Source organism: Peromyscus maniculatus, chromosome X (genome assembly GCF_049852395.1).
Source record: "Peromyscus maniculatus bairdii isolate BWxNUB_F1_BW_parent chromosome X, HU_Pman_BW_mat_3.1, whole genome shotgun sequence".
In the NCBI taxonomy this organism is placed as follows: domain Eukaryota; kingdom Metazoa; phylum Chordata; class Mammalia; order Rodentia; family Cricetidae; genus Peromyscus; species Peromyscus maniculatus.
In genome coordinates this window covers 102,425,011-102,497,099 of record NC_134875.1, presented here as the reverse complement: position 1 = coordinate 102,497,099, position 72,089 = coordinate 102,425,011, and the positions used below count along the sequence as shown (strand labels likewise).

Below are 72,089 nucleotides of genomic sequence, written 5' to 3'. Positions count from 1 at the left end.
GTGCTTCTAAGGCACAGACATGTCTCAGAGTCACAAAAAAATCTATGTTATTAAAATATTTTAAATGCCATATTCTGTAGATCTCTGAAGGGTTTGGAGATGACCTGTCTATTTAAAATATAACTCTGCTTGACCTTGAAAACATACCTAATATGACTACAAGTTCAATTATAATGAATGACTACTAACTTTCATTTCTTTTTTTTTCTTTTTTTTATTATTATTTTACAACACCATTCAGTTCAACATAATAGCCACAGATTCCCCTGTTCTCCCCCTCTCGCCCACCCCTCCCCCCAGCCCACCCCCCATTCCCACCTCCTCCAGATCAAGGTCTCCCCCGAGGACCGGGGTTGACCTGGTAGACTCAGTCCAGGCAGGTCCATTCCCCCCTCCCAGACCGAGCCAAGTGTCCCTGCATAAGTCCCAGGATTCAAACAGCCAACTCATGCAACGAGCCCAGGACCTGGAACCAATGCACAGCTGCCTCCCAAACAGATCAAGCCAAATGACTGTCTCACCTGTTCAGGGGGCCTGATCCAGTTGGGGGCCCCTCAGCCTTTGGTTCATAGATCCTGTGCTTCCATTCATTTGGTTATTTGTCCCTGTGCTTTATTCAACCTTGGCTTCAACAATTCTCGCTCATATAAACCCTCTTCTTTCTCACTAATTAGACTCCCAGTGCTCCACCAGGGGCCCAGCCGTGGATGTCTGCCTTCAGATTCCTCAGTCCTTGGATGGGGTTTATGGCACCACTATCTGGGTGTCTGGCCATCCCATCACCAGAGTAGGTCAGTTCCTGCCGTCTCGCGACCATTGCCAGCAGTCTTTTGCGGGGGTTTCTTTGTGGATCTCCGAGGGCCTCCCTAGCTCTCTGCTTCCTCCCCTTCTCACCTTCTCATGTGGTCTTCATTTACCATGGTCTCCTATTCCTTGTTCTCCCTCTCTTTTCTGGATCCAGTTAGGATCTCCCACTCTCTTTCCCTCGACTGTCACCCTTCATTGTTCCCACTCATGACCAGGCTGTTCATGTAGATCTCGTCCATTTCTCCGTGTCTTTTTTTGGGGTCCCGTTTTCCAGGTAGCCTCACTGGTGATGTGAGTAGCAGTCCAGTCATCCTTGTTCCACATCTAGCATCCTCCTATGAGTGAGTACATACCATATTTGTCTTTCTGAGTCTGGGTTACCTCACTCAGGATGATTTTTTCTAGATCCATCCATTTGCCTGCAAACCGTGTGATGTCATTGTTTTTCTCTGCTGAGTAGTATTCCATTGTGTATATGTGCCACAATTTATTTATCCATTCTTCAGTTGAAGGGCATCTAGGTTGTTTCCAGGTTTTGGCTATTACAAACAATGCTGATATGAACATAGCTGAGCAAGTTCTCTTGTGGTATGATTGAGCATTTCTTGGGTATATGCCCAGGAGTGGTATAGCTGGATCTTGGGGGAGATTGATTCCCAATTTTCTAAGAAAGCGCCATATTGATTTCTAAAGTGGTTGTACCAGCTTGCATTCCCACCATCAGTGGAGGAGAGTTCCCCTAGTTCCACATCCTCTCCAGCACAAAGTGTCTTCAGTGTTTTTGATCTTAGCCACTCTGACAGGCGTAAGGTGGTATCTCAGAGTTATCTTGATTTGCATTTCCCTGATGATTAGGGAAGTTGAGCAATTCCTTAAATGTCTTTCAGCCATTTGGGTTTCCTCTGTTGAGAATTCTCTGTTTAGTTCTAAAGCCCATTTCTCAATTGGACTGTTGGTCCTTTTGATGTCTAATTTCTTGAGTTCCTTATATATTCTGGATATCAGTCCTCTGTCACATGTGGAGTTGGTGAAGATCTTTTCCCATTCTGTAGGCTGTCACTTTGCCTTGTTGACCATATCCTTTGCTCTACAAAAGCTTCTCAGTTTCAAGAGGTCCCATTGATTGATTGTTTGTCTCAGTGTCTGCGCTACTGATGTTATATTTAGGAAGTGATCTCATATGCCAAGGCGATCAAGACTATTTCCTACTTTCTCTTCTAGCAGGTTCAGAGTAGCTGGATTTATGTTGAGGTCTTTGATCCACTTGGATTTAAGTTTTGTGCATGGTGACAGATATGGATCTATTTGCAGCCTTCTACACGTTGATATCCAGTTATGCCAGCACCATTTGTTGAAGATGCTTTCTTTTTTCCATTGTACACTTTTGGCTTCTTTGTCAAAAATTATATGTCCATAGGTGTGTGGGTTAATGTCAGGGTCTTCAATTCGATTCCATTGGTCCACATGTCGGTTTTTATGCCAATACCAGGCTGTTTTTATTACTGTAGCTCTATAGTAGAGCTTGAAGTCGGGGATTGTGATGCCTCCAGAAGTTGTTTTATTGTACAGGTTTCTTTTAGCTATCCTGGGTCTTTTGTTTTTCCATATGAAGTTGAGTATTGTTCTTTCCAGGTCTGTGAAGAATTGTGTTGGTATTTTGATGGGGATTGCATTGAATCTGTAAATTGCTTTTGGTAAGATTGCCATTTTTACTATGTTAACCCTGCCTATCCATGAGCATGGGAGATCTTTCCATTTTTTGAGATCTTCTTCAATTTCTTTTTTCAGGGACTTAAAGTTCTTGTCATATAGGTCCTTCACTTGCTTGGTTAGTGTTACCCCAAGGTATTTTATGTCATTTTTGGCTATTGTAAAGGGTGATGTATCTCTAATTGCCTTCTCAGCTTCTTTGTCCATTGTATATAGGAGGGCTACTGATTTTTTTTGAGTTGATCTTTATCCTGCTATGTTGCTGAAGGTGTTTATAAGCTTTATCAATTCCTGGGTGGAATCTTTGGGGTCACTCAAGTATACTATCATGTCGTCTGCAAATAGGGAAAGCTTGACTTCTTCCTTTCCAATTTGAATCCCCTTAATCTCCTTATGTTGTCTTATTGCTCTGGCTAGAACTTCAAGTACTATATTGAATAAGTATGGGGAGAGTGGACAGCCTTGTCTCGTTCCTGATTTTAGTGGAATTGCTTTGAGTTTCTCTCCATTTAATTTGATGTTGGCTGTTGGTTTGCTATATATTGCCTTTATTATGTTTAGGTATGTTCCCTGTATTCCTGATCGCTCCAAGACTTTTATCATGAAGGGGTGTTGGATTTTGTCAAATGCCTTTTCTGCATCTAGTGAGATGATCATGTGTTTTTTTTCTTTGAGTTTGTTTATATGGTGTATTACATTGATGGGCTTTCGTATGTTGAACCACCCTTGCATCCCTGGGATGAAGCCTACTTGATCATGGTGGATAATTGTTCTGATGTGTTCTTGGAGTCTGTTTGCCAGTATTTTATTGAGTATTTTTGCATCAATGTTCATGAGGGAGATCGGTCTGTAGTTCTCTTTCTTTGTTGCATCCTTGTTTGGTTTAGGAATCAGGGTAATTGTAGCCTCATAGAAGGAGTTTGGTAATGTTCCTTCTGTTTCTATTATGTGGAACAATTTAGAGAGTATTGGTATTAACTCTTCTTTGAAGATCTGGTAGAATTCTGCGCTGAAACCATCTGGTCCTGGGCTTTTTTTGGTTAGGAGACCTTTAATGTCTGTTTCTATTTCCTTAAGGGTTATTGGACTATTTAAATAGTTTATCTGGTCTTGATTTAACTTAGGTATGTGGTATCTATCCAGAAAAATGTCCATTTCTTTTAGGTTTTCCAGTTTTGTGGAGTAGAGGTTTTTGAAATATGATCTTATAATTCTCTGGATTTCCTCAATGTCTGTTGTTATGTCCCCCTTTTCATTTCTGATTTTGTTGATTTGGATTCTCTCTCTCTGTCTTTTGGTTAGTTTGGATAAGGGCTTGTCTATCTTGTTGATTTTCTCAAAGAACCAACTCTTTGTTTCATTAATTTTTTGTATTATTCTCTTAGTTTCTAATTTATTAATTTCACCTCTCACTTTGATAATTTCCTGGCGTCTATTCTTCCTGGAAGACTCTGCTTCTTCTTGTTCTAGAGCTTTCAGATGTGCTGTTAATTCACTAGTGTGGGATTTCTCCAACTTCTTTATGTGGGCATTTAGTGCTATGAATTTCCCTCTTAACACTGCTTTCATAGTGTCCCATAAGTTTGGGTATGTGGTGTCTTCATTTTCATTGATCTCTAGGAAGTCTTTAATTTCTTTCTTTATTTCTTCCTTAACCCATTGGTGATTCAGTTGAGCATTATTCAGTTTCCATGAAATTGTAGGTTTTCTGTAGTTTTTATTGTTGTTGAAATCTAGCTTTAAACCATGGTGGTCTGATAGAACACAGGAGGTTATTCTGATTGTTTTGTATCTGTTGAGATTTGCTTTGTGGCCAAGTATGTGGTCGATTTTAGAGAAAGTTCCATGGGGTGCTGAGAAGAAAGTATATTCTTTCTTGTTAGGATGGCATGTTCTGTAGATATATATTAGGTCCAATTGGGTCATGACATCAGTTAAGTCCTTTATTTCTCTGTTAAGTTTCGATTTGGGAGATCTGTCCAGTGGTGAGAGTGGGGTGTTGAGATCGCCCACTATTAATATGTGGGGTTTTATATGTGGTTTAAGCTTTAGTAATGTTTCTTTTACATATGTGGGTGCCCTTGTGTTTGGGACATATATGTTCAGAATTGAAACTTCATCTTGGTGGATCTTTCCTGTGACGAGGATGTAATGTCCTTCTTGATCTCTTTTGATTGATTTTAGTTTGAAGTCTATTTTGTTGGATATCAGGATGGCTACCCCTGCTTGTTTCTTAAGACCATTTGATTGAAAAGTCTTTTCCCAGCCTTTTATTCTTAGGTAGTGTCTGTCTTTGAATTTGAGGTGTGTTTCTTGTATGCAGCAGAAAGATGGGTCCTGCTTTCGTATCCATTCTGTAAGTCTATGTCTTTTTATAGGTGAATTAAGTCCGTTGATATTAAAGGATATTAATGACCAGTGATTCTTCATCCCTGTTATTTTTGGTGGTAGTGTGTGTGTACTTCTCTTCTTTGGGGTTTACTGTTGTGGCTTTATCTATTGCCTGTGTTTTCAAGTGTGTATCTGACTTCCCTCGGTTGGAATTTTCCTTCTAGTGCTTTCTGTAGGGCTGGGTTTGTGGATAGGTATTGTTTAAATCTGGCTTTGTCTTCGAATGTCTTGTTCCTTCCGTCTATGATGATTGAAAGTTTTGCTGGGTATATTAGTCTGGGCTGACATCCATGGTCTCTTAGTGTCTGCATTACATCTGTCCAGGTCCTTCTGGCTTTCAAAGTCTCCATTGAGAAGTCGGGTGTTATTCTGATGGGTTTACCTTTATAGGTCACTTGGCCTTTTTCCTTGGCTGCTGTTAATATTCTTTCTTTATTCTGTACATTTAGTTGTTTAATTATTATGTGTTGAGGGGACTTTTTTTGGGGGTCTAGTCTGTTTGGTGTTCTATAGGCTTCTTGTATCTTCATAGGCATTTCCTTCTTTAAGTTGGGAAAGTTTTCTTCTATAATTTTGTTGAATATATTTTCCGTGCCTTTGAGTTGGTATTCTTCACCTTCTTCTATCCCTATAATTCGTAGGTTTGGTCTTTTCATGGTGTCCCAAATTTCTTGGACATTTTGGTTCATGACTTTGTTGGCTTTAGTGTTTCCTTCGACTGATGAAACTATTTCTTCTACTGTGTCTTCAATGCCAGAAATCCTCTCTTCCATCTCTTGCATTCTGTTGGTTATACTTGCATCTGAAGTTCCCGATCTTTTACTCAGGTTTTCTATTTCCAGCATTCCCTCTGTTTGTGTCTTCTTTATTTTTTCAATTTCCCTTTTCAGTTCTTGGACTGTTTCCTTTGTTTGTTTCATTTCTTTTTCATGATTTTCTTTCAGTGCTTTATTGTTTTCTTGCAGGACTTTATTGTTTTCTTCCAGGAATTTATTGTTTTCTTGGAGGGCTTTATTGTTTTCTTGGAGGGCTTTATTGTTTTCTTCTAATTTGTTTGCCCTTTCCTCTAGTTGTTTACAGCATTCTTCCAATTTTCTTGTCTTTTCCTCTACACAAGCCTCTACCTTCTTCATGAAGTTACTCATAAGGCTACTTTCTTCTGCTTCTTCCAATTTTTGGTGTTCAGGTCTAGATGTTGGAGGCGGGCTAGGTTCTGGTGATGCTGTATTGCTCTTCATTTTGTTGTATGTACTTCTGCCTTGACGTCTGCCCATCTCCTTGTGGTTCCTTCTTGGTCTTATCAGTGCACTTGTTTCACAAAGAGCTGACAGATTCAGGAAGACTCTCTCTCTTGTCCAAAAGGGAGTTCTCTTGTCCAACTCTCTGGTCCAGAAGGGAAGTCCGGGGCAGGCTCTGGTCCAGAATGGCAGTAGGGGACAGGCTGGGAGCTGGAGGCCGGTCTCTAAGTCTCAGGAAGTGGCTGTGGTCTTAGGCAGATGGGCGTGGGGGCAGGGCGCGGAGATTGCAGGGGCTGCCGGGGGGGGGGCTTGGAAAAGGGGATCCCTCCCGGTGGGGCTAGAAGGGGACCTGCCCGGTGGCCAGAACCTGGTGCCAAGTTGGGCAGGTCTTCCCGGAGTGGCTGGTGCCCAGGGATGGGGTCCGGGTTGGACCCAGGTACTCACCCCTGGTCCAGAAGAGAAGTCGGGGGGCAGGCTGGGAGCTGGGGGCCGGTCTCTAAGTCTCAGGAAGTGGCTGTGGTCTCAGGCAGATGGGCGTGGGGGCAGGGCGCGGAGATTGCAGGGTCTGCCGGGGGGCTTGGAGAAGGGGATCCCTCCTGGTGGGGCTAGAAGGGGACCTGCCCGGTGGCCAGAACCTGGTGCCAAGTTGGGCAGGTCTTCCCGGAGTGGCTGGTGCCCAGGGATGGGGTCCGGGTTGGACCCAGGTACTCACCCCTGGTCCAGAAGAGAAGTCACTTTCATTTCTTTTTATCCTAAGAGTTGGTAATAATAACTCTCAAAGATTAGCAGATTGCATTACACTGTTAAATGATTTGTATAAGTACAATACCTTGAACAAGATTAGAAATCTATGTACATCATTTTCTAACAAATTCATTCTCAAGCTGGTATCATATATATAATTTGTATACAATATACAAAAATCCAATCCAATGTGAAGTATTTAAAACTAGTAGTTGCTTTCTAAAAGTAGATCCAATAATCTAGCTTTTTATCTTGTTTTATCATATTTATATAAATCAATCTCAATTTTGTAGCAATATATGTAATTTGAATACAACGTATAAAAACTCAATACAATGTAAAATATTTAAAAATAATAATTGCCCTTAAAAAGTAGATTCAATAATCTATCTTTTTTAACTATATCATATACTTTTTTCTTTTCAGAGTAAAGTCAATAAATCTACCCTTTATTCTATCATTTCTATTTCTTTTTTTTCAGAGTAGATTCAATAATCTACCTCTTATTTATATCAACTTTTTTCTTTTTCTTTTTTTTTTTTCAAACAAAAACCTTAACTCTAATCTCCTTTGTTCAGTCTTTCTCCGGATGATTAACAATAACAACTTGTAACCAACCATTCTAGACAATGACAATTATCCAAAATCCATTGAAAGACCAAAAGCCACCAACCCCACCTCTTGAGAATGCAGGCATCATGTTTTTAAAGTACCATTCTGCTGTTTGGGGGTGAAGGCATATTTAGGGGATCCTGAAAAGAAAAATTTGAGGTTTTTGTCAAGCCTGGGAGTGGTAGCTATATTATTTATTGTCCAGTCTCTTCATAAGGTGAGAGTGCAGGTCTTATCTCAAGTCCTTTTTTGGGTAGTCTGTGAGTCTGGATCATCTCGACTAGCTATCTTGAAGTTGTCCTGAGCAGTTTTTGTTCCAAAGCTGATCTGTGGATGATGTTTGTCAGCTTACTGGTGTAATTATTGTACATGGGGAGTCATTATTGTGGGGCACCATCATTTTTGGAGATTCCAATTTTGCTGTTAGTCATGTTTCCCTGGAGAAAACTGAGATTCAAACACAAAAACCCGTACTCCAGCTAAATGAAGCCTTTTTTCTAGAATTAGTTAGTACACTATATGACCATTAATATCATAAGAAAATGTTTAATATATATATTAATCAACATATGTTAATCTTATAAATTTTGATATAAAGTTCATACCTTAAGAAAAGTTTAGCCTGGCAGTAGTGGCACATGCCTTTAATCCCAGCACTCGGGAGGCAGAGCCAGGCAGATCTCTGTGAGTTCAAGGCCAGCCTGGGCTACCATGTGAGTTCCAGGAAAGGTGCAAAGCTACACAGAGAAACCCTGTCTCAAAAAAAAGAGAAAAGTTTAAAGAATTAAAATAGAACCAAGGAATTGAGATTAGTGACAATAGAAATGGACATTTAAATTTGGTTTTCTTCTGTCCTATATCAGATGGCTCTTCTAACATGATACAGATATTTTTCATTTTTTCTTTTATCAAACATGTATAGAGAAGAAGAGAGTCATTCTCCAACTCCAAAGCCAGCTTTAATTTTTAATTGAACTGGCACTACATAAAGGCCATTTGTATTAAATGTCTGTAAAGAACCAGTAGGCCAATTTATTCTTTTTCTTGGGATGTTGTGGTTTTTTTTCTGAATGATTTGTCCTTTTTCTTCAGATGTCTCATTTGTCCAGTGTTCTTCAGATTCCTTAGCCTTCATTCTCCTGAAAGACAAAAACAAAAGTCCTTCTCCAAGCCTAACTTTGGGGAGGTTCCCCTTTGGCAAGTCAGATTAAATGAAAAGCATTTGTTAGTGGTATAAATTAGCTTTAATTTGGATGGTCATGCTGGATAATGAACTATCATTTCTAATTAAGAGGTCTCTTGTTCAAAAAGAACCTTTATCACTTTGATGGCATCCATAGCTTGTCTTCTATAGAAACAAAAGTAAAACCTCATCCCCAATGTAATACATACCCTGGCTTCCATTCTGAGAACAGCACATGCTTAAAATTTATAGGCTGATTTAATTCTGTATTTTTCTTTTATCCACTATCTCTCTGCAGCTGTTGTTTCTTTATCATTAGCACTGAGAAAATTCAAATTTAATAGAGCATTATGTAATCTATTTCTGGGGGTTTTGTTTATTTTGCATATCCATTGATCTTTCTATGACTGCTTGGCCTGTAGGATTATGTGATATACCTGTAATAATCAGCAAAAACATGTTTCATTTTACCAGAGACCTATGCTTGAGCATTGTCAGTTTTAATTTGTGCATGTATACTGATGATGGCCATAACTTAGCAAATGTGTGATTACTGCATCAGCTTTTTCAGAATTCAGAGCAGTTGCCCATTGAAATCCTGAATAAGTATCGATAGTGTGGTCTACATATTTCAATTTTCCAAATTCTTTTTTTTTTTTCACTTATAAACGGTATGGCCGTAGCAGGCTTCTTGCTAACTGTTCTTTTATCTTAAATAAACCCATTTTTATAAATCTATACCTTGCCATGTGGCTGGTGGCTTACCAGAGTCTTTACATGCTGCTTGTCCTGGCGGAGGCTGCAGTGTCTCCCCCCTCAGCCTTCTGCTTCCCAGAATTCTCCTCTCTCCTTGTCCCACCAACTTCCTGCCTGGCAACCTACTTCCTGCCTGGTCACTGGCCATCAGTGTTTTATTTATATAGAGCAATATCCACAGCACTTCCCCTTTTTTTTCTTTTTTAAAAAGGAAGGTTTTAACTTTAACATGGTAAAATTACATATAACAAAACAATTACCTAGCAAGAATTATAGTTACAATACTAAAGAAGATGTCCTATCTATCTTATATTTGTGAGTTTAAGGTTTTATATCTAACTTATCTTTTATCATAACTGAGGAAATTACAACTATCTAATTTTCAACCACATCAAAGACCTGAGAAGGAACATAATGGTACCTGAGAAATGGTAGATGGATGCAAGCAACTTTCGGGAATCTTCCAAGAGTAGACCAAAACAGCTGGCAGCCTGGACAGTCACCTAATGTTTCTCAGCATTGTTGGTGCATTTAAATTGGCTACAGGCCTAGAGTATCTGACAGACCATTTTTAGAAGCAGGAATTCTGAGAGACCATCTTACCCTGTCTTGGCAGAGTACAGTGGTCACTTTCCTTGTGTCCCGCTTGTCCAGAAAGGACAGCATTATATTTGTACTGTCAGCCATCAAGGCAAGGGCAGTTCTTTGCCCAGTAGGCCATTTTGTGCCAAAAAGACAAACTTCCAAATGGAAATGTCTTAGAAGCCCAACATTCTCTCGGGATCAATTGGTGCAGGGAGGAGCAATTGTGTCTCATGTCAACAGAATTTTAAGTTATTTAAATGCTGTATTCTCTAGGTCTATGAAGTGTTTGAAGATTACCTATCTATCTGAAATATATCTATGTATACCTAGAAGACTTAACTAACATGGCTACAGATATGATTATCATAGATGACTAATTATTAATCTATTTTTTAATTATCCATTATAATTTTAAATGAGTTACATAAACATAATACCTCAAACAAGAATAGAAATATTTATATACAGTATAACAAAATTAACTTCAAGTTTGTATCAATAAACTAAAATTTATACCAATGTAAAACATTTTAAACATAAACTAAAATCTATACCAATGTAAAACATTTTAAACAAGTTGTTCTTTAAATGTAGGTTCATTTGCCGGGCAGTGGTGGCGCACGCCTTTAATCCCAGCACTCGGGAGGCAGAGGCAGGCGGATCTCTGTGAGTTCAAGGCCAGCCTGGGCTACCAAGTGAGTTCCAGGAAAGGCGCAAAGCTACACAAAGAAACCCTGTCTCGAAAAACCAAAAAAAAAAAAAAAAAAGTAGGTTCATTAATCTACCCTTTTATCTTATCATCTCCATATCCTCCTATATATCTATATCATATCCCCTTTTCTTTTTTAGAAAGTGATCACATTTATAATCAACTGTTTTAAATAAAAATATTGGGTTTTCTCTGTCCCACACCAGAGGACTCTTCTGATTTGGGACACAAGAATCTCTTAACCATTTTTTTTAAAAACAGTATGTCTGGGTTTAGAGGGGGAGTGAGCTAATTCCACCTCTAAAGCCAGCTTTGTATATTTGGAAATTTGGGCGTAGCATCTCTTACTACTTCCTGCTGGAGGGGGGCGCTGTATCTTATGTGGACGCAAAGAAAATTTTAGGCCTACGGGGTAATCCGTGAGGCTGTATTGTGTGAACCAGTTGCCTTGAAACCGCTCTGGATGTTGGATCATCTGGGCCATGGTGTCATCGGGGACCTTTCAGGGGGTCTTGGCTGGTGAAACCTGATGTATCTTAATCTGGAACAAATCCACAGCCTCTGGCTTTCTGTGGAAACAAAAGAAGAACCTCTTTTCCAAAGCAACATATTCTTAAATCCAAATTTTGAAGTCAAGGTACCTTTAAAATATACATTTTGGCATAACTCAACAGCTTTTGTAATCAAATGTTTTTCTTCAGTTACGAATATCAAAGACAACATAATCCAGATTCTCTGTGTGGTAGCCATCTTTATGTGGCTTATTTTTTATATTACCTTGAGCCTATTGCTTTAAACTGCACCATTCTAAGACTGAAAAGGCACTGTGGCTGCTGGCCCCGCCCACTTCAGCTTCCCAACATGACGGTGGGATGTTTTCCACCAGCTCTGGGAGTCATCAAGTCTCAGAAATAGTGAGTCTAAGCTTTTATCAAAGCAGCGTGTAGCCCAGAAACCTCTTTTTAAAAAAAAAAATACTAGTAAAGACTAAATCTACCACACAGCTTAATGTGCCGCTGGCAGAAGCCTCATTTCCGCCATACTGCCGGTCAAACGCACATGCCAGGAACCCGCCAATGTTCAAACCTGTGTTTTGAGGCGTCTAGCTGCTCGTATGGGACAAGAAGCAGGAACCTGTTTTTGGCTCTGTTTAGAATTGGTTATTAAATATTCTCAGGTTTAAGGTGGAAACTCAAGCTGTTGGGCGCCATTTGTTGCTGGAGGGCTTCTCTCCAGGTTCCCAAGCCCTGCAGTCCCACAATCCACTTATAAAATAATCACTCAGACACTTATATCACTTATAACCTGTATGGCCGTGGCAGGCTTCTTGCTAACTGTTCTTTTATCTTAAATTAACCCATTTTTATAAATCTATACCTTGCCACATGGCTGGTGGCTTACCAGAGTCTTTACATGCTGCTTGTCCTGGTGGTGGCTGCAGTGTCTCCCCCAAATTCTTTTTTTAATGTATTTATTTTTTATTAAGATATTTTCTATTCACTTTACATACCAAGCAAAATTCCCCTGTCCTCTCTCCTCCAGTCCCCCAGCATTCCTCCCAACCCACCCCCATTCCTACCTCCTCCACGGTAAGTTCTCCCATGGGGAGTCAGCAGAGCCTGGTACATTCAGTTGAGGCAGGTACAAGTACTTCCTACCTGCACCAAGGCTGCACAAAGTGGCTCACCATAGGCACTAGGCTCCAAAGAGCCAGCTTATGCACTAGAGACAGGTCCTGTTCCCACTGTCTGGGGGCTCCCTAAACAGTTCAAGCTAAACAGCTGTTTCACTTATCCAGAGGGTCTAGTCCGGTACCATGGGGGTTCCTCAGCTATTGGTCCACAGTTCATGTGTTTCCACAAGTTTGGCTAGTTGTGTCTGTACTTTCTCCAATCAATCATGCTGCCGATGTATCTTGCTCATAGAATCCCTCCTCTCTCTCATTGATTGGACTCCTGGAGCTCTGCCTGTGACCCAGCCATGGATTTCTGCATCTGTTTCCTTCAGTCACTGGATGATGGTTCTATGATGACAGCTAAGGTATTCAACCATCAGATCACCTGAGTAGGCCGGTAGTCTATGGTAGAGTCATCCTTGTGGATTCCTGGGAAGCTCCCTAACACTCTGCTTCTCTCTATTCCCATGCTGTCCCCATTTATCATGACATTTCTTTCCTTGATCTCCCACCCTGTTCCTATTCCAGCTCAAACTTCCCATTCCTCTAAGCTCCCATCCCCCATCCATTGCCCTTCATTACTCCCCTTCACCCCCAGTTTGCTCATGTAGATCTCATTCATTTCTCCATTGTTAGGTAATCCATATGCCCTTCCTAGGGACTTCCTTACTAGCTAGCCTCCCTGGAGTTGTGGGCTGCAGCCTACTTATCCTTTGCTTTATATCTAGTATTAACTTATGAGTGAGTATATACCATGTTTGTCCTTCTGAGTCTGAGTTACCCCACTCAGGATATGTTCTAGTTTTATCCATTTGCCTGCAAACCTCATGATGTCATTGTTTTTCTCTGCTGAGTAGTACTCCATTGTGTCTATGTACCACATTTTATTTATTCATTTTTCAGTTGAGGGGCATCTAGGATGTTTCCAGTATCTGGCTATTACAAATAATGCTGCCATGAATATAGCTGAGCATATGTCCTTGTGGTATGATTGCACATTCCTTGGGTATAAGCCAAAGAGTGGGATAGCTGGGTCTTGAGGAAGATTGAATCCCAGTTTTCTGAGAAACTGCCATACTGATTTTCAAGGTGGCTATACAATTTTGCAACAGTGTAAGAGTGTTCTTGCTCCATATCCTCTCCAACATAAGCTGTCTTCTATGTTTTTGATATTAGCCATTCTGACAGGTGTAAGATGGTATCTCAGAGTTGTTTTGATTTGCATTTACCTGATGACTAAGAATGTTGAGCTATTCCTAAAATGTCTTTTGGCCATGTGAGATTCTTCTGTTGAGAATTCTCCTACGGAGATATTTTATTTGTACTGAAATGTGATTTTATTTGTATGTTAATGAATAAAGTTGCCTGGGGGTCAGAACTAATAGCAAGCCAAAGCAGAACCTGGGTGGTGGTGGCACATGCCTTTAATCCCAGCACTTGTGAGGCAGAGCTAGGCAGATCTCTGTGTGTTCAAGAATACAGCAGAGCATGGAGACACATGCCTTTAATCTCAGTACCAACCATAGAAGACCTGGAGCCCTGTACAGGCAGGCAGTGACGAGGAGGTCATGTGGTTGGGTTTACAACCAATGAGAACGCAGAACAGAAAGTCAACAAAAAGGACAGACACACAGGAAGTAGGCCTCTGCCTGAGAGAAGGACAGCAGTGACAGGAAGTGTAAGGAGGTTTTAGTCTCAGCTCTTAGCTATTGCTCTGACCTCTTGGCTTTTAACTCTGTATTTGTCTCTGTGTTTCTTATTTAACAAGATGGTTACATCTACATTTGATGCCCATGTGGCAAGAATTCATTAAAAACCGCTTGGCTTGGCTTGGCAGCAGGTCCACTTTCCTGCAGCAGTGGGCCCAGCTCCCTAGCTCTGGCCTAGCTCAGCCTAAGCCCCAGACATGACTGACCATAGCTACAAAGTGAATACCCACAGCTGGAGCTACTTGCTTAAAGCTGGTGCTATGAACAAATCAGGCCTGCCCTGCTGGAGCTACTGCTAATCACTGTAGCTACATGAAACTGTGAATAGAGCTGCTTTTGGCTGAAATGCCAATGCATGTAGTCAGAGCTTAAGGAAGCCAGAAAACAGGCTCGACTCAGCTCAAGTGGGAACACGTAGCTGGATTTAAGCTTTTAGCCAGAACTTGTGGCTACACTTTCTTTTTCTTGCTTGTTTGCTTTCTCTCTCTCTGTCTCTGTCTCTCTCTCTCTCTCTGTCTCTGTCTCTCTCTCTCTCTCTCTCTCTGGATTCACACCTTGGATGCTAGGTAGCTGTTTTGAAAAGATAAATTTTTTTCCACATTAAAAAAAATGGGTTTTATGTGTACATTGGAAGAAAATTGGGGTTTGTTTGATAACATTTTAGGCAGTCTGAAAATGGAACAACTATATGAGAAGATTAATGTTCATGGAATTATGCACAGTATTACTTTTTTATCCTTATTTTACTATTTAAAAAGATAGTCAATTAAAGTGCCAGGATAAAAGTTTTAGAAAAACCTGTTAAACCTGTTAAAATGAATTATAAAGAGATTCAGATTCAGACAGAAGATATCAACAGTGAAATCATTTCAGGATTGGATTATAATGTTACAGAAAGAAAGCCTGTTTTCACACAATCACCCTTAATTTTTATCCAGTAACCATATAGTAGCTACCTAGTCAAGTGATTGCACAAAATATTTGGACTCCAATTGAAATGTTAGATTTATGAAGGTTTAAGGAGGCAATAGTATCTTATGGCATGCATTCCCCATATTAAAGTAAATGGTAAATTCCTGATCAACTTATAATAAGATTATACCACAGGATTGGAAAGAGCTGGTAAATGCTGTTCTGGAACCCAGGGCACAGCTGCAGTGGAAAATGTGGTTCAATCAGGAAGCAAAAAACATAGAAAAACAATGGAGGGATAAAGGTATGCAAATCTTTCAGGATCAGCTTGTTGGAGAAGGCCAATATGCTGCAATACAAACACAATGTTTATATGATATCCAAACCCTAGTTCTATGTCAAATGGCAGCCTTGAATGAATGGGACAGAGTTGAGGAACCAGGAAAGAAAACTGAGTCATTTACAAAGGTTATACAGGGCCCAAAAGAATCTTTCACAGACTTGTTACAAAGACTGACTTCAGCAGTAAAGAGAATGGTCCCGAATTCAGAAGCTAGCCAGATAATAATTGAATCTTTGGCTTTTGAAAATGGGAATGCAGCATGCAAGAGAATAATCAGGCCATTAAGGGCAAGATCTGCACCCTTGGAAAACTGGATTAGAGAAACGTTTAATGATGAGGCTCATGACCATGATTATATGTGGATAGGAGAAGAAATTTTAAGAGGTTTGAGGAATTTCAGATGTTTTGGATGTGGAAAGCAAGGACATTTGAAAAGGGACTGTAAACAGGGAATTCCTAGAAACAATGTTTCTTCAAGGAACAATGGCAGCAGAATGCCCCTTCCTTCTGCAGTATGCAGAAGGTGTGGTAAGGGAAAACACTGGATCAATGAATGTAGATCAACAAAAGACAGGCAAGGTAATCCTTTGCCTCAGTCTTCGGGAAACTCCCAGAGGGGCCTCAGGCAGGCCCCCATAGTTAATCCAGTTCAGACCTTTCCTGCAGTCATAGAGGAAACCCCTACTCAGAGCAATTAATAACCAAATTCCTATTGCAATAAACCAGGCTGCTCAGGATGATGAAACATAGAAAACAAAATTCTGGAGAAACCATACAGAAATTTTTTTTGCAAACTTCTATAAATGAACAATGACCAAAATTAATAATAAGAATAAATGGTGTTTCGTTGTCTGATCTGGTAGACACAGGTGCTGATGTTATCATAATTGCACCAGGATTTTGGCATCCAACTTGGCCTCTTCAGAAGGTAAACGTTCAACTGTTAGGAATTGGAACACTATCTCAAGTGAAACAGAGCACAAGATGGCTTGAATGTATAGGTCCAGAATGACAGAAAGGAAAATAAAAACCATATGGGGCTAACATAGCTATGAACCTGAGGGGTCGAGACTTGTTGCAACCAGTGAATACACAGATTAACATCCTTCCAACCTCAGAAGCAAATCATAAACTAGCACATGTTTCTGAGAGAAGTTTAGAAGATATTATTCTAATGAGTGGTCACCAACCATCCATATTATACAAGAATAGGATACAACAACTGAGAATCTTTCAAAGACACCAACAGCTCTAACTTTAAAATGGTTAACAGAAAAGCCTGCATGGGTTCATCTATGGCCTTTAACAACAGAGAAACTCCAGGCTTTAAAAGAGCTGGTAGAAGAAAAGTCAAACGCTCGTCATATTGAAGAATCAACCAGACCTTGGAATTCTCCTGTATTTGTTATTAAAAGAAATCCAGTAAATGCATAATTGTAACAGACCTTAGAGCAATTAACAAAGTAATTCAGCCAAAGGGCTCTCTACAATCTGGAATTCCTTTGCCTACTGTGTTACCAAAGGGATGGCATCTCATAGTTATTGATTTAAAAGACTGTTTCTTTTCAATACCCTTACAGGAAAAAGACAGAGAAAGATTTGCTTTCAAAGTGCCTACTTACAATAATTCTCAACTTGTTAAGAGATTTCAATGGAGGGTCCTCACACAGGGAATGTTGAATAGCCCAACTCTGTGCCAATATTTTGTACAACAGCCATTGGAAGTGATACATAAAAAAATCCCTAAATCTATAATTTATCATTATGTGGATGATATTTTACTAACTTCCTCAAATGCAGTTACTTTAGAAAGAGTGTTTGAAGAAGTAAAGAAAAATTTGCCTTGCTGGGGATTACAAATTGCTCCTTAAAAGATACAAAGAGGAGATTCTATTAATTATTCAGGATATAAAATAGAGCTATAAAATATAGACCCCAAAAGATGCAAATTAGGAGAGATCTACTACAGACTCTTAATGACTTTCAAAGATTATTTGGAGATATTTCTCATCTATGAACTATTGTGGGGGTAAAAAATGATGAACTGAATAATTTGTTCAATACCTTAGAAGGTGACAAGGACTTAAATAGTCCAAGAGAATTATCACCTGAAGCTGAGAAAGAATTGGCCTTGGTAGAAAAGAAAGTACATGAAGGACACGTGGATTGTATTGATCCAAAGCTGGATTGCATTTTGGTTATTTTACCTTCTAGGCATTCTCCTACAGGAATATTAATGCAGAGGGAAGAGATTAAATTGGAATGGATATTTTTACCAAATAAACCAAATAAAAAATTTAAAACTTACGTGGAAAAAATCTTTGACTTGATTTGGAAAGGAAAATTTAGACTTCGTCAATTAGCAGGAATAGACTCAGGAGAAATTGTCATACCTTTAACTAAGGAGGACACTGAAAAATTATGGACAGAAGTGAACCTTGGCAAAGAGCTTGCAGTAATTTTCTTGGGGGAAATTAACAGCAAATATCCCAAAAGCAATAGAATTGATCTTATAAAGAGAGCTGATTGGATCTTGCATCGAATTGTACAGGAAAAACCCATATCTAGAGTTCGTACATTTTATACAGATGCCAACAAACAAGCAAAGGCAGGTTACAAATCAGAAAATTTAAGTAAAGTGGTTCAAAGTCCTTATAATGTAGTTCAAAAAAGATATTAATGGTTATATAGAGTACTAACTAATTCTAAAAAAGAAAAAGGCTTCAATTAGCTGCCCAAAGATGTCTTTGTGTTAGAGTCTCTTATCAGTTTTCTGCAGGAAATCACGGCCAGGCCTAACATCAACTGAAGTCTCCAGGAAGAACAGGGTCCCCACAACAAGAATGATTCCATGTGGATAATAATATTACTAAGATGACAAACATCATCTATAGATCAACTTTGGACTACAAACTGCTCAGAGCAATTTTGAGAGGGCTAGCTGAAATGATCCAGTTTCAAAGATTACTTGAATAAGGACTTGAGATAACCCCTGAACTTTGGCATTATGCATAGACTGGATAACAAAGGATATAGCTACCTTTCCTAGAATTTGACAATTAACCCCAAATTTTTCTTTTCAGAATAAAGTTACCTTTGTCCATACCCAGCAGGAAGCAATTTTAAGAATACAATACCCACATTCCCAAAGAGATGTTGTGGGTCACGTGGTTTTTTTTGGTCTTTTAATGGGTTTGGGGTCTGGGATAATTATCACTGTTTAGTAGGGTTGTTTACTAGTTGTTGTTAAGGGTTAGGAAAAGGGCTAAGCAAAGGAGATTAGATTTAAGGTTTTTAAAAAAGAGAAAAAGACAATTACTAGTTTTAAATACTTGACATTGGATTGGATTTTTTATATTGTATAAAAATTATATATATTGAAATTGATATTGTTAGAAAATGCTATATTTATATTTCTAATTTTGTTCAAGATGTAGTACTTATACCATTAATTTAACAATGTAATGTAATGTGCTGATTCTTGAATGTTATTATTATCAACTATTAGGATAAAAAGAAATGAAAGTTAGTAGTAAGACATTACAATAGAACTTGTAGTCATATTAGGTATGTTTTCAAGATTTAGCAGATATATTTTTGATAGACAGGTCATCTTCAAACCCTTCAGAGATCTACAGAATATGGCATTAATTTTTTTTAATTTAATTTTATTTTATTTTACAATACCATTCAGTTCTACACAACAGCCACAGATCCCCCTGCTCTCCCCCCTCCTGTCACCCTCCCCCTTCCCCCAGTCCACCCCCCAATCCCACCTCCTCCAGGTCAAAGCCTCCCCCAAGGACTGAGATCATGAGACAGTTGATTGGCTTGATCTGTTTGGGAGTCATCTAGGCAGTGGTGCCAGATCCTGGGCTCACTGCATGAGTTGGCTGTTTGAAACCTGGGACTTATGCAGGAATGCTTGGCTCAATCTGGGAGGAGGGGACTGGACCTGCCTGGACTGGGTCTGCCAGATCGATCTCATTTAAAATGTTTTAATAACTTAGAATTTTTTTTCTTTTTTGTTATGACTATAAGACATTTCGGCTCCTGGAAGTACCAATCTAATTCAGAGAAAATATGGGCATTGAAGACAGTGCATATGCAGTTAGCTTTCATTGTGGCAAAAGTTAGCCACTGGACAACAAAGTATCCTTGAATCAACTGCTGACAAACAGGACAGACAGGACATGAAACAAAGGACTGCCAATTCTTTCCGAAACAAGTGTGGTTATTGGCTGTATCAAAAGGCATCTTCTGAGGCCAGGACAATATGGCACCATCCCTGAAGTGGCCTTTGCAATCTGGAAAAGGTACAGTGCCACTTTCTTCAAAGGCAGCTGAAATGGCAGTGGGCCAATGGCTTCTGATGTGCAGTAGAACAGTAGCTGAAAGTTATTCTTGAAGAGTAACTAAACTAACGCCTCTCAATAGTAGACTGGCATTTAATAGAAACATATGGAAAACAGGATTTTGAGATGAAGCCACACACACACACACACAGCCAAGAAGAATAGACAGCTGGATTAAAAAAAAGACATCAACAATTTCCAGAATTTAAAATCCTGAATCATGACATGACACTAGTGGAATTCAGGTGTTTCTGGTACATGGACTGCTGTCACCAAATGTGTTGTCGAACTGTTGACCTTGTGTACATCCCAGTTTACAAATGAGTCTGTCAGATATGCTAAGTCTATAGGATAAAGATGATCCCCCAACACTGTAGATAAAACTCAGGTGACTGTCAAGGCAGCTGGATGTTTCTGTCATCTCACATTTATTTAGGAAGTTACTTGCATGCACTTCCTGTTTTTATTTTTTATTAGGTAATATTATTTCCTTCTTGGGTCTCTGAGAGAGTTGAAGATTAGTTAGTTATGGTTGAAGATTAGTTAGGATAGAAAGTGAATCAGGTACATTTTGGACTTACCAAATCTGGATAGATAAAGGAATTATTTTCTCTGAATTTATCAAATACAAATGGACTAGATATTTTTAGGTATTTACATATATTAGGTATATATGGTATAAAGTTATTGTACTTTTGTATATAGTTTTTCTTATATTACTTATAACTTTTTTCTTTTTTCTTTTTTTTAAAAAAGGGGAAATATGGTGATATTTTATTAGTACTGAAATGTGATTTTATTTGTATATTAATAAATAAATTTGCCTGAGGGTCAGAACTAATAGCAAGTCAAAGCAGAACCTGGATGGTGGTGGCACATGCCTTTAATTCCAGGCAGAGCTAGGCAGATCTCTGTGTGTCCAAGAATACAGCCAGCATGGACACACACGCCTTTAATCTCAATACCAACCATAGAAGACCTGGAGCCCTGTACAGGCAGGCAGTGACGAGGAGGTCATGTGGTTGGGTTTACAACCAATGAGAACGCAGAAAAGAAAGTCAATAAAAAGGACAGACACACAGGAAGTAGGCCTCTGCCTGAGAGAAGGACAGCAGTGACAGGAAGTGTAAGGAGGTTTTTAGTCTCAGCTCTTAGCTATTGCTCTGACCTCTTGGCTTTTAACTCTGTATTTGGCTCTGTGTTTCTTATTTAACAAGACGCTTACATCTACATTCTCTGTTTGGCTCTATAGCCCATTTTTTAAATTGGACTGTTAGGTATTTTGATGTCTAGTACCTTGAGTTCTTTATATGTTCTAGAGATTAGCCCTCTGTCAGATGTGAGGTTGGTGAAGATCTTTTCCCATTCTGGAGGTTGTTGTTTCGTCTTTTTGACCATGTCCTTTGCCCTACAAAAGCTCCTCAGTATCAAAAGGTCCCATTTATTAGTTGTTGCTCTCAGTGTCTATGCTACTGGTGTTATATTTAGGAACTAATTTCCAGTGCCAATGTGTTCAAGACTGCTTCCTTCTTTCCCTTCTGTCAGGTTCAGAGTAACTGGATTTATGCTGAGATCTTTGTTCTACTTGCACTTAAGTTTTGTGCATGGTGACATATATGGATCTATTTGCATTCTTCTACATGTTGACATCCATTTATGCCAGCAGCATTTGTTGAAGATGCCTTCTTTTTTCATTGCACAGTTTGAGCTTCATTGTCAAAAACTATGTGTTAATTAGATACAGATTAATGTCAGAGTCTTCAATTCTATTCTGTTGCTCCACCTATTGTTTTTTATGCCAGTACCAAGCTGGCATAAAGTTTTTATTACTGTAGCTCTATAGTAGAGTCAGGGACCGTGATGCCTCCAGAGGTTGCTTTGTTGTACAAAATTCTTTTAGCTATCCTATGTTTTTTGTTTTGCAATATGAAGTTGAATATTGTTCTTTCCAGGTCCGTGAAGAATTGTGTTGGGATTTTTATGGGGATTGCATTGAATCTGTAGATTGCTTTTGGTAAGATTGCCATTTTTACTATGTTAGTCCTGCCTATCCATGGGCATGGGATATCTTTCCATTTTCTGATATCTTCTTCAATTTCTTTCTTCAGAGACTTAAAGTTCTTGTCATACAGGTCCTTCACTTGCTTAGTTAGAGTTACCCACAAGGTATTTTATATTATTTGTGACTATTGTAAAAGGTAATGTTTCTCTGATTTCTTTCTCTGCCTGTTTATCATTTGTATATAGGAGAGCTACTGATTTTTTTTAATCTTGTATCCTACCACATTACTGAAGGTGTTTATCAGCTGTAGGAGTTCCCTGGTAGAATTTTTGGGACCACTTATGTATACTATCATATCATCTGCAAAGAGTGAAAGTTTGACTTCTTCCTTTCCAATTTCTATCCCTTTGATCTCCTTTTGTTGTCTTATTGCTCTAGCTAGAACTTCAAGTACTATATTGAATAAATATGGGGAGAGTGGGCAACCTTGTCTTGTTTCTGATTTTAGTGGTATCTCTTTGAGTTTCTCTCCATTTACTTTGATGTGTGCTGTTGACTTGCTGTAAATTGACTTTATAATGTTAGGTATGTTCCTTGTATTCCTGATCTCTCAAGGTCCTTTTTCATGAAGGGGTGTTGAAATTTGTCAAAGGCTTTTTCAGCATTGAATGAGATGATCATGTGTGTTTTTTTGTTTGTTTTGTTTTAGTGTATTATATTGACAAATTTTTGTATGTTGAACCATCCTTGCATTGCTGGGATGAAGCCTACTTGATCATAATGAATAATTTTTTATGTCTTCTTGGATTTGGTTTGTCAATATTTTATTGAGTATTTTTGCATCAATGTTCAGGAGGGAGACTGGTCTGTAATTCTCTTTCTTTGTTGTACCTTTGTGTGGTTTGGGTATCAGGGTAACTGTAGCCACATAAAAATAGTTTGGTAATGTTCCTTCTGTTTCTATTGTGTGGAAGAATTTGAAGAGTATTGGAAATAGCTCTTCTTTGAAATTCTGGTAGAATTCTGCATTGAAGCCAGCTGGTCCTGGATTTTTTTTGTTGTTGTTAGATGACTTTTAATGAAAGTTTCTATTGTCTTAGGGGTTATTGGCCTATTTAAATATTTTATCTGGTCTAGATTTAACTTTGGTATGTGGTACCTATCCAGAAAATTGTCCATTTCTTTCACATTTTCCAATTTTGTGGAGTACAGATTTTTGAAGCATGACCTGATGATTCTCTGGATTTCCTCATTGTCTGTTATTATGTCTCCCTTTTCATTTCTGACTTTGGTGTTCTCCTTCTGGCTTTTGGTTAATTTGGATAAGGGCTTGTCTATCTTGTTGATTTTGTCAAACATCCAACTCTGTGTTTTATTGATTCTTTGTATTGTTCTCTTTCATTGTTTCATTGATTTCAGACTTCAATTTTATTATTTCTTGGCATCAATTCCTCCTGGTACAGTTTGCTTCTTTTTGTTCTAGAGCTTTCAGGTGTGCTATTAAATCACTAAGTGAGAGATTTCTCCATCTTCTTTATGTGGGCATTTAGTGTTATGAATTTTCCTCTTAGTACTGCTTTCATAGTATCCCATAATTTTGGGTATGTTGTACTTTCATTTTCATTGAATTCTAGGAAATCTTTAATTTCTTTATTTATTTCTTCCTTGACCCATTTGTGATTCATTTGGGCATTCTTCACTTTCCATGAGATGGTAGGATTTCTGTAAATTTTGTTTTTGTGAAAATCTAACTTTAAGCCATGATGGTCCAATAAAATATAGGAGGTTATTCCAATTTTTTGTATCTGTTGAGACTTGCTTTGTGACCAGCATGTGGTCAATTTTAGAGAAGGTTCCATGGGGTATTGAGAAGGTATGTTCTTTTTTGTTAGGGTGGAATGTTCTGTAGGTATCTATTAAGTCCATTTGAGTCCTAACTTCTCTTAGGTCCCTTATTTCTCTGGTAAGTTTCAGTCTGGCAGATCTATCCACTGGTGAGAGTGGCCTGTTGAGATCTCTCACTACTAGTGTGTGGAGTTTGATATACAATTTAAGATTTAATAATGTTTCTTTCAAAAATGTGGGTGCCCTTGTATCTGGGGCATAAATGTTCAGAATTGATACTTCATCTTGGTGGGTTTTCCCTGTGATAAGTATGTAATGTCCTTCCCAATCTCTTTTGCCTGATTTTAGTTTGAAGTCTATTTTTTTAGATATTAGGATAGCAACAACTGCTTACTTCTTAAATTCATTTGACTGGAAAGTTTTTTCCCAGCCTATTACTCTGAGGTAGTATCTGTCTTTAAAGTTGAGGTTGGTTTCTTGTATGCAGCAGAAGGATGGATCCTGTTTTTGTATCCATTCTGTCAGTCTGTGTCTTTTTATAGGTGAATTGAGACCATTGATATAAATGGATATTAATGACCAGTGATTGTTAATTCACTGTTTTTTTTTTGTTTGTAGTGTTCTGTGTTTCTCTTCTTTTGTATTTGTTGGTGTGGAATTATCTATTGCCTGTATTCATGGTTGTTTCTAACTTCATTAGGTTCAATTTTTCCTTCTCGTGCTTTCTGTAGGGCTGGATTCGTGGATAGGTACTGTTTAAATCTGGTTTTATCATGGAATATTTTGTTTACTCCGCTTATGGTGATTGAGAGTTTTGCTGGATATAATAGTCTGGATTGGCATCCATGATCTCTTAGTGTCTGCATAACATTATCCAGGACCTTCTGGCTTTCAGAGTCTCCATTGAGAAGTCACATGTTATTCTTATTGGTCTCTCTTTATATGTTACTTGGCCTTTTTTCTTGGCAGCTCTTAATATTTTTTTCTTTATTCTGTATTTTCATGGTTTGGTTATTATGTGGTGAGGGGTCCTTTTTTGGATCTAGTCTATTTGGTGTTCTGTAAGCTTTCATAGGCATTTTCTTCCTTAAGTTGGGAAAGTTTATGTCTATGATTTTGTTGAATATATTTCCTGTACCTTTGAGTTGGCATTCTTCTCCTTATTTTACCCCTATTTTTCTTAGTTTTGGTCTTTTCATAGTGTCCCAAATTTCTGGACGTTTTGTGTTAAGACTTTTTTCTTTAGTGTTTTCTTTGACTGATGAATCTATTTTCTCTATTGTATCTTCAATTCCAGAGAATCTCTCTTCCATCTCTCGCATTCTGTTGGTTATACTTGTATCTATAGCTCCTGTTTGTTTACTCAGATTTTTCATTTCCAGCCTTCCCTCAGTTTTTGTCTTCTTTATTGCCTCTATTTCAGTTTTCAAATCTTGGACTGCTTCATTCACCTGCTTAATTGTTTTTTCTTGGCTTTCTTTAAGGGATTTATTGATTTCTTCCAATTTCTTGTTTGTCTTTTCTTCAATTTCTTTAAGGATAGTTTTCATTTCCTCTTTAAAACTTCTATCATCTTCTTAAGGTCATTTTTAAGGTCTATTTCTTCTGCTTCTTCTGCTTTGGGATGTTCAGGTACTGCTAATGTAGTACCACTAGGTTCTGATGGTGCCTTATTAGTCTTTATATTGTTGACTGTATTTTTGCACTGGCATCTACCCATCTCTTCCTCCACTTTGTGCAAGTGCTGTCTGTGTCTGAGGGAGTGTCTTTTTATCCAGTTGATATTCTTGTTCTAATGGGGAACTCTTGGTAAATCCAGGATCTTGGTTCAATCTGTGCTGTTTCTAATAGGTAATGTCACAGGGAGCTGTTTGCTTGGTGAGGTACTGGGGTAAGAGAGAGTTGGCAGGTCCCTGGGGCTCCGATGTCTTGGGGGAGGGTCACAGGATGTGCTCCCAGGGACTAGGGGCTAGGGATCTGATCTGCCCAGTCCAAAGATGGGCACTTACCTGTTTCCAATTGGTTCAGGTTGGGCTTATGACTCTGGTTTTTACTAGTGTTTCACGGGACAGTTTTCTTGGTAGGGGGTGGGGGAAGAGGCAGCTGGCCAGTCTCTGGAACTCCAATGGCTTAGGGGAGAGTCACAGGACAGATCCCTGGGGCCTTGGGGCTAGGGATATGGTCTGCCAAGTCTGGAGATGAGGTCTTACTTGTTCCCAATTGGTGCAGGGTGTGCTTATATGTCTCCAGTTTTCACTGTTGTCAAGAGGGCTGTTTTCTTTGCAAGGGGGTAGGAGAAGGGACAGCTGGCTGGTCCCTTGGGCTCCAATGGTTTGGGAGAGGGGCATAGCACATGCCTCCAGGGTCTAGGGGCTAGTGACCTGGTCTGCTCAATCCAGAGATGGCCAGAGATGGGGCCTTGTCTGTTCCCAATCTGTCTAATTTTCTGAATTCTGAAAAGTGAAACATGTCCATCTAGCAGATTTCATTCCTCTGAGTACCCTTTGGGTTACATCCTGCTGGTAACAGGGTCTGATTATAAAACGAACAGGTAGGACATTTCCTTATAATTTACTTCACTTGTTGCCTGGTTATGGAAAAATCCCTATAAAAATCTTTATCATTGACATGATCTTTTTTATGAAATTCTGAGGACTCCCGCACATTTCCTATCAATAGTTTATCAATCTTGTTATTACCTTGTGCTAGAGGGCCTGGCAGACATGTATGGTATCAGGTGTGAGTTACATATAAGGGATGTTTTCTATTCTTGATTATATCTTGTAACTGAATAAATAGTGAAATTATTTCTGACTCCTCAGGGATAAATTCTGCAGTCTCAGAATGTAATAGCACTCTTTCAGCATACTGAGAGTCAGTAATTATTGAGAGGTTCTGCAAAATCCATTAATACCAACAAAATAGCATACAATTCCAATTTTTGAACTGAATTATAAGGACTTTGAACCACTTTACTTAAATTTTCTGACTTGTAACCAGCCTTTCCTTTATTGTTTGCATCTGTATAAAATGTAAGGGCTCCACATCTGGGTGTTTCCTGTACAATGCAGTGCAGAATGCAATCATTTCTCTTCATAAGTTGTATTCTATTGCTTTTGGGATATTTGCTGTTAATCATTCCCAAAAAATTACTGCAAGCTCTTTGCCAAGGTTCACTTTCTGCCCCAAATTTGTCAGCTTTATTTTTCATTAAAGGTACTACAATTTCTGCTGGGTCTATACCTGCTAAATGACAAAGTCTCAATTTCCCTTTTAAAATCAAATCAGAGCTCTTTTCCACATAAGTTTTTGATATTTTACTCTGTTTATTTGGTAGAAGTATCTATTCCAATATAATATCTTACCTCTGAATGACAATTCCTGTAAGATAATGCTTAGAGGGTAAAATAACCAAAATGCAATCAAGCTTTGGATCCACATGATCTACATGTCTTTCATGTACTTTATTTTCCACCAAGGCCAATTCTCTCTCAGCTTCAGCTGATAATTCTCTTGGACTGTTTAAGTCCACATCACCATGGTTTTGAACACATTACTCACTTCATTATTTTTTACCCCAATAACAGTTTATAGATGGGATATGTCTCTAAATAATCTCTGAAAGTCATTAAGAGTCTATGATTGATCTCTCCTAATTTGCACAATTTGGGGTCTAATCTTTTGTAGACCTATTTATATCCTAAATAATTAATAGAATCTCCTCTTTGTATCTTTTAGGAGCAATTTGCAATCCCCAAGACAAACTTTTCTTTACTTCTTCTAACATTCTTTCTAAGTTATCTGCCATTGAATCAGCTAGTAAAATATTATCCATGTAATGATAAATTATAGATTTTGGAAATTGTTTACATATTATTTCCAATGGCTGTCACACAAAATATTGGAACAGGGTTGGGCTATTTAACATTCCCTGTGGGAGAACCCTCCATTGATATCTCTTAACTGGCCGAGAATTATTATAAATAGGCACCGTGAAGGTGAAACTTTCTCTGTATTTTTCTTGTAAGTGTATTGAGAAGAAAGAGTTTTAAATCAATAAATACAAGAGGTCATCCTTTAGGTAACAAAATAGACAAAGGAATTCCAGATTGTAGAGAGCCCATTGGCTGAATTACTTTGTTAATTGCTCTTAGGTCTGTTACCATTCTGCATTTACCAGATTTCTTTTTAATAACAAATACAGTTGAATTCCAAGGTCTGGTTGATTTTTCAATATGCTGAGCATTTAACTGCTCTTCTACCAGCTATTCTAAAGATTACAGTTTCTCTGTTGTTAAAGGCCATTGCTGAACCTATAAAAGCTTGTCTGTTAACCATTTTCAACGTATAGCTATTGCTGTCTTTGAAAGATCAGCAGTTGTTGTGCCCTGTTCTTGTACAATCTGGATGACTAGTGACTGCTCTTTTTATTATCTCCTAATATTTCTCTTAGAAACATATTAGTTTATGGTTTGTTTCTGAGGTTGGAGAAATGTTAATCTGGGTATTCCATTGTTGTAATAGCTCAAAGCCCTGTTAATTCGTAACTATATTAGCCACATATGGCTTTAATTTTCTTCTCTGTCCTTCTGGCCCTATACAGCTAAGCCATCTTGCATTCTGTTTCATTTGAGATAATGTTCCAATCCCTAACATCTGAACATTTACCTACTGAAGAGGTTGATTTGGATGCCAAAATTCTGGTGCAATTATTGTAATGTCCACACCTGTGTCTACCAGACCTTCCAAGAGAATGTTATTTATTTGTATTTTTAATTTTGGTCTTTGTTCATTTATAGAAGTTTATCAAAAATTTGCTTCATGATTTCTCCTGAATTTCCTGTTCTCTCTGCTACAGATGTTCTATCACCCCAAGAAGTATGGTTCTTTTGCAATAGGCATTTGGTTATTTAATTGCTCTGAGAAGTGGTTTATTCTAGGAGAATTATCAACAGAAAAATCTCAAATGGCTGAGATACACTTAAAGAATTGTTCAAGATTCTTAGCCATCAGGGAAATGCAAATCAAAATGACTTTGAGATACCATCTTACACATGTTAGAATGGCTAAGATCAAAACACTGATAAGAGATTATGTTGGAGTGCATGTGAAGTAACGGATCACTCCTCCATTGCTGGTGGGAGTTTAAACTTGTACAACCACTTTATAAATCACTATGGCAGTTTCTTTGAATACTGAGAATTAATCTACCTCAAAACTCGGCAATACCACTCTTGGGCATATACCCAAAGGATGCTCAGTTATACCACAAGGACACTTCCTCAACTATGTTCATATCAGCATTATTCATAATAGTCTTACCTGGATTCAACCTAGATGATCCCCAACTGAGGAATGAATAAAGAAAATGTAATATATCTTAATGGCTTATTACTCAGAAGAAAAACAAAACAAAACAATACAATGAATCATGAAATTTGCAGGCAGATGTAACATAAAAAAGAATCATCCTGAGTGAGGTAACCTAGACTCAGAAAGACAAACATGATATATACTCACTCATAAGTGGATATGAGATATAAAATAAAGAATAACCAGCCTACAATCCACCATCCCAGAGAAACTATGTAACAAGTGTGACACTAAGAAGGGCTTGTGTAAATCACCCTGGGAGAGGTAATAGGGAAAACTGGGAGGGAGAAATGGGACAGGGATGGGGAATAAGAGCATGAGGGAATGGGATGGTCAAGTACAGGGAATGATGAAGAGGTAGAGGAATAAGAGCAATATCTTGATAGAGGGTGACATTATGGGGTTAGAAAGAAACCTGGTACTATGGAAATCACCAGAAATCTACAAGGATGACCCCAGATAACTCCCCTAGCAATAGTGGAAATAGTTTCTTAACTGGTCTTCCCTGGTAATCAGATTGGTGACCAACCTAATTGTCATAGAGCTTTCATTCAGTGACTGATGGAAGCAGAAACAGAGATACACATATAGGCACTGGGCTGAGAACCTGGAGTCCAGTCAAAGAGAATGAGGAAGGATTGCATGACCAGTGGGTATCAAAGTCATGATAGCTGACCCAAGATAGTGGTAGCTCAAGTACTCTGGACTGGTGGCTGGGGAACCTGCAGTGCTTGAAGTAGGCCCTCTGAATTTGGGTGACAGTTGTTTGGTTTGGTCTGTTTGTGGGGCCCCTGGCAGTGAAACCAGGATTTATCCCTGCTGAATGAACTGTCTTTTTGAAGTTCATTCTCAATGGTGGGATTGCTTGTTCAAACTTGATGTAGGGGGAAAGAGCTTGGTCCTACCTTAACTTGATGTGCCAAACTTTGTTGAATCCCCATGGGCAGCTTTTCCCTCTCTGAGTAGTGGATGGGGGGTAAGGTAGGGGGAGAGCAGGAGGAGTGGGGGGAGGGGGGACTGTGGTTGGTATGTAAAATGAAAAAATATATAAAAATATAAATAAAAATAAGTTCCCTTGTAAAGTACTAAAACTCTAACCCTATGAAAGCTATATTATTACTGTTTATCAGTAAAAACTGTTTGAAATAAATGTGGACACTCAGCATTTAATAAAAAAAAAAACTAAGGTGTGAAGGGGTGGGAAAAACTGCTGGAATATCAGACATAAAGGTAAGTATGTTAATATTTTTAATAAGTTGTGATAGTAACACCATTTTAATATGGATAATTCTATTAAGTTCTTGCATTAATTCTTAATTTTGTTTTTCCTTGCTACATTTTTGAACACACACAATACTGGCCAAGGCTATAAAGTCCCTGAGACACATCTTATTAGATAAAACTTTTAGGATATATCTGAAAATTATTACACCATTGTTAAAATACTACTTCCGTGAATCAGGAACATCACGACCTGGGATAAATTTTAAACTCATTTCCAAATCCAGTGACTTGTCCCAGTGTGAAATTAGACTTTTCTGTAAGATAAGATACATAAAATAGTTATTTTCATTCTGAAACAAATACTGGGGAAAGCAAATCATTCCTCTGGGCCCAGTGACTCATATCAGGGATTTACAGTATCAATCAAGTGTGCTGACTAGTTCTTATATCAATTTCACACAAACTGGAGTCATCAGAGAACAGGGAATCTCACTTGCAAAAATGACTCCGTAAGACCAGACTGTAGGCAAGACTACAGCTTATTTTTAAAATAGTGATTGATGGAGAAGAGCCTAGTCCATTTTGGTTGAAGACTCTTCTGGCTGCTGGTCCTGGGTTCTATTAGAAAGGAGGCTGAGAAAGCTATAAGGAACAAGCCAGTAAGCCACACTCCTCCATGGTCTATGCATCAGCTTCCTTCTCTGGATTCCTGATTTATTTGAGTTCATACCTTGTTTTCTACCAATGGACTGTGACCCATGATATGTGAGCCAAATAAACTCTTTCTTCCCTAAGCTAATTTTTATCATGGTGTTTTATCATAGCAATATAAATACAAACTAATACAGATAGATAGATAATAATACTAATACTTAGTACTATAAGTGAGGTATAATTTCAATAGAACTGAACATTTGTTTTTGGAAGATTTGCAGAAGGACTTTGGAGCATTGGGAGTGCTGTGGGGTCTGTAGAATTCTGTAGAATGTTAGAAGATAAGCATGTTGAGAACAATTCTGACAGTATAAGGCATGGTCTGTGAAGTTTCAGAAGAAAGCAAAGCCTCTATTGTTCTATTTTGTATTAGGAATTTGTAGGGACTGGTCATCTTAAGCTGAATCACCTCTAATTAAAAAATGACCAGGACTACTGAAGTGAAACTGTTGAAGTGAAAATTATCCTTTAATGGGATAATTGATGCTAGTCAGCTGGAGATGAGAAATTAACAGTGATTACAAAGAGACCAGCATCATTAAGGTGAAATCTTCTGGGAAGTGTTTCCTCAGTGTCAACACATAGAAGCTATGTTCTAAAGACAGCTAAGGTTCTACCATGTATTGGTAGTCAAACTTGTCAACTGCAAGAGTCTCCAAAGTGGTACTGGTTCTGAAGGCATGAATGGGTCTTGGAGAAGAGCTGAGGCTTGGCACTGTGAGAAGATAGGGGAAGCCATTGAAAAAGGTGTAGCCTCAGTGATAGTTGAAGCCTCAGGATTAAAGGAGTCTTAGAAGTTGAGACCTGGCAATATAAGGAATGCCCAGGAGCGGCAATTGGTGAAAGTGCAGGCCAGTTGCAGCAGGAAACCCCAGAATTCTGGAGATGTCAGAACCATGCAATGACCACCATGGAGAGTAGCAGCAAGTTGCCCTGATCCTATGGGACAAGTTGTACATGTTATGTCGAGCTCTTTAGAGTAGCTCAGATGGTCTTGAGTGAACCTAAGTGACTTATACTGGCATGTATATTGATGGTTTTGGATTTACTTTGATATGATTGTGAAATAAAAAACATATTTTACTTATTTGGATTTTAGGAGAGCCCACTTTGAGATACTTTAAACACTTAAAGAGATTTTGGAGTTTTACAGAGGCATTATATTTTTTTAAGAGGCTGGGCTTTTAAAGCATTTCAATTTATAAAGAAAGACTACAGGACTTTATAAGTTTATAATATGTCATATATTATAATATTAATATTGACCTTTAGGAGGCAATGAGAAAGAAAATGATATGTCTATGTGATGATGTTTTTTGTCAACTTGGCACAAGCTAGAGTCATATGTGAGGAGGGAACCTCAATTGAGAAGATGATTCTACAGAACTTGGTTGCAGGCAGGCTACCCTGTAAGGTATTTCTTAATTGGTGATTAGTGGGGGTGAGTCCAGGACAGTATTGTTTACATAAGAAAAAAGGTTGTATAAGGAGCAAGCCAGTAAGGAACACCCCTCCATGGTCTTTGCATCAGCTTACAGCTCCAGGTTCCTGCCTTGAGTTCCTGCCTTCTCTTCTGTGGGTGGATGTACATGCCAAATAAACCCTTTTTGCCAATGCTGCTTTTTGGTCATTATGCTTTTCAAATCAATAGAAACACAAATTGAGACATCAAGTGACAATTTTCATTCATCATTATAACAATTTATTTGTCTGAGGTCAAGAACTCAAAATGGAATTTCTGTATCATCAGGAGGATTGATTACTTGTCTACGACAAATAGGACAGTTAGATTTTTCAGGTAGCCAATTATCAATGCATTCATCATGATATTCATGAGAGCAAGGCAGAATGCGAATTCTACTGCTTTCTGTGTATTCTGCAAGACAAATAGTGCAGATATTTAATCTATCATTTTCACAAAAAGATCTTATTGGTAAACTATTAATCTGTTCCTTGGTAAGTCCTCTAGGATGATTATTATGAATATCATTGAAGTTGGCAAAATTAGGCAAAAATGGCCAAGAATCACTATCATCAGATTCTTCTCGGCCTGCAAATCGTCTTGCTCGCCTGGCCTCAGAGGGTGTATGAGAAGATAAAATTGGTTCATTATAGCTTTCATTAATTTCAAAAGTAGCTGGTAAATTTTCATCCCTTATAATAGTGGTCTGCAAAACAATAGGGATTTGCAAAATTGGTCGGCGGGGTGTTGACAATGAATGTAATGAAGAAATTGTAGTATTGCTGGTAGAATGTGAAAAAGAACTGGAAACAAAACTAGAAATACTACTTTCACCAGAATGAACACTTGTATTATTTTGACTTGAAGATGAGTCACGGGCCTCTAAAACGCTCTCAGGGCAATTATCATGTTCTACCTCAAGAATTTGTGTAAGCATTTGCCCTGATGTTCCATAAGGAACTGTAGCTAAAGGAATCTCTAAACCAGTATTGGAAGTTTGAGCAACAGAAATTATTTCAGAATTCGGCATACCTCCCTCATTAGAATGTGAAAATATGTTTGTGTGTTCGTTTCTATTAATTTCCACATTGATAAAGTTAGCTGGTGTTACAGATGTAGACTGATTTCTATGTGCAGTGCATCTTCTTGTTGGAGAAGATGTGAAAGAATGCCTTGTTTGCAACTCAGATATGTTCAGTGGAAAAGCTGGCCTACCATTAGACAAAGGTTCATGCATGTTAAGATGTGGAAAAGTTTCAGGTGATACAGGATGATGACCTTTGACTAAAGCCACCTGGTGAATAGGTTGAGGTGGTCTACTTTCAGTCATTTCTCCAACTATCAGAACTTCCGGACTCGCACTTCTTGTATTTCTTCTATCTCTAGTAAGTGGGTCTTCCATTAAAATTTTAGTGGTATCTTCTTCTGATGTAAAGGGAATTACACATGTAGACTCAGGTTGTTGATGACGCAATTGCTTCTGGCCATTTCGATTACTGCCATGACAGCTAAATCCTGAAAGGAATACAAGGTCATTTTGTGGGTTTGAGTTCTCATTATTAAAGGTCAATCCCATCCCTACACTTGTATCATCATTGTTTGTTTTACCCTGATAATTTGTTGTCCAAAACCCACACTCACTTTTTCTCCTATTTTCAGATTGTTGAATGGAGGGAACATGGTCTCGTTCAGAATTACCTTGAGGTACAATATCCAATGAATTTGCTTCACCTGTAAACATAAAGTGGAAGATAATCAGAAAAGAATTGTCAAAACTATAACAAATGCTGCCTTGACACTGTTGCAAAAAAAAGAAAAGAAGCACCTAAAGATTCATATATTTAATCTTTTTTTTTTTTTTTTTTTTGGTTTTTCGAGACAGGGTTTCTCTGTGTAGCTTTGCGCCTTTCCTGGAGCTCACTTGGTAGTCCAGGCTGGCCTCGAACTCACAGAGATCCACCTGGCTCTGCCTCCCGAGTGCTGGGATTAAAGGCGTGCGCAACCACCGCCCGGCCCATATATTTAATCTTAATTTGATTCATATTTCACATAGAATCAATACTTTTGCAAAGAATAAAACCTAAATTGACAAGGAAAGGTAACAGGATTTCAAAACTGCATTTGAAATAGCTTATTCTAGACCAATTTTTGGAAATTTTAAGTGAATCAGAGGGCACTTCTGTTCAATTTTTCAGAATCTTATATATCCCCTTGGAGAGGCATTTAATCAAGATAGTAAACAACCAAAAATAATTCTCAAAGCTTTAAAAAATATTTTGTAAAAGTTTTACTTATATTATGCATGTGTGTATTTGTCTGTGTGAGTGTATGCCACATCTGTGCAGATGGCTGTTGAAACTACCAGTGTTCAGATCCCCTGGATCTAGAGTCATAGGTAGTTTTGAGATACCCAGGTCCTTTGGAAGAACACAAGCTGACCTTAACTGCTGAGCAATCTGTGCTGTCTCAAAGAAAGTTTCTACTCAAGATACAACACTCATATTAAAGTTAAATTTTGCTTATCTTTTAATATTCATTAGTCTGTAACTTTACTTCTAGACTCATGGGTTGCAAGCTTTCATTGGAAATATAAGAAGCCATCTTAAGAAAATAAATCATTATAGTGGGCTTGCACCTAGGGAGAGAAACATTAATTCTTAGTTCTGAGTATCATTTTTAAGTGAAGCACCAACTATATTGAGGGCATCTTGATTATTGGGTAGCATTTCTTGTGTTTATAAGATGATTGATACCATTCTTGGCCTTGTCATACTTGATAGAATTAACATAACCTCAGATACTACTCATTATCACAACCAAAATTGTTTTGCAGATATTAACAGATCTCCCTGGGGATGGGAACAGAATTATGCAAAGTTTCATTTGTTGATATAGATTTTCTTTTGGATGACTTCTCAAAAGAAGAAATAAAAGTGACCAACAAATACATGGAAAAATGATTAATATCATTTGCCATCAGGAATGTAAGTGCATATCAAAATTATACTGGGATGCTCTCTTCCTGACTTACAATAGATTACTACCACTATTACTAATTACAATAGCAAACAGTTTATAATTTATTATCAAGAGAAAACAAAATGATAGAGGTTTGTAGTTGGAAGTTTTCCTGTGCCTTGCCCAGTCCTTCAGCTGCTCAGACACACATAAACACACAGAGGCTTATATTATTTTTAAACTATATGGCAAATGGCTCAGGCTTCTCCCTAGCTAGCTCTTACATCTTAAATTAACCTATGTCTATAAATCTATACTTGGCCACATGGCTTGCGGCTTACCAGTACTTTACATTTTGATTCTTCTTGTGGTGACTAAAAATGTCTCCTAACTCAGCCTTCCTCTTCCTAGAATTCTCTTTGTCTGCTTATCCCACCTATACTTCCTACCTGGCTATTGGCCAATCAGCATTTTACTTATCAGCAACACAGAGCAATCAGAGAAATACACATTCACAGCATACAGAATGACATTCCACAGCAGAGGTTCACTCCTATAGAACCGTTATTGTTTATAGTGGTCTGATCACATTCCCACTGGAAAAGCCTAAAAAAGTTTGCAACTCAGATATTCTTATATGTTGAGTAAATGTTTGTGCTGCTAATTTCAAAAAAAAAAATCACAGACTCATTTACTGTAAGATGTTCAAAATACTTAAATAATAAATTATGAAGAAATTTCCAAAGTACTGAATTCAGAGAATTCAAAGGACACTGACATCTCATGCAGTTGTTGGCTTTTGGAAGGCCTGGGCCCCTCCTTCTTGTTCTTTTCTGGGAACTATTATATAACATCAATACTTCACATTTGTGTTCTTTTGATACACCTGGTTTTTTAGACGTTGGTTCAGATTGTAGATATTCCATTTGCTTCTGGTTATTTTTCATATGTTCTCCTGCAAGAAAACACAAACAACTGTGTTCACGCAATCAAGCTTGTATCATACAAGCTAATCTCTACTTATGATGGGACTGTTTGAATTAATGTGAAGTGTTTCTGTCCAAGATTGTGGTTCTCTTGTTTCATTATCTGCCATATTTTAATAATATAAAAAAAGAGGTTACCCAGACTCTTAAAAAATACCACTACGCACATCCTGAAAATGATGGTCTATAACTGTGACTATCAAACAAAAAAAGATCAGAAAGGAACTCTAAAACAAAACGTCAGCATATAACAGTGTTTTGAAATTTTGCTTCTAAAAACAGTAAAAAAAAAAATGAACAAAGAGGGTGGTGATCATGCCCAATCAAGGACTGGTATAGTTTAAAGGGAATAACTGGGGGATAGCTGGGAGGAGGGGGAAGCTAGCCAATAAGGTGAGTGATGCAAGTAAAAAAAAAAAAAACACGATTGTCAGAAGCAAAAAAAGAAAAGTGAAGAGTTCATTCTGATAGGCTCATTGACAATTGAAGCTACTTCTAGTGTGAATATGATTACAACTGAGAGGTTTGGAGATGGAGATCAAGATGAGCAATGAGTCTCAGAAAATTTTCACAATATACTAAATAACAGAAAATTTTCAGGGGAGAGGGAGTGAAGACAGAAGAGCCCCTGTGGTGGCTATATTAGCAGAGGGAGGAGTAAAGATCAAAGTAAAAAAAATCACAGGAAATAAAACAGACTTAAAACACACAATGAACCCTGAACATATCACTATAAAGATTTGAAGTGCAATGAAATAGGAAATCGACAGGTGCCCAGAAAATCTTTGTTTTCACTAATTTATGAGAATAGTTATAGGAAGTCATTTTTCAATATGGTTGTTTAAACAAGATGCATCCTCATGCCAATGGGGATAGGGTAAGCCTTATAATATCCCACCCCTAGATGAAGAGCTATAGGCAATCAATGGATATTGAAAAGGTATGGATATTTTCTTCTAGGGGTGAGAACCCACTCATAGGTCATCCAATCCACAATCAAAAGTATCAAGTCATATACACATGTATATATGAGCAACAATATATTTACTCTGTAGTATATATATATATATATATATATATATATATATATATATATACATGGAGTCATGAATATGAGAATGAGTCAGGAATATATAGGTGTAGTTTCAGGGTAGAGTAAGAAAAAGAAATGATGTAAATACAAGTATATGCATGTATGAAGTTCTAAGAAAATTTTAAGTTTGTAAAATAAAAAAAAAACAGACTACTACTGTTGTCCAAAACCCACACTCACTTTTTCTCCTATTTTCAGATTGTTGAATGGAGGGAACATGGTCTCGTTCAGAATTACCTTGAGGTACAACATCCAATGAATTTGCTTCACCTGTAAACATAAAGTGGAAGATAATCAGAAAAGAATTGTCAAAACTATAACAAATGCTGCAAACATTGTTGCAAAAAAAAAAGAAAAGAAGCACCTAAAGATTCATATATTTAATCTTAATTTGATTCATATTTCACATAGAATCAATACTTTTGCAAAGAATAAAAACCTAAATTGACAAGGAAAGGCAAGAGGATTTCAAAACTTCTTTTGAAATAGCTTTTTCTAGACCAATTTTTGGAAATTTTAAGTGAATCAGAGGGCACTTCTGTTCAATTTTTCAGAATCTTATATATCCCCTTGGAGAGGCATTTAATCAAGATAGTAAACAACCAAAAATAATTCTCAAAGCTTTAAAAAATATTTTGTAAAAGTTTTACTTATATTATGCATGTGTGTATTTGTCTGTGTGAGTGTATGCCACATCTGTGCAGATGGCTGTTGAAACTACCAGTGTTCAGATCCCCTGGATCTAGAGTCATAGGTAGTTTTGAGATACCCAGGTCCTTTGGAAGAACACAAGCTGACCTTAACTGCTGAGCTGATACATCTCATTAACATTGAAACAAAATACTAATAGGATGAAGGTAAGTTCAAAGACATATCTGAGGTATTTTCCATGTGCTTCTTTCAGTTTTGATGATTTTGAGTTGACAAAAATTGCCTGTAATACCAAATCAATATATTGGACCTAATACAGTATATAACATGGTATTCAGAAGAACCTAAAGCATTCTTGTATGCTCTATTGGATTCATATAATACCACTTTCATGATGAAAACAGTTTCAATCACCCTTGGCAAGGTAGTAATAACCCATATTTCACACTCTGAGAGAAATATAAGTTCTATGGAAATATAAGTTCTGAGAGAAATATAAGTTAGAATATTTTTCAACATCAGCATTACTGAATTTATGCTAAAATAATTTCACTGGGGAGGTTTTCTTTGCATTTTGTGAAACTGGAAGCATTGTTGGTTGTTCCACAGTAGATAAGTAATATCATGGTGCCTAAACTTAGCTTCAACGGCTCTCAATTATTTCTCAAGATTAGAAGTGTCCCCTCAGATAGATACAATTGTCTGGAACATTCTTTGGTGAAGAAATTTTTTAAAAAAATCCATAACATTTTACTCTGTGAATCTGGTGGTGACTTGCATCAGGTCAAAAGGAAATTTCAAGTCTGCAAACTCCAAATGTCAGTCAAAATATCAAGAAATGAACCCAACCTGAAGTATAGGGGGATTTCTGGCAGGTTGACAAAAGCCAGCATATCTCAGAAATTTGTGAAGCCAGTTCCCTGACTACAAAAGGAGTAACTTCCTATACCTCTAACAAAAGGTTTGTATGGCTCTTCAGTCAGCATATCAAGGTCCAGGCTAGCCTTCAGGCTACCCCAGTCCCTACTAACAAGTCTATTTCAAAGCCCCAACACCAGTCTCCTGGCGGTTCCCTCCCCCATCTACTGATACTCCTTCTAATCTGGCTTTCTCCCTCTTCTGTGCTCCTGCTATTCTCACTTTGCTTTTTCTATTTCCTATCCCGTGCTATTTTTCCATCTCTTAGATAGCCTTGGCCATGTCCAGTGTGCTGGCTATGTTCTCTCTACTTCTTTCTCTGTCTGTTTGTACTGTTCCAAATGCCTCTAGCTGCTCTGTCTCTCATATCTACAGTAAAACCTTTCCATACCAATAGAACAATCATGTCATTTTTTACAACTTACTTTCCATCCGTGGTCTTTCTCTCCAATTTTGTTGGCTCCTGCGTCTTTTTCTTGTCCGACTTCGGGTAGACGGAGCTGCTATCAATGTGTCAGTTGCATTTGCTTCTGATCTACGAGGACTGTTAAATATAGACTTTGATTGTTCACTCTCCACTAGCCTCTCATTGTTCTGCATATTTTCTTCTCCAAGAAGTCTTGCAAAATACAAATGGTCATATTTTAGATCTGGATTCTCATTATTATCATTAACACTATCTCCTTCCATGAAAGTATGAACTTGTGACTCGCTCGGAGATGTTCCCATCCAAGATTGGCATTCTCTTTTTTCTTCTTCCATAACAACACATGTAGTTGACTGGTAACTAGCAATATCACAGCTAAGCATATTATGCAAAGGGTCATCTTCACCTGATATCAGAAAAGGGAAGAAGTAGGAAGGAATTCTAAGAATCAGACCCACCATAAAATATTTCTTAAAACATTTGTTTTATAAACCACATGCACCAGGTCCTCTGAGTGTATTTTATGACTGTTAACTTGGTAATTTTGTGAGAATCCTAACAGTGGGAGCAGATATGTCTCTGAGGTTCTCTTTCCTGTTCATGGGCCTCTTTTCCACCTATTGGGTTTCCTTGTCAAGCTTCAATAGGAGGGTTTTGCCTTGTCTTATTGTAACCTGCTCTGTTGTGCTTGCTTGTTGTCTCTTAAAGGCCTGTTCATTTCTGAAGGGAAATGAATGGGGAGTGTATCTGGAAGAGAGGGTGATGTGGTTGGGAGAGCTAGAAGGAAATGATAGACAGGAAATTGACTGGGATGTATTGTATGAGAGAATAATCCAGTTTCAGTAAAGAAAAATAAACCACACGAAGAGGAGCCTGAAGAGTTAGATATTTCATGAAGATTCAATATTTTCAGAATCAGTACATTGGCCAACAACACAATCTATATTTAAAAGTAAGAAAGGGATTGTTCAAATTCATAGTAAAAGCTTAACAATTTCCTGGATAAATTTAGGAACATCTAAGAGAAAAGCAGAACATGTATTTTTAAATATTCTCCTTAGGAGTTTTATCAAAAATCAATTTCTTTTAGTCCATGGTAAAAATATTGACATGATCAAGCAAATATATTGCAATTAAAATTCAATACTAGTGTTTTAGTTCAAATTCCAATTTTATCTGATTTTCAATAATTTATATTTTTTTATTTCTAGGATCTGGAATGATGTACCTTGATAATGCATGGGATTATTTGAAGTATAAGTCTATTGAAGAAATTGGCAAATGAAAAAATGTTTTTGATTCAAAATAATATGAATGACTCATATTGTTACCAGGATTTTGAGTTGGCCTGAAATTATTAATCAGAGTAAATGAGTATATTGATCCATTGTACTACATATAAGATCTTGTTAAAATCCCAAATATTATAATAGACTAGTATAACTGAGTGCACAGTGAAGAAAACACTGAAGTGACCACTGCATGACTGGGGAGTGGGCAGATGTGAAAGAGAGAACAATCAGAGGCATCAGGTGAATGCCAGGGCTCTCACTTTGGACCAGAGAAAATAGCAAAAAAATGGTGGAATAGTCCTGTAAGTTATAAGTTATTGAGGAAGAAAGAGAGCTGGTTAGCTAGAATAGCCTGGGAATTAACATATTGAAGGAGTAGAGGGGGAAGTGAGAAGTACCATCAGGGTAGTGTAGGGGTTTTGGTATTCATAAAAATTATGTGTTACTAGGGACCAGAGGAGCCTGGAATTTGGTTTTTGGCTTTGATATGTAACCACATGTATATTCCAAGGGAAGTGGGACTTTCCGACTGACAGAAACACATTTTAGTTGTTCCAGAGGAATGTCAACTGTAGGCTTTTATCTCTTCACCAGCAAACTTTTATAGCCCAGCTTCAGCAGAGCCAAGGGACTGTCATTTAGGGATTGCCATAGACTTTTGAAGAATTGAGATTCCCCTTGGACATGACAACTGTATGTATATAAAAACATGTTCAAGGACCAAAGTATTTTACTTTACTTTTGTTAGATTGTAAAATTTCCTATTTCTCACTGGAAGAGAAACAGCCATCAGGAGGTTAGAGCAAGGTTTCTCAATATAATCACTATTGATTTTGGAGGCCAAGTGGCATTGCTTGGAAGCCATCTTCTATGTCAAATGACATTTGGTAGCAAGCACTCCTAGAGTCTCATTACTGGGATGTTATTTTATCCCTGAGATATTTATTACTGTATTACTACCCTCAATTGTGTCAACCCATAACTATTTAAAAACGAGATATGCCCACTAGGGAGAGAAATAATTGTTCTCAAATGAGACTTGTTGATTAAGGGTATGCAACATTTAGATTTTCTTTTGAAGATCCTGCATTTATGAATTCTCAGAAGAAATATACAACTAGCATATTAAAAACAATAAATAATTTTAAACATTGGGAAAATACATATCAAAAGTACACTAAAATATCATTCCAAGCTATGTTTACTGGATACTACACAAATATGCCATTTCCGATAATTGTGTTGAATAGTTGTATCAGAGAATTTTCTACTGAGAAAATGTTCTTTGTTGTAGAAACTTTAAAAAGTTTCCTGATTTGCAACTTATTGAATTCTTGGCATTTAATTGTATGTAATTAAACCTATATCTCATTCACATTTGTGATAAGATATTCAGAAGTCTTATGCCATGCATCACCAAAATTTATAAAACATTTAAATCAGTCAATCTTGAAGTCACTTAAGTTCAATTCATGCTCTATCAATCAACAATTTGGGGACCCCACTTCCTTTTCTCCTCCTCCTCCTCCTCCTCCTTCTTCCCCTTCTTCCTCTTCTTCCTCTTCCTCCTCCTCCTCCTCCTCCTCCTCCTCCTCCTCCTCCTCCTCCTCCTCCTCCTCTTCTTATCTATTCTCTACTAGGTCAACTAAAATAATTGCTTTGGTTATAGTCCTTGAGATATGTATACCTTCAAAAATTTAGACCCTAATTGTGGATTTTCTACTTGTTTGTTTTTGGATTACAAATTATGTCTTGTAAAATTCCATATAAATGACAAATTCTCATTCCATGGGAATTTATTTCATTTTGTAAACTTAATACTTTTTACTCTTTTGGTCGAATTGCTTTAATCATAATCTTCATGTCCCAAATTTGTTATCTCTATTTTTTCACTTTTTGTCATACTTTCAGATTGTTTTAATGAAAAGAACTGTTGTCTAGTAGGATTACCCCTTGTAAAAAATACAAATGGTCTTTTCCATAGGTACCCACAAATGGGAGGAGGCAAGAAAAAGCCTCAAATAATCAAATCTGCTATAAAATAATATCCTGAAATGTTGCTTCAGAAGCAACTTTCAAAAAAAGTGTAAATTTTCTACATATTATATACAGTAAACAATGAAACATTTTAAATTCATTTTAAAAGACTGCATAAATTTTGAGAAAATATAAAGGGAATCAATATGAAATCTCTCAGCATTTTACCATTTACATAAAGTTATCTAACATTGTGGAAGGTATGCCAAAAATTTTCTTACAATTCACAATAAAGTGATTAATATGACCAAACAAGTATACTGCAGTCAATATCAACTGCTAATTTTTACCTAAAGTGCATTATTCTCAATTTTTCATTAATCTACAGCATTGTTTTTATGTTATGGTCTCAAATATTCAGAATTATTTTAAGTTGTGAATATTGTAGACACTGGCAAAGCACAATCATCTGTAAAGATTTCAAATAGTTTGAGTAAATCTAAATGCTACAAGGATTTTGAATTTAGATGAATTGCTTACTACTCTAAATCTTTAGGTTAAACATAACATATAAATGCAGGTAAGGGCATTGTGGAACAACCCAAATATTATAGTACAATCTTCTTAGGATGTATGTGAGGCCATGTTCAAGAACAAACTTCTAGGGCTTTTGTTAGTAATACTCCTCATACTTAGTGGAAGAAAAAAAGTAGTACTATGTGTGATTAGAGCACTTTATTTTGCAAAACTGAAACCTTTGACTTTTGGCTCATAAGACTAGTTTTAAGACACAAGACTAGTGAATTGTGGGAAGTTCAGCCATATTCTTGTCATCATCCTACTAGAACATTCTAGATGTAACCTCACATCTTCTTCCTTTGGTTGTGATTATTCACAATTGTCTCCAAAATATTAAGAACTATTCTGCAAGAACAGGCACAGCTATTTTCAGTTCAGATCCACTTGATTATAGTTTTTCAGTTTTTTTTTTTTTTTTTTTTTGGTTTTTCGAGACAGGGTTTCTCTGTGTAGCTTTGCGCCTTTCCTGGAGCTCACTTGGTAGCCCAGGCTGGCCTCGAACTCACGAAGATCCGCCTGGCTCTGCCTCCCGAGTGCTGGGATTAAAGGCGTGCGCCACCAACGCCCGGCTTAGTTTTTCAGTTTTTTACCATTACTTTATGCTATTGAAAATGTTGCTTGTCTGAGTTTTCAAAAAGAAGGCATACAAAAGTGGCAGAGATATGTTTTAAAAGGTAGGCAATACCATTAACTAGCGAAGAAATATATAAGAAATGTAGACTAAATGATTTTCAACAACAATAATAATAATAATATAAAACTCCATAAATTTCCTATTGTTGGTTGTATGCAGAGAATATTTTCCTGAAGAGCCCTTTTGCAGAGAAACTGCAAACTAGATTTGTTGTTGAGTTTACTATGATAGTTTGGTTTATCTGCATGGCTTTACACATACATACCTTCTATCTAGTTATTGATCTGATATGCAATATAGATTTCTAAGATTTTTGAGTTTGTAGAACAAACTAATCTATTTAGTTGTCTTTGATATTAATAATAATGCATATTTCATATTGTGATAGAGTAAGAAGTAGTGAAGTTAGAGCAAAATTTCTCAGTATCAGTATTTTTGACTGTGGGGTCTACATGACTACATTGGAGAGAACTGTCAGGTATTTGTCAATATTCCTAATCTTTCTTTTGCAGGTGAGTATAACATCAACAATCTTAGAGTTGTCCCATTTTACGATTATTCCAGTACTAACACATTTCTCCCCCATTTTGGATCCACTTGATTGGCGTTTTCAACATGTCTGCTTAGTATTGAGGATGTTGACCTCTCCAATTTTTAACATAACAAATAATGACAATTAGACTTATGAAAAATGGCAAATATTGTTAGCCACAACATAAGACATCTCAATATGTACTGAGAGGTCACCTTATCCCATTTTACAACAAAAATAAACTCAATTGTTCAAATTCACAGAAGCACTGCAGGTGGTTCTTGAGTATATTCTACTGAAAAGGCATTTATTGTAGAAGGATGCTACAAAAAGTTCAACTCCAGAGTTGCAGCCTACTTTGTTACTATGGTAGTACTGAATTCTATAAAATATCTGACTCATTTTCCCTAAGCTACTGTGAAGACACATATTGTAAAGTGAGACCAGCATAACACTCAATTCAGTAAATTTAGAGGTGACTTACCTCCATCACATGCTTCTTTTTTTGTAAAATCAACGTTATTAATTCTGTTTTGACTTGTGATAGGTGGACATGTAGTCAGACTTTCAGATCTATTTCCTTCTAATTGATACGCTCTTACAAATATTACATCAGAGTCTGAATTTTCTGTTTGCAACTGCTTGTTTTCCATATTTTCTCCTGGAAGAAATATTGTGAAGGACTAGTACAGATTTATTAATTTGGACTCCAATTCTTAAAATTAAGTTATTCCAAGGTATCAGAATTATTTGAATTATTCAGTTTGTTACTGAAAAATACAGTTCTCCTTGCTCCTCATCTAACATATTTTCATATTATTACAAAAAGATTAGCCAGACTCTTAACAAAATTGCTACTAAGTACATGACAGAAGATCAACTATCTCCTGGACCAGTTAACATAAAAAGAAGTAGTAAAAAAGGAATTCCAAAAACCTGAACTACCATAAAATAGTATGCACAAACTTTTTCTATAAACACCATGAATGGAGAAACAAATATTTGGATATTTTACATAGTTATTATTTTCAAAATTAATACAATTGTTAATGACACAGCATAGTTTTTACAAGTAAAGGGAGAAAGGGAATCTGGTTTCAACTTCCTTTGCAAAGATTTTGATATCCTAAATAAATTTAGAGAAATTTCAAAGAAAATTGGAAAATATCCTATTTCAATATTTCACTGTACATACAACCTTAGAAACTACTATGGAAGACTCATCAAAATAAAGTCATTTCAGTTTGTAGCAATGATATTAATATGCTTGAAGATACTGTAGCTTAGTTTAAGTGCTAGTGCTTTCTTTAAAATTACATTTTTGTACTGATGTTCATTATTTTAGGATATTATGTTTAATATTTCTTGAATGATATGGTTTTGATAACTCATGAGGTTAAATTATAAATTTGTTCAAGATACTGACAAAAATTAAATTAAACTTATAGGTTTAAAATAGTTTGAATAATTCTTTTTTTTTTTTTTTGGTTTTTTTCGAGACAGGGTTTCTCTGTGTAGCTTTGCGCCTTTCCTGGAACTCACTTGGTAGCCCAGGCTGGCCTAGAACTCACAGAGATCCGCCTGGCTCTGCCTCCCGAGTGCTGGGATTAAAGGCGTGCACCACCAACGCCCGGCTTGAATAATTCTTAATGTTACTAGAATCTGGAATTGACATAGAGTGCCTCTCAAACCAAAAGTATATTGAACCTAAACTTATACATCTAAGACAACACCAAAGAAGCAACTTGTTATAATAGACACTTCACTGTATTGACATGAGACTATGATGAGAGAAATGCAAATCAAAATGACTCTGAGACCTGTCAGAATGGCTATGATCAAAAACACCAATGACAGCCAATGTTGGAGAGGATGTGGAGCAAAGGGAACACTCCTCCACTGTTGGTGGGAATGTAAACTTGTACAACCACTGTGGAAATCAGTATGGCAGTTTCTCAGAAAATTAGGAATCGAACTACCTCAAGACCCAGCCATCCCACTCTTGGGCATATACCCAAGGAATGCTGATTCATACCATAAAGATACATGCTCAGCTATGTTCATAGCTGCACTATTTGTAATAGCCAGAACCTGGAAACAACCTAGATGCCCATCAACAGAAGAATGGATGGAAAAAATGTGGTACATATACACAATGGAGTACTACTCAGCAGAGAAAAACAATGAAATTTGCAGGCAAATGGATGGAACTAGAAAAAATCATCCTGGGTGAGGTAACCCAAACCCAGAAAGACAGTCATGGTATGTACTCACTCATAAGTGGATTCTAGATATAAAATAAAGAACAATCAAACCACAACCCATAGAACCATAGAGGCTATATATATAGCATGGAGGTCCCTAGGACGACTATGGCTTGTAATAAATTTCGGTTTTACTAAAAAAAAAAAAAAAAAAAAAAAGATTATGATGAGAAATAACTGATTATAGTGGGGCTTTCTTAGATAATGTTTCTCACTGGGAGAAAATTGCAGCCTTCTGGCTAAAACTGAATTTTATAACATCAATACTCTTCAGCTTCTGGGCCTAATTGCTGTATAAGGAATCTATCCTCTGTGTTGTAGAATAGACATTTCTGGAAGTTCTGGTGTAGACAAGTACATCACCAGCCTTACCCTTAGTTTTTGCAATTCACATTTATTTTATGACATCCCATTGGGGAACACATTTGTCTCCAACTGAGTTCTACTTGATTACCGTTTTATATTTCTATTTGCTGTCAAATATGCTACATTTCTGATATCTCACAAAAATCAATATACATGCTACCTAGATAGAAGAAAATGGTTCATAGGATTAATCATTATGTAAAAATACATCAAAATATTTGAAATGTCATCTCAAACCATTTTCAATGATTATTATCAAAATAAATAACATACCAAATTCCATAAATTTGCTAAGCCTGGTTGCATCTGTATCATTTTCTACTACAAAAGAATTTCTTGTCAGTTCTATAATAATAGTTCATGATTTGGGACTCCACAAAATATCTGTGCTTTTACTTGAAAGGTAGGATGACAAATTCCAAGCTGCATCTGGGTGGTGCTGTGAATCATTCGAGTTCAGAAAACAAAAGAATAAACTCCTTTCCAAAGAGAAAAATGTGGGCCGGGCGGTGGTGGCACACACCTTTAATCACAGCACTCGGGAGGCAGAGCCAGGCGGATCTCTGTGAGTTCGAGGCCAGCCTGGGCTACCAAGTGAGTTCCAGGAAAAAGTGCAAAGCTACACAGAGAAACCCTGTCTCGAAAAACAAAAAAAAAAAAAAAAAAAAGAGAGAGAGAAATGTGGTAAATATTGGTATTATAAAAAATGTGATAGGACATTTGAAAAGTGCAAAGGAGCAGAAAGGAACACAGTGAAGCAAGTAGAGCATAGGTTTGTCTGTGTTATTAGGGGTGGTGGGAAATTATCAAGGTGCCATCCATAGTAAAAATCCAAGAGCTGAGATGAGAACTAAAAACAGTGAAAATTTATTACATGTAATTATGACAGGAAGTTTCTCAAAACCTGGAAATTCACAAGCTAAACCATTTAGAGCCTCAGATAGAAATATACAGATAAAAACTTCTGTACAGCACATAAGAGTCATATGAAAATAAAATCATATCTTACCTAAATATTTCACAAACAGGAAAGGAAATTCTAACAGAAGTTTATACTAACAAATGTTAATGTTAAAAAATCAGAGAGATCTCAAATAAATAACTCAATGATATGCATTAAAGTCACAGAAAAACAAGAACAAGCCAAAACCAAACTCAGCATAGCTGAAAGAAATAATAAAGATCAGGGCATAAATTAACATATTTAGACTGAAAGAATACAAAGAATTAATAGAGCAAAAATATTTGAAAAGGTAAAAAAAATCAATAAACCCTTAGCCAAATTAATAAAAGGAAATGGAGGACTCATATCAATAACATTAGAGATGAAACAGAGGACTTTTCAACATATACTAGTATAATTCAAGTGAGTATTAAGGAATATTTTATAATCTATATGTGATACCATAAAACTATAAAAAATAGATAAATCTGAGGACACATATGATGTATTGAAATTGAACCAAGGAAGGCATAAGTATTGAGAATATTTATAGAAACAAGATTGAAGCAATAAGAAAGACTACTCGTAAGAAAAAGATATCTAGATCAGCTGGAAGCATTACTGAGTTCTACTAGACCTTTAAAGAAAAATTTACATTAATGCTATTTAATATATTCTTTGAAATATGGGTAGAAGGAGTGTTAAGAAATTCATTCTACAAAATTTCATGTCACTATACCAAAACCAGGTAAAGATAGATCAAAGAAAAACTATAGAACATTGTTCTAATGAATATATACAAATAATGAAATATTTGCCAATTTAATGAGAAACAGTTTTAAAACTATATGCTGCAATAAAATCTATTTCATTACAGACATATAAGCATGTTTAAAGTATGCAAATCAATAAGGTAATGCAGCACATAAACAGACTACTACAGAAATGATGTGATCATCTTAACAGATACATAAAAGGTCTTTGACAAAGTTCAAAATACCTTCCTGATGAAAGTTTTTAAAAAGCTATGTATAGGAACATATTAACAGATAATTGTTGCCACATGTGACAAACTTACAATTATTATATAATAAATAGGGTGAAATCTGGAAATACTTCCTCTGAAATCAAGAGTAAGACAAGGGTATATATACATGTTCTCTACATACTTTTGTGGAGTGCTAGAATTTTTCTTATAGATTATATCATGCTATATTTAAAACACCCAAAATATTTTATCAGAAAATTTTGAGGCTTGGTAAATACTTTAAGAAAAAAATTATTTTATATATAGACAATGAGCATGCTTTTAGCAAATCAAGGTAAACAATTCCATTTACAATTCCTTCAAAAACTAATAGAATATCAGGAATAAAGTTGAGCAAGGAGATTAAAGGCCATTACAGTGAAATTTTTGTTACACTAAAGGTAAATCAAAGTTGAATCTAGTAAATGGAAAGACTTCCCCATGACCATGGAATTGGCAATCTCAAAATTATAAAACCTCTCTAAGTTTCCAAGTAGTCTAAAAGTTCAATATAACTTTTGTCAAAATTGAAATGAAATTCTTTGTAGAAAGAGAAAACATGATCCTAAAATTCACATGAAATCTTAAAACATCCTTAGTAGCCCAAGTGATGTTTAACAGAAAGGGCAATGATATAGATATTATAATACCTTATTTCAAACTATATCACGGAGCACAGAGTCATAGTACCAAAAATATGACACATGTGCTGGAAAAAAAACCCAAACAACACCCCCCTCAAAAAAAAAAAATATGACCAAATGGGAGAGAATAAAGAGACTAAAATAAGCTTATACAGGAACAACCTTATAAATGCTTTTTGACAAACACACACACACACACACACATACACACACACACACACATACACACACACACACACACACATCAGAGAGAAGAAAGTATTGACCACTAGTGCTGGGAAAACATGCAGATAAATGAAATTAGATAATTGTCTTTGATCCTGTGAAGAAAAGTCAACTCAAAAGAGTTCAAACACCTTAATGTAAGACTAGTGAAAGCACTGAATCTCTAAAACTCCAAGTGAAAAATACTGCAGGATATAGACAGTCAAAGTTTTTTTTTGCAAGGACCCCATTAATACAGGGAATAATCTCAAGAGTTGAAAAAAAAAGGAAATACATAAAATTATAAAGCTGCCTACCAAAGGAAACAATATCGTGGAGATACAAACTACAGAACAGGGAAGGGTAATTACAGCTATAAATATTGGAAGGACTTAGTATCTAGAATTCCTAAAAGAATCAAAGAAGAGAATCTTCACAAAATCAAAGGGGCCAATGAAATCAATGGCCACATCTCAAAAGAATACATAAACATGTATAAATGTGTGAAAAAAAGTGTCCCAAATCTTTTTCCATCAGGGTAATGCAAATTATCACCACTTAAGTATTCCATCTCACTCCAGTTGTAAGAGTTTTCATAAAAAAGAACAATAAATTGATAAGCTACGTTTCACTTTCCTCAGGAGAAACTGTCTAAATGTGAATCTGAAATTAGAATGAAAAAAAAAAAACCTACCTTCACATTACATTAGGGAAGGAATAAATGTCAGTTGTCTTTTATGTTTGTTAGTCTTTTTTTTTCTTTTGGCTTTGTTTTTTTTTGATACTATCAGGCCTCAAAGTCCTGATCCTTCTTCAGCCTCAGGAATGCTAGGATTACAGACCACAATGCCTCTTTATCTCTGCTTTTGTAAGTTATTGAGCCCCAAATTAGTTTCTGTCACTTACCTTCTATTGTGGAGTTATTTACTCTTCCCATCCTAACCCTATTTTTCACCACAGTGAAAAAGAAAAAGCTCCATTTCCACCTAATTCTCATAATTGGTCATTAAACTGCAGTCTCTTCAGCAACTTTTCTTCTGTACTTTCACCTATGATGCTTGGTATGGTATGATGTTTTTCCTCATAAATTTGTGATCATCTCTCAGATTGTTTAGAAATTGACGGAAGACTTCTTCATGAGCCAATCTCTATTTGACTTTTGTGCAGTGGTGAAGATTCATTCTCTTTCTTGTTAGAACATTTGGACTTTCCATCTTGGTGAACAAGTGGAACAATGACTCTTGTCCCACTTTTTTTTTTTAAAAAGAGTATTGTTGCAGCTCATCCTCTTCCAAATCCTCTCATCTCTATGACCCTCAGCCTAAGGTGAGTTTTCCTGATCAACCGGTAACATAGCACCAATCAAGAGGAGATGTCTAGGTGCTCACTATCTTTTGCATTATTACAAAGCATGCACCAAATGCATATTAAGTTTCATCTTACCCATTGCAAATATTTCCAAGTAACTTTGTTAGGCCAAGCACTGCCCATCGCTGACTTTCAATCATGAGCTCTTGTTTTTTAGGAACCCTTTTCAAGTTCTTCTGTGTGGTCTAGTTTTTGTAAGCTAAATTACAGGGCTTTAATGCCAGTAGTGCATTACATAAACCACATACTTCAAAATGCCTTTTCAAGGTAATCATAGCTAAATGAAGCAATGCTCATTTTCATGTACATAGGAACTTCTGGCTTTTCTTGTGAATGCCTCTTATCATATCTGTATCATAATATTTGAAAACTCACCAGGGTTAGAACTAACCCTCTTCAATTGTTTCCTCTCATTTTAAAAATAAGATCTTAATGGCTACATATTATGCAATCAAATTCCTTCAGTACTGTGGAAAAAAATTTAAATTGTTTCAAAAATGCTATCTGGGGCTTGGAGGATGTTGTAGCCCAGTAGTAGAGAATCTTGTGTCCCCAAGCATGAAAAGAAAGCTAAGTTTTTATTCTCCATCCCAACACAGTATGTAAGTAACTAATAATCAAGTGAATAAATTAATAAATTCTGTGTCAGGCCCCCTAGCCCAGGAATTCTTCTCAAAGGCACCATATTTCATTTTTATTTTATTTTCTCATAAACCTAATAAATACTGAAGCAGAATTCTAAAATGCACAAGGCACTTTTAAAATAGATATATAATTGATACAGGATTGGAAATTCCTTACTGGAATCTTAGGGCTGGAAGAACTTTTGGATGTCTTGGGCAACATGACAATCCTCTGTCAAAACAAACAAAAAACAAAACCCAAACAATGACAACACTAATAGACATGCTGATGTTGAAGGGGAAAAACTCAAGGGGCCTGACCTTAGATAATGAACTACAAGCAATTAATGACTGCTCAGAGACTACCAAGGAAGGGCCTCCTAGTTAGTTATCTAATACTAAGTGGTCAGCCCTGGAATCACATTCATATAAGCAACAATAAAGGGACACAGTGGGTTGTATGAATATATTTATCTTTTTATAAGTCCATGTAATAATAATAATGAAAGAAAAAGAGGTCATTAATTTGAGAAGTGGTAAGAGTAGGAGGGCTTGAGAAGGTCTGGAGGGAGGAGAGAGAAGTGGGGAAATGTTATAATTATATTTTACTTATGACTTTACTGGTATGGTTCCGTGTGTCTTAGTGTAACCAGGATGCCTCTGGAAAAACAATGCTTATTTGTAATACCACTACACTTTGAAGAGTTTTTGAACTCATTAGTATTACCTGTTCTACTGGCTTGTTTTGAAATTTGTTGTTTAAGTTTCTTGATAATGGGGACACTGTAGTACTGAATTTGAGAAACACTGCATTATTTTATTGATTCAATGAGTCCATTTTGCATAAACTGACTCAGTTACTATCCTTGATACTACATGTTTTATCTAATGCTGCAGTAGTCTGCATTCTTAATTTAGATTCTATATGAGGGAAATATCACATAACATCAATGTTTGTTCTCTTTATGAATATAGACAAATGGATGACATGGACTACATAATAGAATTTGAAAAAAATCTTTCAAAAACGTATTACAATAAATCTGAGTCATACATACAAGTGTGAGTTTCTACATGTAGAATTTTGTTATTATGTATGTGCATGTGTTGTCAGAGAGAAGGAACACACTTTGAAAACTGGCCTAAACTGGGGGCTGGAGATGAGAATGTGACCCTGATTTATGTAGAGACAATTGATGCAGTCTATAATTTTGATTTTGATATTTTCTACACAAAATAATAGACCAATGAATATATTTCAAGTACTTTTTGACAAAAGGCACTTGGTTTTGCCTGCTTAACATCCACTTAACATACATTAGACAATGCCATTCATTACCAAGGGAAAACAATTCACCCTCAAAATCTTAGTCTATTTGGCTTAGTGAAGCTGAACCAACTGTCATGATCAAAAAGAGGGTTATAGAATGAGGCATATCTGAATAGCAATTTTCAATTACAAGTAAACATCATTGGCTTAAACATGACATAAAGTCTAATTAAACATAAAGTTTAAACTCTCTATCTCAGAACTAACAATCCACAATACCTGGGAATCTGGTAGGAAATTATCCCTCTTTCTCTTTCCCACCACTACAGTTCTTTCATTCTCATCCCAAACCCATGGCAAAACACTTGCCACCTCCATTTCCTGGGGACTCTGATTCCAGTGGCCTCAGTATTCCTACATCATATGGACCCATCAAGACCACCTCCGTTCCTTCCTGTCAGTCTCAAAATACATTCTACACTGAACTTCCAGTGACAATATTTGGCAGTGACTCAGGTCGACAAATCCCATCATCCTTGTCTTCTGCTAAGAGCTCTTCGTTCTAACCCTCAGCCCAGTAACGACATGTTTACAAGTTTCCCCTCCCTCTCTTTTCTACTTCATTCATTAGAGAGTAGAGCTCCTGATTCAGACAAAGGGTCCCTCTAGTTCTTTCATCCCTGTTTCTCCAGATGACTCATTGCCTTACTGTCACCTTCATACAGGATATCCTCTTCCTACCATACCTCTGATTCCCTGGGGACCCCCACTTCAAAGGTGTGAGTAGGATACCCTGAATTATTTCCCTTTTCTCCTATCCTACCTATAGTCCTCCCTGCAACCCACCAACCTGCAAAAGCTCCTCTACCAGGCAATGTAATGAAGACTGTGAAAATACATTGTAATAAAATAATGAAAACAATTTATGACACAACAGTAGAAATTAGCAAAGAAAGAGATACACTATAAAAAAATCCCACAAACTAAGATAAAATCGGAAATGAAAAACTTAGGAAACCAAATAAATCTGTGAGAAAAGTCCTACCAACAGATGCATGGAAGGGAGAATGTCAGTTGTCAATGACATGGTAGAAAAAATGGATACATAAGTTAAAGAAACTGTTAAATATGAAAAAAAATCCAGGCAAATTCAGGAAATCTGGGATACCATGAAAAGACCAAGTCTATGAACAGTGAAAATAAAGAGGAAGAAATACAGGCCAAAATCATAGATGATATCCTCAAAATCATAGAATAAAGTTCCATTAACCTTAAGAAGGAAATGCTTATCAATGTACAAGAAGCACATAGAACACCAAGTAGACTAGACCAGAAAGGAAAGTACCTTGGGCACATAATAATCAAAACAATAACCATAGAGAACAAAGAGAGACTAAAAGCTGAAAAGGAAAATGACCAAGTAATATATAAAGGCAAACCCATTATAATAACATCTGATTCCTCAACGGAGACTCTCAAAGCCAGAAGGGCCCAGACATATGTTCTCCAAGTTCTAAGAGAACAAAGATCCCAGCCTAGACTACTATATGCAAAAAAAAACTATCAATCACAATACATGTAAAAAGAAAAACATTCCATATAAAACTAAATTTAAGCAGTATCTATCTACAAATTCTGCTCTAAAAATGTCACCAGAAGGAAAAACTTCACACAAAGACCCCAAAAAGAGAAAAAAATTAGAGACCCGTCTCTCTTATGAACATAGATGTAAAAATTTTCAGTAAAATCCCTTCAAACCTAGTCCAAAAACATATAAAAAAGATTATCCACCATTATCAAGTAGTTTTCATACCAGAGGCAAGGGAAGATTAAACAGAACAGGGTTGTGAAGAGGATTTATGGTGAGGAGTATAAAGAGGGCAAATTGAGGGGTCATATGGGAAACCTACTACAGCAGATATTTCTTAAAATATATACATATAAGCCGACAGTGTGATGCATGCCTTTAATCCCAGTACTTGGGAGGCAGAGGCAGGCAGATCTCTGTGAGTTTGAGACCAGCCTGGGCTACAGAGTGATTTCCAGGAAAGGCACAAAACTACATAGAGAAACCCTGTCTCAAAAAACATTATATAATTAAATAATTAAACATTAAATAATCTGAATGCAAATAATGGGGAAGACAAAGCCTCACTAGACAACCCTTGCTACCAAGTGAAATCTCCAGCACCAGGAATGTGTTACATATTATTGAGTTCTTGGTAAAGGAACCTCACAGAAACTCCCAAACAACTCAGGCTATTGCTGAGGCTATTGGTTGGTCTCAATAACCTGAAAGTAAGGCCTCATTACTGAAAACAACACCCAAATAATTCATTTAACATGGAGAATTTGAGCTGGTACCTACCTAGAGCCTTCACTCCTACTGACTCTTATTCATTGTGCTGGAAGGTACCCTGCATGATGCCAAAGGAGAAAGGTAAACACTAACCCAAGAACATTTTTTTAATCTACTCTGGTGATCTGTCTGCAAGATACATTGGTGCAGTAGTGGCATAAAGGTTGTGGGAATAACAAACTACTGTCTGGTTAAATTTAAGGTACAGTCCTTGAGATGGAACCCATGCTCAACACTGCTAAGATGGTAAAGAACCTGAGGTTAGATAGATCACACACCTAAGGTAAAACTATTGTTTTACTTAAGGAACATAGCAATAAATGACTCCTATTGATATTCTACTATATTCATAGATCAGTACCCTGCTCAATCCTCAATAGAGAAGTTTCCTCTTGCACAAGATGGAATAAATATAAAAACTCATGTGGTGGTCTGAATAAGAATGGCCCCTATAATTTCATATGTTTGAAATTTCATATGTTAGTCATCAAGGAGTGGTAACACTTAGAAGTATTGGAAGGTATAGATTTGTTGGATGAAGTATGTCATTGGGGAGGGCTTTGAGATTTCATAAGCCCAAGCCAGGTCCAGTGGATCTCTCTCTTTCCATTGCTGAGAATCCAGAAGTAGAACTCTCAACTATTTCTCCAGCAACATGTCTGCCGGTGGTGTTGGTGCTGTCATGCTCCATGCCATGCTAATAATTGACTAAGCCACTGAAACTATAAGCAAGCACCATTTAAATGCATTCTTGTATTTATAAGAGTTGCTTTAGTCTTGGTGACATTTCACAATAGAACGCTGACTAAGACAATCCACAATTAGACAATGTGCAGAGAGAAAATTTGGAACACTCAGTCCTAAATAGAATGACTTCATCAAATCACTCCTCTCAGTGCTTAGTGAACTCTGTAGAAGAGGAGGTAGAAAGATTTTAAGAGTCAGTGTGGGTGTAAGACTCTAAGGAAACAAGGCCTCCCAGATACAACAGGCTGTTGCACATATGAACTCATAGCCTGTGATAGCATGCACAGGGCCTGCATGGGTCTAAGCCAGTTGGGTTTCCAGACCTGAGTGGGGAATTGGACAGAAACCCCCATTCATAATGCAGAAGCTATCTCTTGTTGATACGCACTCCCAAAGGGAAAATTAATCTTCTCCAAAGAAATCTCATTGGTTATTCAAACCACACTTAAGGTCTGAACCCATGCCCAGCAGTAAATGGCCAACAAAAACTAGCTCTGTGGCATTTTTGGAGGTTCTTTGTCTCATGCTCTATTTGAAAATATTTTTAACTTTATAGATCTCGATTATATATTATGGTTTCTAATTTCATATTTTATTGGATTTCTGGGTAAATAAAAGTATTTCTATAACAGTACATATTTCTGATTATATATTATGGTGTCTGGTTTCATGTTTTTATGGGATTTCTGCATAAATAAATATGTTTCTTTAGTAGTATGCATGTCTTGTGTGTTTACTTTGGGTGTTTGTTTTTCCTTTTCTATTTTTTTTTTGGGGGGGGTCTTGTTTTGATGCCTATTGAGTCTAATGAGAGAGAAAAAAGTTGTGGTTGGGCAAGTGAGGTGGGACTGGGAGGAGTTGAGAGAGGGAAAACCATGATCAGAATATACTATCTAATGAATGTATTTCCAATTTTAAAACAATAAGGTATTGAACATAATTTCTAAGCAAAGGATTTTGTAATAGTAACCATAAAGTAAAAAACAACAGCAATGGACACTAGAACTAGTGTCATCAAATGCAAAGCACAAAGAGAAACGATTCTGAGAGTTGGTTCAAGCTCTGAAATCAAACTAGGAATAAGTGTCTCACAGAATAGTTTTCTGAGACACAAAAGACAGTTTAATAAAGTTTAGGACTGAGTCAGGAGTGAGTTATGTCAATCCTAGGGAGGACATTTATGGGACAATACCAGATATGACACTTACTATAGCTTATAAAATTCAAATATTAAAATATGTGCATCTTGAATTTTCTGAAGCATGTTAATCAGTTTTCTCGTTAATTCATTGTAAAACAGTATTTGTGATGGATGATCCCAAAGCGTGTCATATAATTTCATAAAACTAGCACTATATGCATTTTCAAATTTTGGTGTTTAAAACATCAACAAACTTTGAAGTCCAGAAAGCTATTATATTAGGGCAGTGGTGGCGCACGCCTTTAATCCCAGCACTCAGTAGGCAGAGCCAGGTGGATCTCTGTGAGTTCGAGGCCAGCTTGAGCTACCAAGTGAGTTCCAGGAAAAGACACAAAGCTACACAGAAAAACCCTGTCTCAAAAAAAAAAAAAAAAAAAAAGACTAGCACTATATGCATTTTCAAATATTGGTTTTAAATACATCAACAAACTTTGAAGTCCAGAAAGCTATTATATTAAGGAATATATAATCAAATAAACCCCACAGCATGTAACACACAAGTTATATATCATTAACTTTCTTAACAGTTTTTATAAGGTCATACATGAAAGTCAATAGACAGTGGAAGTCAAAAGAAAGTAAAAGTCTATTTATTATTTGCCTGATTCTTTGTGTGTACTGCTATACCCATGCAAAGTCAGGGTGACTGAAAGAGGAGTTGTCATGAATTTAATAAGTTTGTTATTTATTAATAAGTTTGTCATTTGTTTCTGTACAACTATATCATCCTTATATACGAGTAAATAGAACACATAAAGTACTCAATCTGTACTGTAAACACCACGTTAGTAGCTAAGTATAATTCCTCAGCTGCTAGAGTTGTGTTTGATACACACACACACATATACACACACACACATATGAACATTTGAATGGTGCATAATAAATACATTCTTAAAAACTAATTGTAATATATTCATACAAATGAATGTTTTGCTTATCATTTAGACTAGAAAATATATAGCAAATAAGCATTTACAGTTTTCATTGATTTTTAACTTGAAAGGACGAAGACTAAGAATCATATCTAATTACCAAGTTTTAGATAAGAAACAAGAACACACGTTGTCATAGGAAGCTTCAAATGCTGCTAATACTGTATTAACTTTATATTTATAAAGTGAGCATTCTAAAGATGATAAAGTTTTACTTCAAATAAATAAGAAAAAATTTAAATTTCTGTACTTTACATGAATTATAATATTCAATAACAGCAATAAAATGCAATATAAAATTAACTTTAATACTTGACACAAGTTTACAATAAAATACTAGACAATATATCATTTTTTACAACTTCTATTGGCTTTTGCCAAAATCTCTCTCAACTCAGTAAGCCTCTTCTCCCTTTACCTCCACCCTTCCCAGTACTCAGGCTCTTTGCTGAGGAATTCTTTTTTTTATTTTATTTTGTAATTTAATTTTACATATCAGCCATGAATTCCCCTGTCTTCACGCCTCCCCCTCCCCCCATCCCCTTCCCCCTCTCCCAACTCCTCCCCCCACCCCCTTTCCCCTCCCCCACCCCTCCCCAACTCCTTCCACCACCCCCTCTCCCCTCCCCCACCCCCTCCCCTCACTCCCCTTCCCCCTACCCCACCCCCTACCCCCTACCCCACCCTCCTCCCAAACCCCTCCCCAACCCCAAAACCCAAAACACCTCCCCCCTCCCCTTAATCCCCTCCCCTCACCCCCTTCCCCCCAACCCCCCCTTCCTCCCAACCCCCACCTCCCCAGCCCCCCCACCCCCAACCCCCCATCCCCTATTCCCATCTCCTCCAGCGCAAAGACTCCCCTGGGGATTGAGTTCAACCTGGTAGATTCAGTCTAGGCAGGTCCAGTCCCTCCTCCCAGATTGAGCCAAGTGTCCCTGCATAAGTCCCAGGTTTCAAACAGCCAACTCATGCACTGAGGACAGGTCCCGGTCCCACTGCCTAGATGCCTCCCAAACAGATCAAGGCAATCAACTGTCTCACTTATCCAGAGGGCCTGATCCAGTTGGGGGTTCCTCAGCTATTCTTATTTGGGCTTACCTCCTCCTCCTCCTTCGGGACACTCGAAGGCATGTGTGCGTGAAGATCTAGATTTGGATTTCTTTTTTTCTCGTGGACGGTGTCTAGACCTTGGACAGGACTTCTCCCGCAGCTGATGATCGGACATCGATGACTTGGACTTGGATCTTTTTGTTGATGATGATAATCTTCTGTGTGAGCGAAGAGATTGAGGCAGAGATTCTGAATGATCTGGAGAAGATCTGCTCTGAGATCTGGATCGGTGACTGGTGGAGGAACAACAGTGTCTTTTGTCGTTACTCTGGTATTCATGGTTGTCTTCTTCAAAATGGTATTGCCCTCCCTGGCCACAGCTAGGTTGAGCATGCTGTGGAATATCATTGTGCACCATCTGCACTCGTAATTTATAACCATCCAGAAAAGTTCCATTTAAGGCAACCATTGCGGTCTCAGCATCACGTTTGTTGTAGAAATGGATGAAGGCCACTCGGTAAGGCTCTTCGGTTAAGTGATTTTCGGAGATGTACACATCACCAACGGGCCCGTAATCCTCAAACACACGCTTCAGCGTGCTGGATGAAGTGAAGTTTGCCAGGTTGTCCACCTTGAGGAAGGCCATTTCCTCCACATTAGGAAGAGGATGGCTGTAACTCATTTTCCTTGATATTTCAGTCTTATATTCTCTGAAATGAACAGTTATTAGGGGGAAATAGAGCAGATCCGTGAGAAGAGCTCTATGGTTGCGGCCATTTTCTTGACTGCTTGGCTTTGAGTATTCGATTCCCTTGTATTCGCTCACACATTCTAGAATGGTTAACGTAGCCCCGCCCACTCATAGAGTTGAAACTATTTGAGAAATAGAGGAATATAATTGCATACCACTTTAAAATAAGTGGTGTAATCACAACACAATTATTTTAACATTTCTGGTACAAATTCAGACATTCAGAATCAACTAAAGGTTAGAATTGAATTTATTTATACTTAATATACCTTTACCTTCCAATGTTCTTAACCATGGAGTAGAATTATAAATTTACTAAACTTTTTACTGGTTCCATTCAGTAATTTATATAACAACAATATGAAGGTTAAAGAGGGATATCTAAACTCCTACATGAGTGACCAGAACCCTCCCACAAGGACCACCAAGTACCTCCCGTAGGACCTCTAACTGCCATGTTTCACCCATAGAACATTCTAAATGCCCTAAATGCTGGACCTTGCCCCAACCCTACAGAATAAAAAGCCCAGTCTCCGAATGTGAAATATTACGAATCTCTACCCTGGAAAGCTTTACCCTGAACAGTTCTACCCTCCTCCCTAGAAGTTCTATATAAGCCCTGTATCCTGATCAGTTTGCTGATGTTTCTTGCCCGAGCAGAAGCAGCCATGCTGTTTTTGTTTTTGTTTTTGTTTTTGTTTTTGTTTTTGTTTTCCCTCCCAATACATCTCTTGTGTGTGTGGTTTGTTGTGCTTTTTGACTGTGTGATATTTGTTGGCTCCCAGGTCGCAGGATACCTTTCCATCTGAGCTATAATGTTGACACTATGGATTTGAAAATGATTTTTTTTCTAGAAGGAAAGTTGTTGATTTATTTTGTCCATAGACTGTTCTTTTATTAACCTTAAAATAAATATACTACTCATCTTTATTTATTTATTTTAAGACAGTTTCCCCTTGTAGCCCTGAAACTTGAGTTGTAGAACTCAAACTTACCTGCCTCTACCTCCTAAGTGCTGGGATTAAGGATCTGTGCCCTAAGTTCTGTCCCCTAAAATATTTTTTTTGCAGTACTAGGAGATGAAACCAAGTCCTAACACATGCTAGGCAAGTGCTCTATCACCAAGCTATACACTTTAAAAATTATATTTAAATAAAAATAAAATAAATATACAGAGAAGTAAAATATGCTGAGAAATATAAGCCACTGAACTTGCACTTTTCTCTCTTTACAGACTCAATAATTTCTTAAAAGTTTTCATGATCCCCTGTCAGCTTAACCAAGTAAATTTATTGCCTTTTTTATTAATAAATTCCACTTAGAAATAATTTTGTTGGTAAGTAGTCTATGCATTTATAAAACAAGAAACCATAAAAAGACACAGACATTTCAAGCTAATCATAATAAAAAGTTAAGAACTTGTCTAAAAGTATAGTATCACTCAATTTTGCTTTCCTTGGCTTCTTATTTCCAATAAGAAATTTTTAAGGTCATTGGAGAAATCCTTTTCTTGAATCTATTAATTTAAAAAATACAGTGTATCTGTCAGAGAACTTGCTGTTATAACCAACCTCTCTCTTGAGTATTGGAAGTACCACATTAATTATTATAAGCAGGTGAACACTGTTAGCTCTCTTTTATGTGAGTTGAATATGTCTCAAAGTCCATGAGCTTTCATTTTCTCAATCACTCCTCTGAGAGATGAATGAGAGATTCTGTGACATTGGAGGAATATAATAAAGTATATTTTCTTAAGCAAGAAGTAGAATGATTTCTAAATTCAAAGAAAATGAAATATAGAAGGAAAAGAAACTAGTGAGGGATGTAAAAGGGAGAAAGACTGGAATAATCTTATTTTATCCACTATTATTTTTTTTAATAGAAAAGGGTTTTTAGTAAACATTTTATTCAGAGGATTCCTATTATAAGGATAAGTGAAAATTTAAGGCTGAAGAACAAAGAGGTGAATGGATGTAGGGTTTTTGTTTTGTTTGAGACAGTATCTCACTACACACCCCAGACTACCCTCAAACTCACTGAGATCTACTTGTCTCTGACACCTGAGTGCTGGGATTAAAGGTGTGTGCCACCTCTCCCAGTAGGGCCAATAGTTAGGAATCATGGGATCCTATTATCAGTTTTGTAGTAATTCACAATATGTTGTATGCACAAGAATTTCATGATTATTTTACATTGATGAATAATGGAGACATTTTTCACATATATTCTGATGTTTTCAATTGTAATTAATTTTGAAAAAAGTTGTTATATAATATACTGTGATGGTTTTAGAAATCATACATTTGGGCAGCATTTTTAAGGAAAACTCATGATATTTGTTAAAGATAATAAAGCAGATTTTATTAATAGGATGTGATGCATAATCCATGGATGTGTAGAAATGTATAGCCAAAAAAGTGCCAATAATATCCGACTAATAACAAACAATACAAAAAGAGTCCTTCTGGCATTTTGGCAAATTAACTAGATAGTATTATTAAAAGGCCAAGCTGGAAAGGTACAGAAGGTAGGAGAGAAGTGATTAATATGAAAGCTGGTCAGACACAAGGACAAAGAGGTGAGGCATTTGATAAGCTGTCAAGGATAAGTCATATATATTTCTTAAAACTGACCCAGTAGTACTCTTGCTCAAATTGAAATAAAGATGGCAATGTTCATGTACAAGGTAAATAGCAGTCAGAAAAAGAACACAGAAGACTCCAACTCAAGTTTTGTTAAGGAGAAGTTTGGATCAATACTAAATTGAATAATGCATACATTAGTACCTTTCCTCATTACCAGTCACTTTACTTTCCTGTTATCAGTAGCTTTACTTTCCAAATTTTCAGTTATTCATGCTCAAATGTGGCTTGAAAATATTAAATAGAACATTCCTGAAATCAACAGCTCCTAAAATTTAAATTGTATGCTGCACTGAGAACTTGGTTGAAATCCCAGGCTCTCATGCTCTGCCTTAGTTACAACATGAATCTCTCATTTACTCAGTATACACCTATATTGCATATACTACCTAGTTGCTAGTCACATTTCTCTTACTTAGTTATATCAAAATGATAGTGTTCAAATACATTATTTGTACTAGGTTATTGCTACAGAATGATGCCTGTCACTTATTTTTTTTTAATAATTATATAGGAAGCATATATCATCTCATATCACCACAAGAAGTATGAATACAACACAATAAAGACAACATTAATTTTAACATTTATTGCAATATAACATTATAATTTCTTGATTTTAATCTGTTATTGAACTCTTAAACTGTGTTTAATTTCTAAATTTTGTGCTGAGCTATATACATATGATAAACACTATTAATCCTTCATGATTGTGTGTTCTATACTTCTGGATTCAACCAACCAAGAATAAAAATATCCAGGAAAGAAAATGTCTACTCTGAATATATGGAGCAGAGAGAAAACTGTATACACATAAAGGTTTGATCTCTGAACAAAGTTTCGGTATCTTTGGGGGGGGTGTGCCACAACATTGTGTGTGTGTGTGTGTGTGTGTGTGTTATTATGGATAAGAAATGATTCCTAAATACTGTTGAATTCTTTATGGGAACATGTATTGTAAGCCTATGTTGAAGTGTATTTTACATTTAATGTGCTTAAAAATCACTTGGGGGGTTATCTTATTACTTTCCTATTGCCATGACAATCACCATGACCAAAACAACATATTTTTTTTTTGGTTTTTCGAGACAGGGTTTCTCTGTGTAGCTTTGCGCCTTTCCTGGGACTCACTTGGTAGTCCAGGCTGGCCTCGAACTCACAGAGATCCGCCTGCCTCTGCCTCCCGAGTGCTGGGATTAAAGGCGTGCACCACCACCGCCTGGCCAACATATTTTTATTAATTAAATTTACTCATTTATTTTACATCCCAACCAAAGTTTCCCCTCCTTCCTCTCCTCCAATTCCCTCCCACCACCTCTTCTTCATCTTCCCCCATCCACTCCTTCTCTGCTTATGTTCAGAAAGGAGCAGGTCTCCCATAGGTGTCAACAAAGCATGGTATATCAAGTTGTGGTAAGACTAAGCACCTCCCCTTGCATTAAGGCTGAGCAAGGCAACTCAGTATGAGGAATATTTTCCTAAAAGCAAGCCAAAGCTTTAGGTTCAAGCCCTGCTCCTATTGCTAGCAGTTCCGTAAATAGAGAAAGCTACACAACTATCACATATATAGAGAGGTCCTAGATCAGTCCCATGGAGGTTCCCTAGCTGTTGGTCCAGACTCTGTGAGTTCCTATGAGCCAAGATTAGTTGTTTCTGTGTGTTCCCTTGTGATGACCTTGAACTATTTGGTTCATACAATCCTTTCTGCCTCTTTTCAACAGGATTCCCCTTTGGTTGATGGGCATCTAGGTTGTTTCCAGGTTCTGGCTATTTTGAATAATGCAAAGCAACTTATTAAAGAAAATATTTAATTTGAGGCCCATGGTTCTAGGGGGTTTGAATCTGTGCCCTTCATGGCAGAAAGAATGGCAACAGGCAGGCAGGCTTTGCACTGGGGCAGAAGCTTAGACTTTGCAACTGATCAAGCAAGAGTTTAAGAAAGAAAAAGCTCACTGGGAATGGCTTGTGCTTTTTAAACCTCCAAGCCCACTCACAGCAATATAACTCCCAAGGCCACACCTCATGATTTTTGTCAATATTTCTACTAACTATAGGCCAATCTTTCAAATATATGAGCCTATAGGGGACATTCTCAACCACAGGTGATTGTTAAAATGGTGATTATGATGCAGTTTTGTGGGGGGAATTTATTAGCTATATTTCTAACATGCTCCTATATGAAGTAGACAAGGCCACACACTTACATAGACATTGAGTATCAGAAAATTATTGCTTTGAATTTAGTAAGGCATATTCAAACTGTAATCAAAGCTTACTCATTTACATATTTTGATGTATTGATGTCTCAATTTCCTTATCTATAAACTTCAAGTAAATTTTTGGTGACATGTTTGTGGTGATTAAATAAAATATTATTAAGTAGGATGGGTACTAAATGAAATGCATAAAATATGTGTTTATGTTATTACACAGACCAGATATGATAATTTCATTTAAAATGGCAGTTACTTTTATTTTCACATAAAATATAAATATATTTTATTTATCCTATTGTTCTATTCATATTTTAGGATGTTAGATAATGTTAAGAGTTAATTTTTATGTCAGAATTACAGATGTTATAATGCATTAATTTGTATAATTTAATCTAAAACACAGGAAATAGAAGTACTAGAAAGTAAAAAAAAAACTACCACACAAAATGGAAGAATGTCCTTGAAGCACTCAATACACAGAAAATGGTCTACTTTCATTCTATCGAATGGCACTATGCTTGTGAAATCAAAATGAATGCAGGAATACAGAACAGTCAGAAAAAATCTAATGCCAAGAATGTAAAATAGAGTTCTGAAAAAGGAAAAAATATATTCAACAATTTCAAAATGTAATTATTCATGAAATAATCCCATATCATAGTCTGAAAAATGAGGCGAGTCCTCACTATTTCCTAAACTAATAAGCCCTAAAGTTACTGTAGCCTTTTTGTTACTAAAACAATGATGAAGCAAAAACAAACCTCTTAGCTCCCTCCTGTGCTTATAAGGGGACTAGAATTTTCTCATCCACCTTTGCTGTCTCTCTAGACATTTCCTAGAGAATATACTTAAAAAAACTTCCTCATATATCTTTCTAAATCCACAAATAGAAATTAATATATATTTTAGAGAACTTAAAAAGTAGCTGGTTGATACAAGGACATAATTTTATCATGCATCTCCAACATTTATTCAGAATAAAAGATGTATTAATCATTAATTTTCACTTTGGACATGCTGTTTTCATGTATAGAAATTAATGCCAAATAATTTTTTAACCTGTTTTGAAGCTATTGACATAGAGTATACGATCTATAACCCTAAAATTAATTTGCCATGATTTTCTCAAGCAGTTATATTCAATTTATCATGTAACCTATCAGAATAAATAAAAGCTTCCATTTCTTCTCTCTTTCAGATTTATTATAATTATATGTGGAATGATTATGTCACAAAATTCCATTATCTTAGCCTTGATAATGAGGAAAATATACTGGGTTAGTAATAAACACCCCTGGAGGGGTTCTTTTCAATAAATGATTTAGTTGGGGATATGTAGAAGAAAATGCACATCTAAATTTGTTCAATATGGAGTATCTTATGGTTTTATCAACGAGAAACATGATATCATTAGAGTAATATACTATTTGAGTTTTTAGAAATTAAGTAGATAATCAGGGAAATGTGTACACTTGAAAACATAGATATGATGTTACTATATACCAAAAAAAAAAAAACGAATACAGCATGTAGGAATGCATAGTGAGTAAAATGTTATATAATAGAAGTAAATGCAAATTAATATTGGTAATATACTCTCTATTTCTTAGGAACATATAAGTAACCTAATGCATGGCCATGCTGAAAAAGTACTTTATACTATGAAACTTGTATTGTAACTAAGAAGTTTTACTCAGTGTATATATAAATACAATCTACTGAAAGATTTGTCTTTCAAATTTTTAATATAAAACTTTGTATTTGAGAAGGAATATACTTGAAGTACAAGAAACAAAGACAAAACAAGGATATCTTTTTTTTATTAAGAATTATATATTTTTTTTTGGTTTTGTAGAGACAGAGTTTTTCTGTGTAGCTTTGGAGCCTGTCCTGAAACTCACTCTTATCACTGAAATTATTAAGGCCACTCCACGTAATTAAAAGGGAGGTTTATTTAGTGGCCTAACTTACAAATGAAAGGATAGGTAGGTCGCAGGGTCTGGAAAAGACATAGAGCAGTCCGGCGGTGTTCTCTGGAGAATTCTGCTTGGTCTACCTCCAGCATCCAGGATCTGGGAACCAAGAGCGACAGCACATCCAGATCTCGGGTCTTCAGGGTCCTCTCTTGGCCCTGCCTTGTAGGTGTGAACAGTTACCAAAACCTCAATGGGGGTTGGAACCTCCAGAACAAGGTTGGAAGGCTACCCACTGCATCTCCCCCTTTTGTCTAAATAAGAAGGTTCTAACCTAATACAAGACTATATACAAGGAAAGGTTATCAAATATTGTCCAGGGGAAAAGATTGTTAATAACCTAGATAAGATGGAACTACAACCAATGCAAACAATATTAAGCAAGAAACACATACTAAAATCCAGAGAAGTCTAGAGTATAGGTAAAAGGCATGTTACAAAGATCATTTTAAAAGGTGTCCTATCCTAAAAAACCTGAATCTAATACTTAATATGTTCTAAGATTATATACATATATATATAATATATATATATATATATATATATATATATGCTAAGTTGTAACTATAACTGATAGTCTTTAACACCATCAAAGACATGAGAAGGAATATAATGGTACCTGAGAAATGGAAGATGGATACAAGCACCTTTCAGATATCTTACATGAGCAGACAGAGACAGCTGGCAACCTGGACAGTCACCTAATGTTTCTCAGCATTGTTGGTGCATTCAAATTGGCTATAGGCCTAGAGTATCTGACAGACCATTTTCAGAAGCAGGAATTCTGAAAGACCATCTTACCCTGTCTTGCCAGAGTTCAGAAGTCACTTTTCCTTGTGTCCCACTTGTCTAGAAGGATAGCACTCATATTGTCAGCAGTTGAGGCAAGGGCAGTTCTTTGCCCAGTAGGCCATTTTGTGCCAAGAAGACAAACTTCCAACTGGAAATGTCTTAGAAGCCCAATATTCTCTCGGGATCAAATTGGTGCTGCCAGGAGCAATTGTGTCTCACATCAACAGAATTTTAAGTTATTTAAATGCCATATTCTCTAGGTCTATGAAGTGTTTGAAGATTACCTGTCCATCTGACCTATGTATCTGTAAATCTGGATAACCTAACTAGCATAACTATAGAGATGACAAGCATAGGTGACTATAAATCTATAAGTCTTATCGACTGAAATAACCTAAACTAAAGCTTCATGTAAACAAGGTAAACAGTCTATAAGCAAATGTATGGTAAAGGACGATGACTTCAAAATTGTGACAATACACAAGATATTTATAACAGAGGTAGGAATGTATAGTGCGATACACAACATGACAATAATCTTAAATATATATCAATCTACAGAATATCCTAAACAGAAGTAGAACATACATACAGTATGACAGATATAAATATACAAACATTTCAAATAAGGGTAGAAATATATTTACATTATAACAAATATAGTTCTGTATTTGTATCAATATACAAATTATCTTAAACAGGAATATAAAAATAGTTTACATTTGTATCAACATATAAGGATCCATAACAGTGCAAATTACAGTGCAAATTATCTAAGGTTGCTATTTTACTAAATTTGTTTACTAGTATATACAATAATCTACCATAATATCTTATACCTATCCATTCCATTTCTTCTTTTCCTCATTTTTTGAGACACTTTATTATGGCCACTCCACATAGTTAAAAGGGAGGTTTATTTTGTGGGGTAACTTACAAGTAAATGGATATTTTACAGAGTCTGGGAAAGGCATGGCTCAGAGCAGTGGTGTTCTCTGGAGAACTCTGTTTGGTCTACCTCCAGTGTCCAGGGTCCAGGGACCAAAGAGAACGTGCATGCATCTGGAACCTGGGTTTTCAGCATCCTCTCTCAGCCCTGCCTTGTAGGCATATCTGTTACTGAAGCCTCAATGGGGGTTGGAGATTCCAGGTCAAAGCTGGAATGGCTACCCACTACATGCTCTATAGACCAGGCTGGCCTCGAACTGACAGAGATCCACCTGCCTCTGCCTCCCAAGTGCAAGGATTAAAGCATGCACCACCACCACCCAGGAAAATCTTTATTCATTTTACATACCAATCACAGACACCCCTCTTCCCTCCTCCCACCCCTTTTGCCTTCCCTCCTCAACCCCTCCCTTCCCCTCCCATAAGAAGGTAAGGCCTCCCATGGGCAGTCAGCAGAACCTAGTACATTCAATAGATGTTGGTCCAAGCCCCTCCCCCTGCCTAAAGGCTGTGAGAGGTGTCCCACTATAGGTAGTGGTCTGTAAAAGCCCAGCTCATGCACCAGGGATGGATCCTGATCCTACTGCCAGGGGGACCTTTAAGCAGATCAAGCTACAGAAATGTCTTGCTTATGCAGAAGGCTAGTCCAGTCCTATGGTGCTTCTACAGGTATTGGTCTAAATTTCATGAGTTCCCACTAGTTTGGTTTGGTTGTCTCTGTAGGTTTCCCCATAATGATCTTGATGCCCCTTGCTCATAGAATCCCTCTTCCCTCTCTTTGACTGGACTCCTGGAGCTCAGCGTGGTGCTTGGCTGTGGATCTCTGCATCTGCTTCCATCAGTTACTGGATGAAGGCTCTATGATGACAATGTATTCACTGATCTAATTACTGGGGTGAGCCAGTTTAGGCACCCTCTCCACTATTGTTAGTAGTCTAAACTGGGATCTTCCTTGTGGATTCCTGGGAATTTCCCTAGCACCTGGTTTCTCTCTATCCCCATGATGGCCCCCCTCTATCATGGTATCTCTTTTATTGTTCTCCCACTCCATCCTAGTTCAAGATCAACCATCCCATTCCATTATGTTCTTATCCCCCATCACCTATCCTCCATTGCCCGCCCCACATCCCTAATTTACTCATGGAGAACTCATCTATTTCCCCTCTTTTAATGTTTTCCATTTCCTTTGTTCTACAAAATTGAGACTTGATTTCTAGCCTCTGTCTGACCCTTGATATCCAGGCTTCCAGTGTATGTATAAGGTACAGAACCTTAGCAGGTAGGCCTAATGGAATGTCCTCATGTTAACAGAGAGTGAGGCTTTCTGAAGCAATTAAGGGTGCTCTTATGAGACCTCTAAGTTCTTTTTCATGTGCGTTAGTTTAGAAGACTGCGTCTGACCCATGAGGCTCGGTTTGGCTTTTTGTTTCAAGATATGAGAAATACCTTCTCCCATACTTGTTCCAAATGTGAGACCCTCACTGGGGATCACTATAGTGAAACTATTCTGTCTTTAACTTTCAGTCCCCAAAACTGTAAATAAAGCTGTATGAAGTTAGTTTTCCTCAAGAATTTCACTGTAGTGATGTAAAAGAGACAGGTGGGGTTCTTAAGGTTTAAATTACAGAGTTAATTGCAAAAATGTGCATTGAAAGTAGATGACAAAATTATGGTCAGAGTAGAAATACAGTTGAGAGGGAGGATGACAGGCCAATACTAGGGAAAGAAAACTGACTTTGAAGTAAACTGTTATTTCTTTCTTTTTTTTTGAAGTGCTAAATACTCTTTATTTGATATTACACATAGATCACAGTAAGTGCCTTTCAATGGTGAAAGGCAGCATCCTTTCACAGGGAATTCTAATTAAAATGACATCATCAAGTCAAGAATAGACAGTTGCTTCCTGGCGTTCCATTGCCTGTAACAGGCTAGTGAATACAAACTGAAGCACAGGTGAGTCTTCTTGTTTCTGAGAGATTGATAGAATTTTCCCAGTGTTTAAACATATCCATATTCCCAGTTATATAAATTTAAATATAAAACTATTCAACAGTTTTGAGGTGATACCCCATCTTTGTGGAAAGTATAACATTAGTAAGTCCAATCCAATCTTGAGAAAGTGAGAGCTGTGATAGTGACTGGAATTGTTATTTTTTGAAAGGATCATATCTACTTTACTATAAGTCATTTTTACTTAAATCAGGACTGTCCTAACAAAAACATTGTTAGCCATTCATGATCTGAATTTTGATGTATGAATTAAATTATAGTACACATTATAACCCATGAGACATTTGTTTTGTAATAAATAAGGCAGTGGAATTACTCATTAGTAGTCTTTTTAAGATAAACTATTAGGTCTGCCCTTTCTCCCTTCTTAATTCCAGTGAAGATTATTTTTGTTCCAGGGATGTACTCTTTGGGATTCTGCAAATACTCCATCAGGGTGTCCTCTCCCCAGGTGATGACTTTGTTCTTGTTGGCATCTGTGTACAAGAATCCAGTCACCTGACCAGTCTTCCTCCCAAACAGACCATGGAGATTTGTTCCAGTCTTATGCTTGCCTCCCTTTTCCACAGTGTGGCACTGGACACACTTCTGAAAAAAATCTACTTGCCTTTCTCAACATCACCCATTTTTATTTCGCTCCCTGGTGACCAACACCTTGATCGCTATGACCCGCAGGTAGACGTCCCACTCACTACAAAACTGTTATTTCTATATGAAAAAAAAATCAATGTGGCAGCACATTGTATTATGCTATGGATGGTTGACTGATCAATAAAACGCTGATTGGCCAGTAGCCAGGCAAAATGTATATGCGGGACAAAGAGGGAGGAGAATGCTGGGAAGTGGAGTGCTAAGGCAGATGAGGAGCAGAATGTAAAGTACCCGTAAGTCATGAGCCATGTGGCAAGGTATAGATAATAGAAATGGGTTAATTAAGATAGAAGAACTACATAGCAAGAAGTTTGAACCATTAGGCCAAACAGTTTAAATAATGTGTCTGTGTGTTTACTTTATAAGTGAGCTGCAGGACTGCCGGGGCTTGGCAGGACCCAGAGAGAAACTCTCCAGCTACAGTATCATATACATTTTAAGCTTTATATATATTTGCAATATAAAAATGTAGAAAATATCATACTTAAAACACATGTTTTTCCATATAATCCAATGATAATTTTATAAACCACAGCCAACCTTCTTTTATCTAATTTTGTATAGAAGGTGATTTTTTTTTTAATTTTAGGAGACTGTTTTCAAACACTGATTAATAAAGTCAACATGTGTCATTTATACCCTTCTTCTATGTTGGCTTCATGTTTCACAAAATACTTTGGAGAATTAGCTTATAAGGAGCTTGAAAAGT

General features: G+C 36.9%; 1 protein-coding gene and 1 pseudogene across 1 annotated transcript; both read right to left on the bottom strand.

Moving 5' to 3' along the window:
- Positions 1 to 32,566: 32,566 nt before the first annotated feature.
- LOC143270757 (uncharacterized) lies at positions 32,567 to 60,206 on the bottom strand. Its single transcript, XM_076561800.1, has 7 exons — positions 59,446 to 60,206; positions 44,881 to 45,057; positions 39,381 to 39,788; positions 37,567 to 37,656; positions 36,086 to 36,262; positions 33,991 to 34,080; positions 32,567 to 33,864 (listed from the first exon to the last, which is right to left on the bottom strand). Exons 1-7 carry the CDS (start codon positions 60,077 to 60,079, stop codon positions 32,612 to 32,614), a joined length of 2,829 nt encoding a protein of 942 aa, XP_076417915.1. The 5' UTR covers positions 60,080 to 60,206; the 3' UTR covers positions 32,567 to 32,611.
- Positions 60,207 to 70,937: 10,731 nt separating this feature from the next.
- Positions 70,938 to 71,362, bottom strand: LOC143270917 (cytochrome c pseudogene; annotated as a pseudogene).
- Between the last annotated feature and the right edge of the window lie 727 nt (positions 71,363 to 72,089).

What these genes read in the sequence shown, in the direction of transcription:
- LOC143270757 (XM_076561800.1), bottom strand. Translation starts at nt 60,079, where the DNA reads ATGAGTTACAGCCATCCTCTTCCTAATGTGGAGGAAATGGCCTTCCTC. An exon ending in ATCTGAAAATAGGAGAAAAA is followed by an intron (nt 36,263 to 37,566) that starts GTGAGTGTGGGT and finishes GTTTTCTTGCAG; the next exon opens with GAGAACATATGAAAAATAAC. An exon ending in AGCCAACAACTGCATGAGAT is followed by an intron (nt 34,081 to 36,085) that starts GTCAGTGTCCTT and finishes TTATGTTTACAG; the next exon opens with GTGAAGCAAATTCATTGGAT.